Source organism: Eutrigla gurnardus, assembly GCF_963514095.1.
Source record: "Eutrigla gurnardus genome assembly, chromosome: 11".
Lineage (NCBI taxonomy): Eukaryota > Metazoa > Chordata > Actinopteri > Perciformes > Triglidae > Eutrigla > Eutrigla gurnardus.
In genome coordinates this window covers 20090123-20162211 of record NC_139925.1, presented here as the reverse complement: position 1 = coordinate 20162211, position 72089 = coordinate 20090123, and the positions used below count along the sequence as shown (strand labels likewise).

The 72089-nt window shown below is 40.4% G+C and overlaps 4 protein-coding genes across 4 annotated transcripts; all 4 read right to left on the bottom strand.

The window, feature by feature from the left end:
* Window positions 1–31581: 31581 nt before the first annotated feature.
* On the bottom strand, window positions 31582–37019 carry mtx2 (metaxin 2). Its single transcript, XM_084021734.1, has 10 exons — window positions 36869–37019; window positions 35847–35894; window positions 35678–35724; window positions 35488–35560; window positions 34978–35054; window positions 34090–34182; window positions 33934–33972; window positions 33721–33846; window positions 33526–33602; window positions 31582–32542 (listed from the first exon to the last, which is right to left on the bottom strand). Exons 1-10 carry the CDS (start codon window positions 36906–36908, stop codon window positions 32383–32385), a joined length of 780 nt encoding a protein of 259 aa, XP_083877860.1. The 5' UTR covers window positions 36909–37019; the 3' UTR covers window positions 31582–32382.
* Window positions 37020–39153: 2134 nt separating this feature from the next.
* Window positions 39154–53519, bottom strand: LOC311020727 (homeobox protein Hox-D4b-like; the record flags this gene model as incomplete). Its single annotated transcript, XM_084020933.1, has 7 exons — window positions 39154–40187; window positions 40827–41064; window positions 50977–51038; window positions 51213–51270; window positions 52580–52627; window positions 52783–52810; window positions 53452–53519. 7 exons carry the CDS (start codon window positions 53517–53519, stop codon window positions 39865–39867), a joined length of 825 nt encoding a protein of 274 aa, XP_083877059.1. The 3' UTR covers window positions 39154–39864.
* Window positions 53520–60751: 7232 nt separating this feature from the next.
* LOC311021450 (homeobox protein Hox-D9b-like) lies at window positions 60752–64294 on the bottom strand (the record flags this gene model as incomplete). Its single annotated transcript, XM_084022024.1, has 2 exons — window positions 60752–61867; window positions 63616–64294. 2 exons carry the CDS (start codon window positions 64292–64294, stop codon window positions 61623–61625), a joined length of 924 nt encoding a protein of 307 aa, XP_083878150.1. The 3' UTR covers window positions 60752–61622.
* Window positions 64295–69265: 4971 nt separating this feature from the next.
* LOC311020726 (homeobox protein Hox-D11b-like) lies at window positions 69266–71817 on the bottom strand (the record flags this gene model as incomplete). Its single annotated transcript, XM_084020932.1, has 3 exons — window positions 69266–69359; window positions 69780–69918; window positions 71139–71817. The coding sequence occupies 3 exons, from the start codon at window positions 71815–71817 to the stop codon at window positions 69266–69268; spliced, it is 912 nt and encodes a 303-aa protein (XP_083877058.1).
* Between the last annotated feature and the right edge of the window lie 272 nt (window positions 71818–72089).

The window sequence follows — 72089 nt, the reverse complement described above, 5'->3', positions numbered from 1 at the left end:
ACATTACTCGGCTCTGGATGAGCTCTCTGTTTCTGTGTGTGCGTGTGTCTGTGTGTGCGTGTGTGTGTGTGTGTGTGTGTGTGTGTGTGTGTGTGTGTGTGTGTGTGTGTGTGTGTGTTTGGGAGCAAAAAGCCTTCCTCCACTCCATTTGTCTGGGTTTTCTGTGTGTAGACAAGTAACAGCTATTAGGATCTGTCATTATGCATGTACTGATCTCTACATGACCTGTGTGTGTTGTGTGTGTGTGTGTGTGTGAGTGTGTGTGCTAATATACAGGTGTGTGTGTGTGTGTGTGTGTGTGTGTGTGTGTGTGCTAATATACATGTGTGTGTGTGTCTGCCGCAGAGAGGTATGAGATGCATTTAACCAGAGCTCCTATGACTGATGTACATGGTAATATGAAATACCGCCTCAGGGTGACACAGACAGAGAGAGAGTGGGGGGGTTTGGGGGGAGAGATAGGGGGGTTGGGGGTTAACAAGAGTAAGATGATGAAACAAAGAAGCCATATGAAACAAATAATAGAAGCATTATACAGTATATATATATATATATATTGCCAAATCAAAATATGGTATCTTCTTGTAAATCAGTAAACACGCTTGTTTTACGAACCTAATATTTAAACTAAACGGCCATTAAGCTACCACCTCTTTAGTCAAGGTTCTTGTTTACTACAATTTGTCGGAAATTATTCTGCCTTCATTTGCATGGGAATATTATGAGACAATGGGCCCCTGGGCTCAGACATGCAAAAGGCCCGACCACCTCTCCTCCACAAGCCTCGTTTTTCTTCTTCATTGTCTTTGAGATCGTTCTGTGTCAATTTTTTGGTCTCCTTGAGTAATTTTTTGTCCATGGTTGTTTAATCCCTTTAGGTAGTCGGTTTTCATCTCTGCTGAGACAAAAGGCTGTGTGGAAAAAACAACAAAACCACACAACTTTTGTGGCAACACAAAAATGCATTGTTACCCAGCAAAACAATATGTTGGTCAATCAAACGCATCCTGGCACTAGCGTACATTCCTGGTACATTGCTTTGTCATGGGAACAGTGTATTTGTACTGTTTAAATGTAAAACGATTGCCAACAACTTTCCAGAAGAGCAAAATCCTGTCTGTGATTATTATAAACCGCTCTGTGGTGTTTTTGTGGCTGATAAACCTTCACACGATTATGAAACTGAACAAACTGGAGCGTATTTAATCCTCTCACCGGCACCTGAAGCTGCACCTCTATGAACGCAGACCCTTGCATCTTTATGCCTGACGACAGCCGTGGCTGGAGGCATTGTGTTTACAGGTTGTTTGTCTGGTCCAGTCCCGTGAACCGACTTTCGGAAAGCCTTGAGGGCATTGTTTCAAATTTGGTACAAACTTCCACTTGGACTCAAGGATGAATTTATTTGATTTTTTTTGGTCACTGGACACATAAAACACAAAACAATCATTCATAAGCTTATAACGACAATTTCACATGGATGTCTGATGGGATGAAATCATGAATTGACCACATTTCGGACCGACATGAATGGACATGGATGGCGGAGCAAGGTGGCAAACTTAGTTTACAAAAAATAGTTAGACCTTTTGGAAAAAGATCATCGACAACAAGGTGTCATGAAAAAAGGAAATAATTGATACGGTATAAAGTAAACAATTTCTACATCAGGTTGTTTCCTGAACTTTCACATTCTACCGCATCATTTTGACATTTCATAGCTGCAAATGATTAATAACACTGAGGATGGCTGCATTTTAATTAGGTAATTCAAATCCAAGTATTATGCATGCTGTTCCTCTACAATATGACATATGAAACATGGCAGTGCAGTGTGAGAAGTGGCCATTGATTAAATTGTCTGGAAACAAGCTAATACTTTAGGTGGATGACTGCTGACTCTATCAAGTCAACCTCTCATGTTGGCACTAGAGCATCGCCAAAATCAGCAGGCTTCCTCCTCTGGGGGACAATCAGCGATGTTCGACATTGCATACAATCTATCATAAGTAGTGGGATATTTAAATCTGGACCAGAGAGGCTTGGCTGTGTTCCATCCACGCCGCCAGCACGGCTAAAAATCAGGTAGTATTTCACTTCGGCCATCTAAAAGGTTTTTAAGATGTTATTAGAAAGAGTGCGGTAGGTGTTGAACATTCAAGAGAAATACGGAGGTGAAGAGGGGTTAGTAGGGAAGAAAGGGGGGAGCAGAGGGAGGAGTTGAGAAGAGGGGGAAGGATAGAATGATAGTTAGTAACATGCCTGCACACACACAGCATTCATATGCAACAACCCCATTAAAATCCAGAGATAACGACCTACAAAACTGACTCTCCTCCCTGCTGCCTCGTCTTGTTTCACCCCCCATCTCTCCTTGTCTCTCCCACCTGTCTGTCTCCTATTGCTCCTGTCTTTCATCACTCCCGCCGCTCTGTGGCCGAAACGATCAGAGGTTGAATCAATGACGAGATGTCTGAGGATATCTGTGTGTGTGTGTGTGTGTGTGTGTGTGTGTACATCTGAGGTCCGAGAGAGAGAAAAATGTGCGCGTGCCTTCTTCACATTGTGGAAGGAAATCTGTGCGTATGTCTTTCTGCCTCATTATGGAGACGTTTTGTGATTGTGTGGTTAATGTGCTCTGCCTGGCTCTCATCTCAGTATTTCATATATCAAAGAGTGTGAAAAAAAACAAATTTACAAGTGTGTGTGTGCATGTGCCTGTGTGTGTTTCTTTGAGGATGCTAACTAGTGGATGCTAAATAATGCAGCGTTCTGCCGAACGCCTCTCCTCCCCAACAACATCCCCATTAGTGATTCGGGGTTTGAAAATGTTAATGCTTTTAACACAGTCACTCCTCATTCACATCAAACTGGAGAAAAAAGCAGGACTGAAGAGACTCACGAGTACAGTATACATAAACTTGGACAGTGGCAGAACCGGATAGACAGACTCGTTCCAAACCACGGAGGATATAATGGAGAGACGAGGGCACGCAAAGGCACTCATGGAAACATAGAAACTGACAGATACATGCTAACGTATAAGACACACGGCTGGATAAGTTAGAGCTTCAGAGGAACAGGGTCTTTGATCTATTTTATTATCATCCAATAGTCTGCTGCCTGTTCCTGTTTTATGTTGGCATTTTTTTTTTCTCTGTAACTTGTGACGCTATATTTGTTAAGATTATCTAAAAACGAAAAAAAGATAGTAATAAAATACTAGACTTTCCTGAGTTAAATAATAAAATAATAAATAAATAAAAATGAAAAGAGGTTAGAAGAGCACACATGACCAGGAAGTGACCACCATTTCATTGGAATGAATGGCTTGGATACAGTATCAGCTCCCATAATATATTCAGTGGCCCTTTAAGACTGGGCAATACTTCTACTATACAAGATATTGTTTTAATCACATGTACAGATGTTTATAAGCTCCTTCGCATGGCTTTTGCAGTATCCTACAGCGGCGCCAGTTAGCATCGCAGCTCAACACTTTGTTTACAGGCTTGACTTCTGAAGCGAGGCAATAGAAAACCAACTCACACTGCAGCATAGAGCATTAAAATGCAAAACCATGAAACTGGCATGCATTTCATCCCCCCTTGTTTGAATTTTGGGCAGCGCTCAGCAAACAAGGTGAAAAGAATGAGCTCCCGATTTTAAATAAAGGAGAAAAAAGTGACAGAGAAAGACTTTATCTTTTCAAATGACTGAATTCAAATGAACTCGCAGCGCCGCAGAAAAACGTGTTCAGTTTAAACTGCCTGAGGCAGAGAGGGAGAAATAAACATGCTCTGCACGCTTCCCGTTGTTATTCCTCTCTCTTTTGGTTTGAAAATGCCGCATCTTTAGAGGAATTCTACATCTGTGTGACATTTTAGATTCATGGCAAAAGCAATATATGAAGTATGTTTTCATCATTTCAGATAATATATGTTCTAATTTATCACCCACACTATAGTTGAAACACAATGATTGCTTACTTGCTTACTTTGCTTGCTTTATATTCATAGATGCCTCGTGTGTGTCCCCTTCTAATCCACTATTTAAATTATATTCTCATTCATTCATTCTTTTCTTTATCATTTGTCTCCAGACACAGGAATATATTATGTTTTAACTATCTAGGAACCATATTGTGCTGTTGGGATCACTGCATGTCCCTCTGGATTAGACCGGCTTCAAATTGTGTTAAAATATAAAAATGTAAATTATTCCATTTTCAAGGTCACCACATTGTGATATTTTCTTTGACATCCAGTTTTGCAGCTATGACAGAGGGAGCATCAAGGTTAAACTGTTTTGATGTTTTCAGTAGGTGATCTCCCTCTCTCCATCTCTCTGATGATGCAACCTCTCCTCACTCCTTGCCAAACGGTGCTAACTAGTGCCCAGGCTCCAGGACCGTCTCCCGCATGACTTTTCTTCTTCTTCTTCTTCTTCTTCTTCTTCTTCTTCTTCTTCTTCTTCTTCTTCTTCTTCATTGGTGTTTTTTTTTCTCCCCCTGCATGCGCTTGAAATGCCCTCCCTAGAAGCGCAGGGAGTGCTGAGCGGGCCAAACAAATCTGACTGAGTTGTTTATCACAAGCGCTTCAATGTCAACTTGGCAAAACCTGCAGCTATCGCTGTTGTGTGGAGAGGAATGAGAGTAATTACACAGACTGACAGACATAAACACACACAAAAAAGGCTTGCAAGAGATGCAGCAGTGCAATCAGAGACACAAACACACACAGTGGGTTTTTTTTATGATGAATAGGCTGAGGCGATGCTTTCATGTTGTCTCTTAGTTTACTGTATGATGAAGCCATTAATTCTCTCTACCTTTCTCTCTCTCTCTGTTCTCCTCTTCCCTCTGTCTCTCCCTCTCTCTTCCCACATATTCCAGTTCTCCCCCTTTTCCCTATTTTTCTCACTTTCTGGTTCAATGATTGGAGACTTCAAATTGCCACTGAATTTCATCATCAAACCCTACTCTGCTCTTACTGCCCCTGTTGCCTCCTGCCAAACACACAGAGATATGCTATAGCACACATGCAAGCTCATGCTAACATGCCACCAGAACCTTATTATTCGGGGAATCAACATCAACAAATCCATGTAAAAAAAAAAAAAAGGAACAGAGGAAAAGGGGCTCAGAAAGAGAAACAGCAGAATGAAAATTTGGGAGATCTTTTGTTTGCAAAGAACAAGGCTTCTGATGCACAAATCAACAAAAGCACAAAGAGCAGAGGAGGGAGATAAGAATGACTGGAACATAGCATGCAAATGGGCCGGCAACACGGTTCAAGTTCAGTGCTCTCCCTCCGGCTGCAAAGAACCACTTTCCTCACAAACATGCATATATTTCACCAAATTGGCATGCAGGTACAACCACTAAATACACCTGGATAGTCCTCAAGGGCCTCACAACACTATTTTAATATATCACATTCATTCATTCCTGTATTAGAAAGAAATCTATTTAGGCGTAACACAAATCTGCCCTGTGGCTCTGATGGGCGTACTTCGTCTAGATATTGATGGGGTCTGGAAGTCCTCCAGAACATTTTGAGAGATAAGCACACATTTCCTTTTCTTTTAGTCTTTTGAACTTAAAATAAAAAGAAACACTTAAACTTGAACTACAAGTTCTTGCCTTCGGTTAAAAGTCTATGCACAGGTTTATGGTGGAAATGTCTTTAATTATGCAAAGGAAAACACAGAAATTCGGGCAGCAGTTGATGATTCAAAATATAATATGATATATTGCAGTAAGGCTCTCAGTCATTTTGAATTGCCTTCAAGTAATAATTCTTCTGTAGATAAACTCTGTGGGCCCTAGTTTCGTAGACTAGGCGTAGTCCACGCCGACGGGGTGTGTCCGCCTGGACTTTGCAAGTTTCGTGCACCGCGCAGGCTAGCACAGGCACGCCTCCCGTCTCGCCCACACGCGCAATTGGGAAAGAGGGAGGAGAAGAAGGCGTGAGTGGGAGACAAGGAGGAGACGAGGCGTGGACTGGGATTAATACAGCCGATTCAGATCTTCACCAATCAAATGAGCTCCTCTCCTCACCTTTAATGCGGGGCGGTTCAGTGCAAGATCCGTCACTTGACAACCCGATGACAGAAGCAGCGCCGCCGCTCCCACCACGCGCATCACGCGCTGTGCGTGCGTATCATAATAATAACAATGCCGATATTATAAAAAACAGGAGAGAGAGAGGGAGATGTTTTGGTCCGAGAGGCTGAGTTTCCGTTAAGCATGCCATCCGCCTTTGATCTGACGTCAGATGTGACGGGACAATCTATATAGATATAAATTCACGTGTTGATTCAATTAGTTGAATTAAATAGTGTTTGTTGTGATTATTTATTGCATTTAAATGTGCCTGGAACTGGGTTGGGCGGTATGACGGTATTATACCGTGTGACGGTATAAAAGTGTCTACCGGTAGAGATTTTGCAATACCGTTTATACCGGAGAAAGCGCAGATGTCTGCGGCATCGCTCTGAGCCACTGTAATTACACCGCCTCGACACACGGGGCACTGCAGGCATTGCAGCAGACTACTTGCATGGTTGCATGAACACGACGAAGAAGAAACGGCTTTACCTGAGTAATAACAATCATGGCGGAGGCGGAGAGAGAACGTCACGAGGAAACGGAGGCAGCGCAACCCACCCATGACGAAGAGGAGGAACTTGTTCCGAAAAAGGGCGCTACGTCTGTTGTGTGGAACTTTTTCGGATTTAGAAAATCCGACAACGAACAAAAAGCGATACTCTGCAAAGAGTGTCGCGCGACTGTTGCTGCTGCAGGTGGAAACACGAGTAACCTCTTCCACCACTTAAAGCTAAAACATGCAAAGCAGTATTGAGTCTTTCGCCAAAGGCACACCCTATGACAATAAATCACATCGATGGAGGGAGATAACGGAGGCCATCACGACGCATACTTTTTCTCATCTGTTATTTTTATTTCTTATTAAGATGGAGCTCTGTGTTTACATTTGCACACACACTATAGCTCAAGTTAAAGCTGGAGTTAAAATGTTTACCAGACATTTGCACATTATTTGTGGCTTATTATTTATTACATTATTATATTTTCTTTAAAATAATGTTATGCTGCTGTGAGAAAATTAAAATAAATGAGGAAAATGATCAAATGCGACAGTATGGTTATTTTTAAGCCATTAATTGAATTTACAGGGGGAAAAACCACACCGTGATATATACCGTTACCGTGATATGAAATTATTCATACCGTGATATAAGATTTTGCTCATACCGCCCAACCCTACCTGGAACTGTGGAAACCTACCTGTGGTGACGTGTGGGCACTGCGCGCATGTCAGCCAAACTTCCACTTCCCCAGCTGTAATTCGCCTTGAATAAATGGACTTTATTTGCGCCTTGCGCCTTACGCCAACAGTAGACTAGGTTGGAGCTGGCAAGCTTTCAGCGCAGTCTCGGCAAGGCTTTTTGCCACGAAACTTCCGCTACGCCAAGCTGAATCTGTGACGCCTCCCCCTGCTGTGCCGCCACACCCATCTTGGCGCAGGCGATCCACCAAACTGCCAAACTGACCGTGCGCAAGGCTGCGCGGGATGAAACTTGCATTACGCCGGCTCCGCCACCCTGCGCCGCCCTGCGCTGCGCCACGAAACTAGGGCCCTATATCTGCTGAGTCACACAGTGATTAATTCTTCACCCCTCCTTTTTGTTTGAGGAAGTTAGTAACCCTTTTAAATGTGCGCTATCCAATGATACATTAACACATTTTTAAGGAATATATGAAAGTTGAAAAACACAGAGCCATGCAGTCTCTAAGCAAGGGGCACGCTTAGCTATCGCCTCCTTCATATCTGACACTGAAAACTATATTACCTAATAACACCTTACACCGACTTCAGATAGACCCCTGCCTTTCAGCCAATCAAATGCAAGCATGCTAGGTCGTCTTGGAGACGTAGCCTCTGGAAGGGCACAACAGAGTTCCTTCCGTCCATCCATCCATTGTCTACCGCTTATCCTGTATTCAGGGTTGCGGGGAGGCTGGAGCCGATCCCAGCTGTCATTGGGCGAAGGCAGAGTACACCCTGGACAGGTCGCCGGTCTATCACAGAGCCGACATGTAGAGACAGACAACCATTCACACTCACATTCACACCTACGGGCAATTTAGAGTCACCAATTAACCTATCCCCATCCTGCATGTCTTTGGACTGTGGGAGGAAGCCGGAGAACCCGGAGAGAACCCACGCTTACACGGGGAGAACATGCAAACTCCACACAGAAGGGACCTGGGAATCGAACCTGCGACAGTCTCGCTGTGAGGCGAGAGTGCTACCCACTACACCACCCTGCAGCCCCACAACAGAGTTGTCTAATAATAATAATAATAATGTTACACCTCCACAGGCGGGTTGTTTGTGATATTAGTCATATGTGATGTGGCTAACAACTTTCGTGGCAACCTGCCTCTTGGGAATATGAGATGTCATAGTGCATAGTGATGCAGTAGATCACGATGCTACCATCTGTAGCTCTAGCATGTTGGTTGTCAGAATTATTGGCGGTATGCAGCCATCTGCACAGAGCCTTTGAGGAGACCCACTGATGACAAAATTCACTTCACATGGACCCTTGCAGACCCTTGCGTTCTCGTGGAAGCTTGTCCAAAATTAAAAGGGTTCATCCACTTGTGAGCGAAATTGAAAGGTCAATCTACTGGGGAGAAAAAGATACAAGTAGTTTGATGGCAATCTTCCCTTTTCCTTTTGATATATATTTTAAACATCTCAATTGCTGGTACTAACTGGAAAAGAGTGGAAAAGCTCATTACACTTTGAAATGAGTCACTACATTGTTGCCTTTTGTTGCTACAAAAGGAAATGTGTCAGAGATGAGACGCAGACCTGAACACTCATTGGTTTTTAGAGTGACACACTGGCCATCTGCTATCTTTAACACATGACGTTAGATTAATACGTGGAGGAAAGCACACATCAAACGTCACGTCCTCCCTGCATGGTGGAGGGGGGGGGGAGACACACACACTTATTTTCATTTAGCCAATCCTTAATCAGTGCTCTCCAGTCCTTCCCCTGGTTTCCCTAGCAACAACCCTTCCTATGCTCTATTGTTCACTGGTTTCACCTTATTTAAGTTACTGTGTAGAGGTTTGGGGCAATAATTGTAAAGTACATTACATTCACTGTTTATTCTGCAGAAAACAGCTATACGGACCATTTTCAATGCTGGTTATAAGGATCATACAAACTCGTTATTCATACAGTCAGAAATACTCAAATTGACAGATCTGGTTGAATTTCAAACAGCACAATTAATGTTTAAAGCAAAAAATAACAAACTAGCAAATATTCAAAGAATGTTCACCCAAAGAGAAGGGAGTTATTTTTTACGGGGATCATTTAAATTTAAATTGAGAAAGGTGCGTACAACCAGAAAAAGTTTTTGTACTTCTGTCGGTGGAGTAAAATTATGGAATAGTTTGAAAGAAGAGCTCAAGCAATGTCCAAACAAAATTATTTATAAAGAGGTTAAAGGAAATGATTCTCGAAATGTACAGGGATGAGGGTGTTTGATGATCATTGGGTGTTAATTGTTTATTTATTAGTTTGTTATTTATTCTTTTTGTATCTGTTTTTTGTATTTATTTTTTAGGGAATTATTATAGTTATTATATATACTATACTATATTATAAATATTATACTACAGTTATTATAGTATATATTATATATACACATATAAGTAATACATTTTATTTATATAATATGAAAATGTTAATAATAATTATTATGAATAAGGAAGCTTAACTAAAATGAGTGATGGAGAAGGGGTGGGATTAGATAAGTGCAAACTTCTTCCCACTCCTTTTCGAACATGCTTTTCTTTTCAGCAAATGTTTGTCATTCATGTATCTAATTATGCTTTCTATTTTGTGAAACATCGTTATTTTCTGTGACAATTTCTGTTTTCTTTTTTTTTACATTCGAAATAAAATTTCAATCAATCAATCAATCAATCAATCAATCAATCAATCAATCAATCAATCAATCAATCAATCCCCTAAACTGGCACTGTGTGTGTGTGTGTGTGTGTGTATGTGTGTGTGTGTTTGTGTGTGTGTGTGTGTGTGTGTGTGTGTGTGTGCAATTTGGCTCTGAAATAACACAATATTGATATTTCTAGTGTGCACATGTGAAATTTGGCCCTGTAGTGGATTTGTTGTGGATTAAACATATTCACAGCTGATTTTGTCGATGTCAATTTTATATCAAATTAAATGCTAAAAAAACAGCCAGAGAACTAGTGCAGTAGTGTCAGTAGTGGTATGGAGTTTTTAATTTGAAGTTGTTGTCCAGCTGTAGACTGCTTAGAAGTTTCCATTGGCTCCACAGGAAGCCAGAGGTTACAGGGCTTTTCAGTGCTCTGTCTTTGTGTGTGTGTGTGTGTGTGTGTGTGTGTGTGTGTGTGTGTGTGTGTGTGTGTGTGTGTGTGTGTGTGTGTGTGTGTGTTTGTGTCACATGTTGCTACTGTTTCAATAGGAGGAAGTCGGTGTGACCCTGCACAGAAGAAGAATTCCTCCGTCCACAGCTGCGAAAAAATACAAACCTGCTCACGTCACTGTGTTGAGATGACCATGACGATTATTGTCATGTTGGCCACAGCGAGAGAGAATTCCTAAGAGAAGAATGAGCAAGTGATGCACTTCACTATTCTAGATGAGAGGAAAGTACTTATCGAGCCAAACACGTCGCCTAAAGACCTTTACGCAACAAGGGCAAATAAACGACTAAAAAATAAGAATGGTAAGAATGGATGAAGTGGATCTAGTCTGTGCTGCCTTTGTCAAGGCTGAAAGGAGTAATAGTGTTTGCTTGGTTGGGACTACGGAGCCTCTTTGTTGTTGTATAATCCTTATAAATATAGCCACAACTATATGCTTGTATTTGTTTATTAATTTTGATACCTTGTTAGGGTACAAAAGCTCATGAAAGTGCTTGGAGACTCTTCATTCTCTTTTCATTGCTTGCCAGATCCCACTTTTCTGTAGTTCCCTCAATTTGTGTTCCCCTTTATTCGAAACATGCACAATCATCTCTGCAAATGTTTCTGATCTTGCAGCTTGTCGATTGAACTTTGGGAACCTTTTCTAAGTCTGTAGGGGCTGCTGCTGGTTTGCATTAGTGTCAAATTAGACGAGAATGTGCATATTATAATTTAAATATCAAGTAAGTGTTATTATTATAAATTTTGAATTGAATTACCAAGATGTGATGTAGTATAATTATTTGATGATTAAATAAAATGACCATGAAAGTGATAAAAAATGAAATGGCCCTAAAGCACAAAGTCAGGAAAGGAATGCTGTCTGAAAAAAAATGGAATTTCTTATCTGACTTTCTTTCTATCTGTCTCCCTCCCTTGTCCTTCTGTGCCCTTGTGACATGTATTACCCCTCTCCCTTTCTCTCTCTCCATGTGGCGGTTTCCCATCGCTTGCAGTTTCTCTTCTTTGTTCAGTGAATTTGATGAATATAAACAGAAACGCTGAGTTTTTCCTTTCAGTCACTGTATTCCCGAGTTCCCACACATCACCTCATAGGACAGAATGTAACAGAATTCAACAGAACACAATAGGAGACTAGACTTGAAATGTGTAAAACCACCAGCTATTCAGTGAAAGGCAGTTTTTTTTTCTCTTAAAATCTCCAAAAATCTCTCTCAGTATCTTTCAATGTACAGGTTGTCCCATAATGTGATTTGGTGTCTTGAGAGGGACAGAGCGAGGATCCAGCCATGCATGATTGACAGGTGGACAAACAGGATTACACAGGCAGTACATTTGGAAGCTCCTTCCAGTTTCACACTGCAAAATCTCTTGGGAACACGGGAGATTTGTCAGAAGTCAGATGCACCATTTCTCTTTTAATCCCATCCTTTTTTTTCTCTCTTGTTTTGTTAATTTTTGCATCTAACGTTTGTATTTTTAGCCATGCTAGTGTGACAGTCGGTCCGTCGTTAAGTCGTTGGGTCTGCCACTGAAAACAGCTGTTGGTTGCATTCCTATGAAATCTTCGACAGAAATGCATGTTCTCAAGAGGATGAATCCGATTTTTGTAATCCTCTCTTTTTGATGGCTTGTCATGGAATTCAGTACGGATATTCATGTTCCCATCAGGAAGAATTATTATAAAAGTATAATACGCCAACTAAGATGGTGAGTATGGTATAAATGTTCTACCTGCTAACATTAGAATGTAGTGAGCATGTTAGCATCAATCTTAAAGCACCACTGAGCTTCAGTACAGCCTCACAGAGCTGCTGCTTTCAGAATCCATATTTTTAAAGGTCAATCAATCTAAATGAGCTTTTACTCAGTCTCGTACATCTCCACTTCAGTAGCACTTTGATACACCACACATTCCAGTTTCATTCCTGTCTATATTCTGAAGGTTTTTACTGAGGGCTTTGATTATATATCAATTGTCGCCTTTTCAGTCATAATACATGGGAAAAATGTTTTTATGGCAGTATTTTCTGATTCATGGAGTGATTCAAAGAGATATCCAACATTCCCTCAGTAAAACCTTTGACTCTAATATGTGGACAAAATGAAATACCTTGTGTTCATTTGTAAACATATTTTAGAAAACTTGTAATACAAAATCTAGTTGTCTTAAAGGCAGAGTAGGTCATGTGGAAACCCCTCACCTACTTTGAACACATCGCAGAACCAAAAAAAAGTTCCACCCCCTTCGTTCAGACCTTTGTTCAAAGCCGCTCCCCCAGAATGCCAAAACGAGGGCTCGAGATCGGCAGAGTGTCGCAATGAGGAAGTAAGCATTGACAGATAGGCAATTATTTTCTACGGCCCCAATTTTTTGATTGGACAGGGTTTTTACAGTCCTGCCAAGGCCACAGATGACTTTTTTTAATTGTTTTATGTCAGCGCATTTCATTTATTCATTGCTATCGGTATGTTACAAGGATTTCAAGTAATTAACACAAAGTGTTTCTGAATAGAATCACCTACTCAACCTTTAATGTTGGCTAAGTAATCAACTGGGGAAGTTTGCACCTGGAGCTGCCTCAATTTAATGATTTGTTTGTCTTGATAATTACTGTCAAAGTTAATATTTTTCCTTCAAATACAGGTAACTAATAACATTAACGTTGGCTCGTTAAATGTTGGCGTGCTGGTTTCAGGGCTGGCACAGTTTTCTGGCACACCTAAATGGAACTGAGCCATCATTAATGTTATTAGTTACGCCTGTGAATACGCCCGCCAAGCCGAGATGCACACTTTCTGACTGGCTGAGTCTCGTGGACGCAGTAGGAAGGGTTCTCCCCCAGCTGTCATGATTTACTTTTTAATTTCAGTGGCATGTATACTCTCGTGTTCACATTATTGCTTTTGGCGGTCCCTTACTTTATCTATTTGTGCAGCTCAGCTCAATTTGCTTGGTATCAGTGGATCATTCTGTTGTATTGTGAGCACCAAAACTAATAAATAATGGTGGACACAGCCCACGCACACGAGTGCCTGGGTGTGTTAGTAAGACTCCTCTGCTCTATTTCCTCTCCTGGCGTTCAGCATTGAGACTCCATTATGTGGAATTTCTGTCCCAAAACAGCTTCAGCTGAGAGCGGTGATGTAGCTTTCAAGTCTAACTTTTACATGCAACAAATCCTCTCTCTGTCTCTCTCCCTGTCTGTCTGTGTCTCTCTCTCTCTCTCTCTCTCCCCACAGTTAATACGTGTTACTTTATAGTCTTTGCATGTGTGCCATCAAAACAATCCACTGGGGAATTTGTTGCACAAAGAAATTGCAAATATATAACAAACCACCTTAAAAAAAGTTGGTGAGAGTCAGCTCAGTTAGCTTTTATGTGTTTTTAGTTAGAGAATAGACAAGCAGGCAAAGTTACAGGCTGTAAACTAAAGTGATGCAAACATGGAAGTGGAGAGTTCTCAGACTCTTGTAGAGTAATAAAAGGCTCACATGTTTATCTGGTGAACAACAGGGACTACTGCATTCTAAAAAACTTGTGAAGTGCCCCACATGTCCACAAAGTATCGGTCAGATCAGGCGACCCCTCCTCCCCCTCAAAACATCTGCCTGCGTTAAAAGCAGCAACACAAAAACCTGAGAGTCCCGTCAGCAACAGCAAAGGTCTGTTATGACGACTACGCACTCTGGCCGCGGCGCCGCCTGAGCAGCCATGATTCAATTTGTGTGCGAAGGGCGGGTCCAGATGGAGGTGTGAGAGGTGGAAGGTCGCCTTGTGTTCATGTATGCTTGCTGGATTCCAGAAGCAGAAACGTGTCGCTGGTGCCAAGATGAAAAAGGCTTGGTTTTCAGAACAACAATATTCATTTTTCACATCTCAACTTCAGTGATGATCTCTTTAACATTTGTTTTGAAATGTATGTATTTAGGGCAAAATTACTCTAGAAAGCGGAAGCAGGAGCCATCAAATCTGTCACCAGTTTTTAATATGTAAAGTCTTGTTCTGAAGTTCTTTGCTTACTTTGATTCTTTTACTGTAATTTCCAGTTATAATATTTTCTCTTTCCTATTTGGTCTTGTTTTGAAGTCTAGTTCGTCCCAAAGGGCATTTAGCAAGTGATTGGCACAGGTCAAGGGTCACCTCTGAACCACCCGCCGTCTCGAGTTTCACTTTCCCAAAGCAAACATGGAGATGGCAACCCCGTCTCCAACAAAATTACATTCCCATACAACTAAACTGCACTTTCACTCTCACTCTCCCTTACGTTTCCAAGGATACATATTTTTTTTATGGAGCAGATGGCCACAGTTTTAAACCGTTTAATACACTTGGTTATTGAGCAAAACAAAACAGAAAAGGCTACAAGACTACATAGTTGAGTTTAAGCAAAAAAACAAAACCTGGTTAGGGCTAAAATGTCTCTATAATTGAAACAAAACAAAAAAATTTCAGGCAACACAGGACAGAATCTTCAGTCTCCCTGGTGAAAGTAATGTCTTCACCGTCCACCACCATGATCTCCTCCTTATGTCGACTTTCGCTGACTCATTTGAAACCACTTTCTGATACAAGATCAAAATAATCAACGTTCAAAATTTGTTTCCCTCGTAGCCTAATTTACGATGCGGTTTTGTTGTGGGGGACCTTCATATTTATTAGATGAGACTGGAGATGGAGGGTTAGTTGATGAATCAATGATTACATTTTGGGATCGCCATAAAACAATCTTTAAAAAGTTTCATGGTTAAATCTTCCATGACAACAAAGATGAGATCTATTTTCAATTACCTTATTTTTTAATCTGCTTTGCCTTCTTTAAAAAAATACGACATGAACAGCCGAGGTGTCATAGGCTGTACCGTAGCAACTGTAACCGACAGTCGCTACTGTTGCAGCTGTAAAAACGTGAATAAATCATTTTGAGCGCCACAACCCTCGCAAAATGATAAATTCGACTGTCCCGATTTCATCAATTTGGTCCAATATTGTTTGGAAAGTCTAGAAGAGCCTTACAATTAAATTATTGTATCCACATTCATGTTAGCATAGGGCTAACCGGAAGTTAGCCAGCTTGGTCAGCTTAAGGCAGATAAATGCTGCAATAGCACGTCTACCCTCAACTGTTTGTCATTAATGATCTTTCTTATTGGTAAATGTTAAATGAGTGCTAACATGCTAAACTGAAATGGTGAACCTTAGATGTGCTAAACATCAGCATGTTAGCATTGCTTTTGTGAGTATGTTAGCATGCTGATGGTCATATTCCACCTAAAGCAGGTGACTTCATACATATCCTGCAGTTTCTCTGGTCGTTGTCATGCTTCTCAGACTGGCATGAAAAGCTGTTTTTTGTTCTCCATGTTGCTGCATTTATTTCAGGCCTGAGCAGAGTGTCACCCTCAGTCACCACAACCATGAAAAGGTCAGAGGAAGCCTGCAGGTAGAAGACGATGGCGTCCAGTCAAACACAAGAGATGGTGGGGGGTCTGACATCGGCTTTAACCAAGGCGACAACAGCATCTGGAGCGTGTGTGTGTGTGTGTGTGTGTGTGTGTGTGTGTGTGTGTGTGTGTGTGTGTGTGTGTGTGTTAATCCGAGCAGAGTGTGTGTTTAAAGCGCAGTGGGATGATCTGCCCTCATATCCACCAAAAGGAGAGGAGAGGAGGGGGTGGGTTTAAGCTTGTTATTAGGAACACCAGTCAGACTCTCTGGAGAGGGACGGGAAATCCCTCTGTTACTGTGATTGTCTCTCCATCTCTCTCTCTCTCTCTCTCTGGATTTGGAGTCTGTGCTCCCCCCTCACCCTATCTATCTCCCTCCACCCCTCCTACTATTGCAGCATAAGCAGCATTTCCCAGAAAGCAACAGAAAATTGATTGTGATAGGGTTAAGCCAGTGCTAATGTCCGCACGCAAAAAACCTCATCTCCATCCAAAAGAATGAGATCATAATAAAGTGCTGCATGAGCCGTAAGACCTTCGCTCCGCTTTTCATCATCAATAAACAACAGCTATAAAAAGAGAGTGAAGATTTTAAGGTTAAAGGACAATTCCAGCTTTAACATTTGTTGAAGCCTACAGCCATACACGTATTTTACAATACCACATTTATGAAAATGGTTAGCGCTGTGCTCAATTTTGTTTTTGTCAAAGAACTGCAGCTTAGAAGTCCCACACACAATCACCAGAATTTGAACACAGAGCACACATTCTGTATTTATATTATATTTTTATATATTTGTCCCTTCAATGGATATGTGATTTTCAAAATAACTAATTTTTAACGTTTGTGCCACTGATTGTAAAAAAGCAGAAATACTATGATTAAATGTTAAACCTCCTTCTATTAAGGGTGTGATGGTTTTAAACATTTAAAGAGGTTATTTGCATTTGTTATGTGTTAAACTTCAGCTTGGTTGCCTAAGAATTACATTACATACACAATACAAAACTGCATTGGGATTTACAGTTTGAGGGAAGTCTATTTTGTTTTAGATGTGTCACAAATCAGTGTTAAATGCGAATGCAAAAGTCCACAAAGAGAGGAGGTTGTTGTAATGGATGCGTCCAAAATCACACTGCTTACGTAAATAATCTTAATTTATTTAGAATTTATTCATAATGGCCAAACCATGATTATTTTTTTTCACCAAATCTAACTAAGTAGTTCTGCTGCTTTTGTTTTGTACATTAACCAAACTGCTTAAAACTGCAAGCGTATCATCCAGAAAATAATACATGTCCTATGAAACATAATTGAGAGTACAGTTTAGTTGTATGGGAACATCATTTTAAAGGAGATGTTTTGGCACAAACATGATACAAAATTAGTAAAGATGTTTGGAAGTAATGAAATCAGCATGTTTGTATTTGTATCATGGCATTATTATTGATATGAATTGATTGACTGAATTGACTTTGTGAGTATCGATACCACAGTTTTGTTGGGGGTTTTGAGTGGGAAACTATTCTGCAAAGCTGGAACAGAGCCTGCCTGACTGCTGCTCGGTTATATAAATAAAGATTAACAATAAATAAATCGCAGCTACTAGACGAGGAGGAGCACCAAGGCAAACGTTCACTTAGCACACGCCGGCCTGGCGACAGGTTCACCGAGGCGCTATTTCTGGCAAAGCGGCTCACAACGGAGGCGGAAGGATTGCATTTCAGCAGCCAGGCCGAGTGTCTCGAGGATAGTGGCTCTGGGCTAAAGGCTAATCGGACACAGGAGACGCCCAGTCAGGCATGATGTGAAGGTAGACAGTAAAAAAAAAAATATATATATATATATATATATATAAATCCAAGAGCTGGAGGCGGGGATATCTGGTGCACATGGGCACTAGCAGTAACACACACACACACACACACACACACACACACACACACACACACCAGAGGGATAAAGGCTTTAGTCAGTGGCCGGGGGCAGCGGTTGTATTTGATGCGTGATTAACAAATTAATCTGCAGTCCTACTCAATATGGATTATCAGAGCTATAAATAGCTCTCATTAATCTCCCATAGAAATAATGACATTAGCATCATTAAGAGGATCGGGATAGTTAGCATCATTTGGGTTTATCTAGACCACTGCCCACTGTGTGTGCGTGTGTGTGTGTGTGCGTGTGTGTGTGTGTGTGTGTGTGTGTGTGTGTGTGTGTGTGTGTGTGTGTGTGTGTGTGTGTGTGTGTGTGTGTGTGTGTTTATGTGTTTATCTGTGAGAGAGAAGTTTCTTTCTCAAAAAGTTGGCATGAATGATATTTAAGGGCTTCAAGTCTTTTGAAAGTAAAGGCTGGAAACTTCATCAACTATCACAATTAGAGAAGTTCAGTCCATAACTGCTGGTTCAATGTCAGTTTTAATTACTTTTCATGGATCATTTTTTTATGTGTTAAAAGTATGAAATATAATACAAGCATTATTTGCATCAACAAGCTACTCCTAGCCAGTTTGGGGACTAATTGAACTTTTTTTTACCTTGAGACTTTGACCTCACTCTTAAGGATGTTTGAGGTTTAAGATGCTATATTTAGGTTTATGATTAGAATCAGGTTTAGCTAAAGGTCAGGGTGAGGGCCCACCAAGTGTATTATGTCAATGAAAATCCCCACCCAGTATTGTGTGTGTGTGTGTGTGTGTGTGTGTGTGTGTGTGTGTGTGTGTGTGTGTGTGTGTGTGTGTGTGTGTGTGTGTGTGTGTGTGTTCACATTGACCTTCCCTCCCATCTGGCAACAAAACCTTCTGTTGCTGAAAGATCAAACATTTTGTTTTGTTTTGTTTTAAGGTAGAGTTATTATGTTTAGGGTTATTGTGACCATTTTTGCAACCTGTCTCCTCTCCTGTCACTCACCATCCACCAGTTGTCACCTGATCCTCACCTGCTTGCACACTAGAGCATGACATTTTTCGGGAATTCCCGGGATGGGAGTCAAAGTTTTATTAATCCCGTGATTGGGACGGGATGGGAATAAAAATCAACGGGAGCGGGCAGGAGTGGGAACGACATTAATAGATGATGATTTTCATCCGTGTTAAACAACCAAAAGGACACGTCCATTTTTTGTAGTCATCTTTCAGTGAGCCAAAACTATTTTGACTTGCATTAGCAAGTCAAAAGAACTACACATCCAACAGTGCTTTGACTTCCGGCCGGGCCGGCCACTACCGGAAGTTAAATGCGCGGAGGGAGGTAGAGGCGATGAAGCCGGGAAGCGAGAGCTACAGACTAAAGTCCGACACAATGATCCGTCGGTGAGATTAACTGACTTTATCGGGAAGTCGCAAATATTGCATAGATTCATGCGAGTTGAATGTGATGAAAAAAAAAAAATAAACGGAGTTGGATGGGAGTGGGATGGGAGTGGGAGTAATTTTGAGTGGGAGCGGGATGGGAGCGGGAGTCATTCTACAGGAGTGGGACGGGATGGGATTTTTTTTTTTACTCCGGCCCGGGATTGGGATGGGATGGGATTTTTTCTCTGGGAGTGGGATGGGACGGGAGTGAAAATCCACTCCCGTGTCATGCTCTACTGCACACCTGCCCTTCATTCCCCAATCAGTCAGCTAGTTTATATGCCACACCGCTCCACCAGCAGCTCACATCAGCCACATTGTTCATTTTGCTTCCCACTCTTCACATCTAACCCTAGTTTTACTTCCTAATGATCCCAGATCACTTTTGCTTTTGTTGACCTGACTGCTTTTTCAGACTGCTTATCTCTTGCCATCCTTTTTTCCTGAACTAAGTAAACTGATTTTTAATCTCATCTGCCCCTTAACCCTACTTTCAGGTCCAACACTTACCAGATTTTTTTAAAGTTAGGGTTGGTAAAGTCCCTAAAGATTTGTGTGCAGCTGCTCTGCTTGGTTTCTTGTTCAGGTTGGGTTTAGGTATGAAGGGTGTCGACCGGGTACAGACCCTTTTCTAACAAACACGAGTTAATCCAGACCCATGGAGCATGACATGATTGATGTCTGGCTTTTAGAGCCTCAATTTCCACCTTGTAGGATATTAAGAACCTCTAAATACCATTAAAGATTCTTTCACCGATGCATTGTCACCAAATTTTCAACCAAATGCTTTTCACTGGACAGCAACGGATTATTTGTGCAGATAGTGCAAATATTTGCTGTTTGACAGCAACTGTAGAATGTAAACATAATAAGTATCCAGTCATGAAGACCTCCCATAGAATAGAAGTAGAATGGAAATTCATCTGTTTGCTGTCGTCATTTGACTCAGTTAAAAGAAAATGGTGATTGTTGTTCATTATGATGGGTGGAAGGAGAGGTGCATGGGTTGGCCAAACACAGGACTTTCACCCAGGAAAATGTTTTGTGTCTTGTGTAAATCCCTAAAAATCCTTATCTGAAGTTACTTTACTTTCACGTTTTTGCTATGTATTTTACATAGTTTGCACACTTGTTTTAACCCAAACAGTGCCATTTTCCATGCGCCTAAGTAGCAACCACATCAATTTCACATTAACGATATGGCATGACTCAAAGCTCTACATGCATATCATGACATGGAATGTGCTTTAAAGTGGTGTGCCTCTTCCACACCTTCCCATTAGATCATGTTGGAATAATAAATGCAGCACAATTTGGAAAATTGACCCCAGTAATGCAGCAGTGACCCATCACTGGCAGCAGATGTGTTTTAGCAGGAAACGCTGAGATAGGAGGAAGGAATGAGATTAAAGAAGGAAAAATAAGAGGTGTAACAGAATACCTCAGTGTTCTGTATATGAACATGACGAGTACATGAGAAACACATTCAACCACACACTTTCACTCTCATGTTCCCAGTAAACATCGGTCTGTCTCTGACACACAATGTTGTTCCAGCTGCATGCACACATGCAAACCACGGAAACACAAAGAATGCACAGCATCCGTTTCCTCTAAAGTACGGGGTTATGCATGCATTAACAGTAACTTTTGTCTGGACGTATCCCAGTAATTAGAGAACACCAGATATGGTGTCTGATGTTATCAAGACATGAGGTGAACCGTTTGATTTGCCAACATTCAAAGACAAACAGCAGAACACAGAACATAGCTAAATGTTTTGAAACAATATCAACATTTAGGATTGTTTGTATCTGAAATCTTCTCTAAGAACAGCTTGGACATAACACAGGCTTAAGAAAGATGACAGGAAGTAAAAGTGAATGATCAGAAACTCACTTACCTTTCTAATAAAACTGCAACAACAGTATCACCCACAGCCGTTGGCCGGACAAAGAGTAGTTCTGCATTGTGCAGACTGGATCATGGTATTCATTGACCATTCAGGTCAGGTGTGTGTGTGTGTGTGTGTGTGTGTGTGTGTGTGTGTGTGTGTGTGTGTGTGTGTGTGTGTGTGTGTGTGTGTGTGTGTGTGTGTATGCATTTAAGGTCTGATGTTAATAGGTCTCATTATGAACAACCTCTAATCAGTTAAAATAGCAATGTAGGTCAGTGTTTAGTCTGCGCACACATGCATGCAGCACACAGTTATGTTTCACATGATCATTAAATTTCAAGGCACATGTGTGTGTGTGTGTGTGTGTGTGTGTGTGTGTGTGTGTGTGTGTGTGTGTGTGTGTGCGTGTGCGTGTGTGTGTGCGTGTGCGTGTGTGTGATTACATGGTGCTAGGGTCTCTGAGGCCACTTAAGCCCCATGGTCATCGAGGGCCTCCACACACACACACACACACACACACACACTGGGAGGAGTGAGGTCACTGGAGAAAGAGTGACAGGTTCAGGAAATGAAACACACCTCAGATTACAGCTACACAACATTAGCTAACATTTAAAACATGTGGCTTGGATGCGTCGCCCTCTCTGCGAGAGTTTCATGATTGAAACCTTTCGTCCTTCTGTCGGCAGCAGAGTGTGAAAATGTCACCCGGAGAACACCCCCACTTGTCTTAGTTTCTCTCCTTTGTATTCTTCTTGTCAGCGCCTGCACACACTCAACAGATAGGAGATACCGAGGCTAATTTTCACCCCATCTGCTGCGGCTTAATATTAAAATCAAGCTCCAGAGTTAAGTAAACTGTCATCGTAAACACACAAGTTTCTGTTTCCATCAAGTTTGTTTCTGTCAATCACCCAAGAGGAACTCTCCACCAGGAAATCATCTTTTGAAAATATTATTTTGCCTCACAAACGTCGTTGTCACATCCATGACGTTTTTTTAACTGAAAGATGAAAGGTGTCAACAGCACAGCATGCAGCTTTTATGAGTGAGTGTTTATGGCTGGTTTACTGATGAATGACTGTAAGGCATGTAGTTGTTAGTTTCTCCTCTGTCTCCTTATATAAGACAAAATCAAAAGTAAAGCCCAAGCCCATTCAAGTGGCTCTGATGGTATAATCTCTATATTTTTGATTCCTATCTGCCACAGGTTTTCTTAACAGTGCTACTTTCATACTGCACGTACCAAACTCAAACTTTCAAATCATACACAAAGACAGTGGTGGAGAGTAACCTAGTATATTTACTACAGTACTTAAGTACAATCTGGGGTAATTTTACTTGAACATTTCCATTTTCTGCAACTTAATACTTCTGCTCGACTACATTTCAAAGGCAAAAGTATTTTTTACTCCACTACATGTATAGCTTTACTTACTTTGCAGATTCACATGAATAATACAGAATATAAACAATGAAATGATGATGATGATGTATTTAAATAACATAAAACTTTAATGACCCCAAAGGGGTATTCACAACCTGGCAGTTTATAAATATATAAAGTAGTTAAAATTAGCTCCGTATTTACCAACTGCAACATTTTAAAGTGATATACTCATTAATAGTGCAGTTATTATAATCCATTAATATAAAATGCTTTATTCTGAAATGGGTCATGGATAATGAGGACGTTTGCTTTTGGAACTGCTTTTGAATTTTGAATGCAGGACTTGATACCAGGCGCCAATCTCCAGTTCTTACAAGTAAAGCCAATGTAGAAGTGCCTTGCATTCTTTCCCCTAACGGCCATCAGGGGGCGACCATATGTGAAAATGACCCGATTTCTCACTTGATTTATTACCTCACTAAACATGAGTTTATGGTCTCAATCTCTATTTTCCAGTCTTCTTCCATACAGCATGATGTTCATTTAGTAAATCCTGGTCCAATCAGTGTAGAATAGACCATAAAGGGTGTATAGGGTATGCTACACTGATGATCACTACCACAGCGCTGTCCGGACTTGAGTTTCCTTGTCTTCTTCTAACAATTTTAACCTTTCCACTGTGTTTTTTCAGTTCATGACAATTTATTGTAACATTTTGGTCAACTAAAAACGTGTTATTCAGTATGCAGTTATCAGTTAACTCCACCCTCGCGTGTCATTTCTGGTTGCAAAAAGGCGACAAAATTGCGGCTTCAAAACGGCAGTCCACAAAACAATGGGTGAGGTCACAGTGACTACATCCACTATACACTCTGAGCTTGCAGTGTTTCTACACCGCTATTTATTCTCAAGTAAAATATTTGAGTACTTCTTCCACCACTGTACGAAGCAGCAACAAAGGTAGTTAGTATTGATTCTGTTCACAGACTGCAGCTATAGCCTGCCACCTATTCTTTTGATTGGGCTTTCTTTTCTAAACCAAATCTGACGTTCAAAAACTTGTTTTAAAAACCCAGAAATGAAAACGCATTATGCGTTTCCTCATCCTAAAGCTGAAGCCCAAGATCAAAAGCTGAGAAAAGTGTTTGGGTGGGTTTAACTTCCTTTTTTTTCTTTTTCTTTTTTTTTTTATGGAAACCTCATTAAAATGAGTAGTCAAGACAACCCTCACCACCGTTGTCACTCCAAAAATCCTTTCCCCCCCAGCAGCTGTGCGCTTTAATAAAGTCACACATTATGACACAACGGGTGAAGAGCATCCCAGATAATCATCAGTCAGTGGTTGTATGCAGACAGAACTAATGGTACACAGGTTTGGAGGAGATGAAAAGGTTTCTGTGTACTTTCCTGAGAACGATTCAAACCCTTTTCATGAGAGCGACGCTCCGCGCTGGAATCGGCTTCGGTTGACAGTAATGACAAACTTCCATAGTGGAGAAAGTATAAAAACCACTCGTACAGCACAACCCACTCCGCTGCCAGTCATCCGTGTACTCGCTACGTTCGAGTACATTTTGGCATCCTTTCATCTTGATTCCCATGCACGGCCCCGCAGCTCAGTCGCTGATTGTACTGTAAACTAGACACAGACAGACGTAAATGGACCATTCTGACTCTTGATGACACCAAGATTCCTCAGTGAAACAACCAAAATAATAGCTTTTCTTGACCACAAAACTCATCATAAAACATCTCTGGAGTTTCTGACTGATTTACGAAACAGTAAACACTGGACGTAAATCATCAGATAACAGCTTACTTACTAAATGGATTTGAAGTGTTTTGGAGTGAAGCCCCTTCAGCGATGGTGGGAGATTTCCAACAGAGAGTCTGGGCTCAAGTCCAATATGTTCGTCTTTTTGTCTTTTTTTTGTCCCTAATTTGAACAGGCACATTTGTATTCTGGTGAGAGAGAGCTGGCACGTGCAGCCTGGATTGGCTTACGATCTCATTATTTTGATGAAAATGTACTTGCTTCATTCCTATCTAGCTGAATGCACCTGAGATGCATATTCCCTTAATATGCTTTGCTTATGAACTCCTTGACAGCCACTTGGGGGGGAGCAGAGAACATTTGGTTTTTATTCTAAATGGATGCTGCGACATCAGAGTGAGAATGAATCAGCAGGTGATCTGGATGTAAAACGGTGAATTACCAAAACCTTTGAATGTTTAATCCTTTTTGGAGTAAACATCAACCTTTGCAGAGTCAAATCTGACTTCAGCATGGAAATGAAGTGTGCCGCAGCAAAGTAACTTGATCAGCGTAAAATGTGAAGGATGAGGCTGAATGCGACAATAAGAAACATCACGGTCCATGAGAAAAATGTGGAAATTGTGAAGGAGGGGAGTAGTGGTGTGTTGAAGTGTGTGTGAAAGGATTATTGACACACGGCTAATCTCTTTATTCCACTCAAATCTACATCGACTTAAAAGATCACTTCCTAACACACTTAGAGTGACTACGCACGCACGTTCATGATCACTTTCACACAAGATGTGGAAAAACATTTAGGTATAAATGTACAGGTACAAACAACTACTTCCACACAGGCATCCACATGGCGTGTGTATACAGAGTTCTATTGTATTGTGATTTTTTGCATGGTAGTACTGTATCGATACACAGACATCGATCTTTTATGACATGAACTATGTAACTAATATTGAAAGTAGAAATGAACCCTTTGGCTAACAATTGCTTGTTCGTTCCAAAAGATGGTTTTGAGTTTTTTCAGTCAGATCAGTTTATCGGGTACAAGATGTAACATCTAAAACAAGCTTTTATGACAATGTCTGAAGTGAGATTAAAGTGAGATAAACCAAGTAAAACCTTTATCTTAATAGATAAAACAGATGTTTGACAAACTGCATAATTTGCAGTTGAACAAAGGCAATAAATCACAAAATATGTTATCACAATACAATAATATTTCATTTTGAGGTTAATACCAAATGTCATTTATTAAACTAAGGTTCTCTAAAATGAACAACACCCATGCTTTCAACAATCCTTAAAGAACGTTTTCTTTGGATGAAAAGATTTCTTTGTCGAACCCTTAAGGTTTGTTGCAGTGATATTGCATAAGTCAATGCAAAGATGCAGATATATACAAATTTGCTCCTGGCGGTGAAGATTTGCTTTGTTCACATTTGGTGTGAACACACCCTGAAAAATTCTTTCTTCAAAAAGGGTTCTTCAGACCAAACTGGATCTGGGTAGAACCTCAGCCTTACAGGAACACAGTATCTAAGAGTGTAGAATGGGTCATGGTTTCACATGCAGTTCAATAGCATCTCTCATTTCCTGATGACATCAGCATTATTCTCTCAGAACCACCAAAGTCATTTAGCAAGTTTGCAGTTTCTGCAGGGTGAGACTTCCCCTTTTAGCTTTATATGCAAAAAAAAAGTTAAAATTGACTTTAAATGCAGAGTATTTTGCAATAATGACCTCATGGAAAATTTGACGCAGCTAATTATAAAAGCCAGTTCGAGTGGTCGCCAAGAACAACAAAGACAATCATAAAAACACCAGTTATTTATGTGTTTGAACAATGACAAACGCACTCATTTTTGTAGTGAAGACATTAAGTTTCCAATTACAAATGTGTCATTTCTAAAAATGCCTAATTTGCAATCATTTTCTTGTCTCTTTGCCTCCTTCGTGCTGAAAGGTATTTAAAAGGCATTCAGAAACCCTCAGAGAGAAGACCCGTCTGGCTTTGTTCTGTGAGAGTGTGCAGTGTGAGGTGGAGGGGGGCTTCCTGCAGTGCTGTCACTGCATCGAGCCGTGGCAGGGTGGTGGCAAATCACTGAGTGTGTGTGTGTGTGTGGGGGGGGGTGGGACTGTGTCGTGTCATATTTTGCAAAGTCAGTTGCTGCTTGATGACATTATTTCTTTCGAGGTTAGAAATGATGTTGCCTGTAAAAACACATTCTCCTAAATCTTCACACCCCCACAGGCCATCAGCTCAGCCTCCGCCTGCCTCCGGGCCTCCAAACCACTCAAACCGTCCTGTGCTTCAACACCTGAGAAGTCACGCTGATCCTGTTTATGCGAATGAGATTAGAGTTGTACTGGCTCACAGCACCAGAGATGACTTATCGCATTGATTTTTATCAAATTAAGAAATATACACGATATGCATTAACCATCTCACCCACAGTCACCAGATATATAAAAAAACAAACTTCTCTTGCTGTCCTCCCCCCTCTCTCCCGGCAGATTATGTATCATGAGTCACTCCCCTGATCAAGCAGTGTAATTATCAGCCTCCAGTCGTCTAATCTGACACTTCACGTCACAGCACATGTGCTTATGCACAATCACACCCAGGAACACAGAAACTCTTTTTCATGCATTTTAACACCCAGCCTCCCCACTCTCATTCTTATTATGAGGACCTTTCTTTGACTCCACATGCGTTCTCAAACACCTCACTGGACCAATACTGAACCCAATAGGGTTTTGTGTTATTTATTTCTTATCAAACATTGAATTCCCCATTATTTAATGAAATTGTCTCCTTTGTTCCAACACCATTTATCACATGACTAACAATGGGCAGACTATGAGCTATTGGACCGCTGGGAACAGACATGCAAACGGCCCCGCCACCTCTCCTACACAGACTTAATAGTTTAGTCTCTTCTTGGAGTTGTTTTGTCTCTCTTTGCGGTCATGTAGTGTCTCTTTGCAGTCCTTTAGTGTCTCTTTGTAGTCATTTAGTGTCTCTTTGTAGTCATTTAGTGTCTCTTTGCAGTCCTTTAGTGTCTCTTTGTAGTCATTTAGTGTCTCTTTGCAGTCCTTTAGTGTCTCTTTGTAGTCAGTTAGTGTCTCTTTGTAGTCATTTAGTGTCTCTTCTTGTAGTCATTTAGTGTCTCTTTTCAGTCATTTAGTGTCTCTTTGTAGTCATTTAGTGTTTCTTTGCAGTCATTTAGTGTCTCTTTGTAGTCATTTAGTGTCTCTTTGTAGTCATTTAGTGTCTCTTTTCAGTCATTTAGTGTCTCTTTGTAGTCATTTAGTGTCTCTTTGTAGTCATTTAGTGTCTCTTTTCAGTCATTTAGTGTCTCTTTGTAGTCATTTAGTGTCTCTTTGCAGTCATTTAGTGTCTCTGTGTTTTTTTGTGTCTCTTTTTGGCCAATTATCTGTGGTCTTTTTAGTTGTTTTCGGGATTATTATTATTTTTTTTTATTGTTTTGATCTTTTGTTTTGTTATTTTTGTCTGTTGTGTTTATCCCCTTTTGTTGTCAGTTATCATCTTTGAAGTTGTTTTTTGTCTTTTTGTAGTTATTGTTTGTCTTTGGGTGTTTTCCCATTTTTGCTTTATGTAGTCCTTTTATGTCCTTTGTTGTTTTTCATTTCTTTGTTGTTTTTTTTCGGTTGTCTCTTCCTGGTTGGTGTCTCTTTGAGTGACATTTTGTAGGTGATGGCCAGAGGGACATCTAACAATAAGGCACTGGCCCAGGGTCCAAAATTCATGTGATTGACTCATTTTAATTGAAATTGTGCCGTATGTGTCACATGTCACTGCATAATATAGCAGAGGAACTGCAATAATTATTGAGTGCATTCAGACTCTACAGCCATTCAAATACCTAAATGAGTGTTTGTTTGTTTTTTTACATTTTGTTGCATCATGGCCCAGCATGCATCAAGAAACAGAATATAAACCAGTACAATCTGTGCTGCAAACTGGCCTGTGGTGCAATGAAAAGCCAATCCCCCTATTACATGGCTATTCTCATAGCAAGTGACATATAATGCAAAAAAAAAATGTAACCCACAACCGTATATTAAAAACCACAGACAACCTTCCTATTAGAAATATTGACTCTCACAGTTTCTGGCATTTTTTTTCAACGAAATGTGCCCAAAAACTGAAAAACAATTCTACAAAAATGTTTGTTTCTGCACATTGTTCTCCTTTTTTAGCTGTTTAAAATAATCCATACAGATTAACAATAAACAGCATCACACTAAACTTCCAAATCTTTGCCGCAGACGGTTCCTTTTCTATCCCCATGCTGCCCCCTCCTGGAATAATTTTGTCATTACAACCAGTGCATCTGCTGCTCAATGTAAATCTGTGCCCAGTAGTGTTTAAAAAAAAAAAAAGATTATTGTACAATGAGCATCTCTTCACAATTTATGTATTAGTTAGGAATTTGTTTTGTAACTTTAGTAATTTGTAACTTGGTTAATACCAATCAGTTTTTTTTAACATACCGGTAAGCACATTACATGCTGAAAGAATGAAATCATTTAAACTAGATTGTAACTCCATAACTATAAATAAACAAATTTCCTTATGTTGGACCCGGAACCTTCAGGTCCCTGATGGTCTGAGGCCTGAAGACAGTTTCCTTCTTCCCCTGGTTTGTAATCTAGCCTTGATAAAAGTAGGTCTATAAAAACAAGAGTTTGGAGAGAAAACGAAGGACAGTGCAGCTATCCCCACTGAAAGCACGCACAATGTTGGAGTTGCATGATTAGGATAATAGAAAAGATCAGAGGACCACCGGAATGCGTTGTCATGGCTCCCTGTCTGCTTCCTGTGGTCTGACATGAGGGCAATCTGCTGGGCTTGACTGTCTGCTACATACAACTGCTTAGCTAATATCAGTCAATGTCAATGTCCTCTCCCACCTCAGTTGGCCTACAGAGCCAACAGGTCTGTTGACAGAAGAAGCAGTCGACATGGCCTGACCCTGAGGCGGCAGGAAAGATGGTGGGTGACCCCTCCCACCCTGGACCAGACTCTTTGAATCACCCCAAAACCTCACGCCACAAAAACATCTTCTTCCCATCTGTAGCCGGCCTCGTCAACAAGACCCAGGACCTGCACAGAAGTGGACTCTTATCGCCTCCCACGGACTCGACACGTCACATTGACGTCTTCACATCCTTCTACATGCGTTACATTAACCCACACACATATTACTATTATACTTCAAGCTGTGAACCTCTGCACATCACTTGGACGGTTTAGCTCATTTCCACACAAAACTTCAAACTTTTTAATTAAAAAATGACTTCTGTATTTCTTTCTTGATTTCTGCAATATTTGCTGTTACTTTGGACAACATTTTCTCTTCTTATGTTTATGTTATGCACCAACACACCAAAGCAAATTCCTTGTACATGAAACCTACTTGGATGATGGATTTGTCCCGTTGATTGAGTGATATAATCTAGAAAGAAAATCTCATACCTTGGTTGTAAGGACCTCACAACAAAATCAATGCTGGAATGTAATGTAATTATTACGTTGACTCAAGTTCTGTACTTAGGTACAATATCACGGTTCTAAAATGAGCCATTCTGCATGCATAATAAGTAGTTTTAGGTTTCGCACTCAATGTTGATGCTCATATTTTTGTCCTTTTACTGAAGTAACTTTTTCAATGCACGACTTGTAACAAAACACATTGTAGCTGCATTGACAATATGTTGGACCAATTATCTTCCAAAATATGAAATATACACAAAAAAAGGACCTGGCACATTGCTCAAGTCTGTTTTTTAAAAAGTGTTTAAAGGTGATTACTTGTGTTTGAGAATTCCCATTAATCTTTTAATTAATATAGATTATGTTTTGAAAATCCATCCATGTCTGCAGACTGATCGGAACTTCTTTGTGTCTTTGTCTGTCCGCCTGCTGTCTGGCTGATGACCTCTAGTTGTGTCGTGTTTAGCTACTGCAGGACATCACTCATGATGTCACAGCTCCTGGAAGTTCAAAGGTCACACTCTGACCTCCCAGGAAACCTGGAAGACAGACACTCGCTCCGTATGTCTCAAACCGGAGGGCAATCACAAGTGTTCAGACGTCGAGCCGCATATTAGAGCCGGTTTTCTCACAGACTGAGGCTGTGCCCGACTTTCCCTGGTGAATACTGATATTGTCGGTTTGTTGTCTTTAACTTCGGAGTATGTTTAATGAGTAAGAAAAGATCCGGTTTCAGCTTCAGTCATAAATGTCAAAGAGTTACGAGTGTGTCTGCCTCTCAACTGAGAGTTGGGGAGGGTTATATTTAATGACAGCATGCTTCTAGCATTTCTATAATAATTTATCAATAAAAGATTATGACACCAAAAAATGTCAAACACATAAAATCTGTACCTGTAAATGTGGTGTTGTAATACTAGCAAATACATTGCTTTTCATGCACTGATCAATATTGAGATTTTGGACTATTTTGCTTCCATAACATGTTTTCTTTCAGACTAGTGGAAAGAAGAAAAAAAACACATTTGGGTGTTTATTTCACTACTTTGTCTATTTCCTTCTGTAGATCTCTCCTAAATTCACTGAAGGTTCCCACTAGATAATTACTCATTTGCATATTTAAACAAATTATTTTCTAAATGTCAGTGGGGAAGTTTCATGTTGATATCTATTCATTTTTCAACCCTGTTCAGGTGTTGACTTCAAAATGCATGTACAATTTTACAATCCATATCTTTAAAGGCTGTTTTCTCTAAATGAGTTTTGAGGCAGAAATCTCCACTTCAGTAGCTTACACCCACCGAGCCTTAGTTTAATTCCAATCTATATTTTGAAGGATTTTACAGAGGGGTTAGTCAGTGTGATTTATACATTTTAATGCAAATAAATGTTTTTTCGTATAGATGTTAAAAGTATTTTCTGATATTGGAGAGATACAAAGAGAGATCCAATATTTCCTCAATAAAACCTTTGAGTTATATACTGTATATGTCAACAAAATAAAACAAGAATTTTGAAATCGCCTTTTTTACAATGTTTAATTTATTTAAAAATGTAATGATACCGCTGTATTTGCATATTTAACATACATTAAAATGTTTTTTGTGGGGTTTTTTAACCTTATTCACCTCAACTATATAATCGGGGACTAAATAAACAACAACGACCGCAAGTTAGATTTGATGACTTTTATTCTGTAGGCACTTTCAATTCACACAAAGAAAACAATGTTGGAGAAACTAAGGATTAAGTCACATCCTCTTCATTATGTTCATGTCAGTACCGCCTCACCTTCTTACAAGCTTCTAAAAGTTCCAGGATGGAAAGTAAATCAATGAGTCATTTGACCTCAAACCCAGTTCAAATGAAAGACAGCCAGCTGACCCGGCTGTAAAATACCCATCTCTCTGAGAGCATGTAGGTATCTGTAAATGCATGCGATACATGTCAGAGTAGACGCTGCTCTTGTGTAACGGAATGCCAACAATGACAAACAATAAGAGCATATAAATAAGTTGGGAAGTGTTCATCCTGCTTAAGTGTCCTTGAGCATGACACTGAATCCGCCAGCTGATCAGCAGCTTCCTCTGACCTTCTGAAATCCGTGAAGAGTTGCGTTACTATGATCAGTATTCTCATTTAATTCCCATAATGCTGGGAATGTAAAGGCTCCGTGAAAACACATTTGGTGGCTTCCTGAAGCAGCTCGACTGACATGCAGTGTGCTCTTTCCTGTGATTTGAGGGTACTTCATATTGATCTTAATCCTTAAAAATAACTGGCCCATCCGGACTCCTATCGGCGGCATGCAACAACGTACAAGTAGCAAGCAAAAGGGAGGAGGGAAGCGAGCATCACGAAGGGACAGGCGTGTGAATGAAGCAGTTTTTAAGCTTCTCAGTGCTACAGGGAGGGAATGAGAGAAGGAAAGACTGAATGTACAAGATGAGATGATACCGAGAGCTTTCACCGCTTCAAGAACTCTTGTCTTCAAAGTAGCTCTGTTCGATGCGTCTGCAGAAGGACAGCAGGTTGCTGTAGCTCTTGATCCTCTCTGCCAGCTCAGTGCTGGTCAGTCTGGTGGTCAGTATGGTGAAGAGGTGACCAAACACCAACGCGTCCAGTTCTGTCGGCCTTGAACACATGCACAAAATATTGTTTATCACTGCTGAAATCAACCATTTAATTAGAGGTTTTCATTACTGTGAAATGTCCTGCATGATTATGACCAAAATGATTATCAGTTATTTTTAGCTGCTTTCACTTCGACGTGCTGCATACTTATAAACAATGAACACATCGAAATAAGACTGGTACTTATTCCCAGCACATCTCCTCGGAGAAAAATACCTATTTTTTACCCAATATTAAATCAAGAGAATACTGCTTTGACTTTCACATTGTAGCTCATTGCTGCATATCTTTGCATGAAATAAGGTTTCATATAAGCTTCTTTCTGTATTTCTCTTCTACACAGGAAAGTTCATCCAGATAGTCACTGTTGGGTGGGCCGCTCAGCTGTATGACAGCCCCCTAAAAGTGAAGCCAAAGCATCTTGATCGCCCCCCTGGTGTTCGTTTGGGAATAACTTGATTTTATATGGAGCTACGTTTCCTATGAACTTATTTTAAGCGTAAATTCTGCAATCGATGGTGTTTATTTAATTGTAGAAAGCCAAAGTCGTGGTTATGATAAATAATGGATTGACTGTAGAGCGCCACATCCTTGATTTTCTCAATCATATCATCCACTTCTTTCATTCAGCTGTGAATGACAAATGTGAACTTAAGAGACGCCATGTCATTAACATGTAGTACGTGGCTGCATATTTATCATTGGTCTAAAGGCATTGATACCTACAATATGCTTTTAGCAGATTCAGAAAGAAGTCCCACTTTCAGATGAGTCATTACACTATTACACCACAAGGTGGTGCTAAAGGCCAAGCTATCAGATGCTTCCTAACACATGTCCTTTTAGGCTTAAGTAGGATCTGCAGGGAATTACTGAAGTGTACCCCCTCCCCCCAACATGCCATTCTGTTATTGAGCTGCTAAAACAGACGGAGAATAACAGGAGACGTCAGACACACGTCCACAAACAGAGAAGATACATACTGTTTATTAAAGAAGTATGGTTGTGTTCCCAGCCTCTGGGAGAGAGCCTGGCAGCACTGACTCACATCCTCATAAACCTGAAATACATCAGAGGACAAATAGGGGTTTTATTACATCAAAACTTTGTGAGGCTACAAAAACATGAATAGCATCTAGGATTGCATGGGAATAATTTATGGTTAGGGGGTTGCTAACCTGCTCCAGGTTTTTCCCTCCCCAGCCGATAGCGTTCATCTTCCTGCGAACCTCCCACTGCTTCTGATAGGCCAGGATGTTACTGAGAGGCCACGAGTAAGGGCTGCTGTATCTCGGACGTGAGATCTACACAAAACACACACGTGATGAGGAGGCAATGAATAAACACTTTCAGATCTTTTTTTACTTCAATCTGAAGACAATTCTACACACCTCAGCAGCTGTAGCGTCATCACACCACTGGATGTACAACTGTAGGGATGAGAGGAGACTTAGATAAGCAGATAGTATCCAGAAATGACCAACTATCGCTATATTGTTTCAGCTGTGTGTGTGTTGTTGGCCGCCAGTAAGTGTACGTGCGTTTACCTCAGCAGTAAGCAGCATGTTGTTGACCAGCTCCATGTACGCTTTCATTTCAGCTCTCTGAATGTCGTCTAAGCCATCGCTCAGAGAATTACCCTGAGAACCGGAGAAACACATAGAATTATTTATGATTAAAGTACACTGCTCAAAAATATTGAGGGAATGCCTAAATTACACGTTAGATCTTGATGAAAGAATCTTTGACGTAACAGTGGTCAATGGAAACCCGGACCTCCTCCCAGACCTGGATCAGGGCATCAGTGACAGTCTGAGGCGGTACTCTTTGGGAGTGTTCTGGCTTTTATCACTTTCATTTGCACCAAAGCCAGTGAAATTGATTCACAATTTCCTAAATTCTGAAATGGACAGATTGATCTCCCTGAAGTTTACCTGTCTTGGTTTTATACAGTGATGCTTAAGTGTTCCCTTTGTTTTTAGCAGTGTATTTTTTTTCTCATCTTAAATGAATCCTATTTTTCTTCACAAATAAAATAAGTGACCTCCTAATTTGAGTAATATGCTGAGAAAAGAACATCAATGAAGAGTTCAGTTGATAACATGTCTCTGGGATTTAAATGAGCAGTGTGTAAGATTAAGGAGGATTTACTTGTAGAAATATAATATTTAGAACTAGGATTTAATTAGTGCAACAGCAGCGACGCGTTTCTACAGTAGTCCAGAACAGAAAAAAACAAACACTGGCTCAAGCAAATCTTTCACGTTTTAATGTTGTGTCTAATGGCGACCATAATGCTTCGGCGCTCTTGGAAAGGGAGGGGGTTCAGTTGGTTGCAATCTGCAACCTCACCACAAGATGTCATTAAATCAAACACACTGCTCCTTTAAGCAAGCTGTGATAAAAAACAATCATTTGAAATCTGTTTCACACACCTTAGCTTTGGTGAACTGCACTATCGGCGCCAGTTCAGACACCACCTGGTTCCCTACGTGGATAAAGGGAATCTTACCTACAAAGAGACACATTAAAAAACACAGAGAGGTCGGGAGAAAGGCAGAGCATTAAAAATCATTACAGTCACTTTTGAAGAAGCAACCCCACACAACCCAAAAGGCCAAGAACTCAGCAGAGAGTCGGTCTGTTTCATCTCATCCAGACAGAATCTGGATACAAACTGGTGGGACAGACCAAGTCATAAAGACTAAGTGACTATTTTTGACCAAGCTACAGTATAGAGGTAGTGATAGCCCAAGTGCAATATAGATTACAAAGCAAAGCCAAAGTACAAAATAAACTGGTGAATCGATGTGGATACTGGATTTGAAAATGTCCTGATTGTTCTGAATTGAAAGATACAAAATGATTTGTGTTAACTTTTTGTTGAGAGGGATTCACAGCATGGCAAGAGTGTGAATTAACATTATAGCAGCATGTGTACTAACCAGAAGGAGACATGTATTCAGCATTTGCTCTGCAAACCACCTGCACTGGTAGACCACACATCCTGAGGTAGGTCTGTACGGGAGACAGGACAGAGTCAAATAGTGCCGGAGCAATTTATTGATGAGCATATTTCATGACATCTATCAAATAACATAAATAATATGCTGTTATGTTGAGAACATAATTCACCTGAACAGCAAGCGATGAGGCACAGTCTGACAGCAGAATCTGATCATCTATAAAACATAAATAAATAAAATTAAACTCCACCAAAGTGACATAAACAACTACACTAATAGTCAGACTTCAATAGTGACGAGTCATATTTTTCCTCCATTTCAGACAAACACTAACTCACCCTTCAGTGGTTGGTACAAGGTGGCAGATTCAGGCCAAGGCTCAGCAGCTGCCAATGTCACACACACACACACACACACACAGTTATACATTATTTTTAATATATCATTAATATAACTTTTTAAAGAAATGTACAATGCATTCTCAATTAAATAAATGTTGTTAGAATCTGTATGCTAACAGACACGCCCCCCACAGTGACTCTATACTGTCCCTGTTCATTTAGTTTAATAACTACTAATTTAACTAATTCTGACCGAGGTTGAAAGTAACAAAACATTATTTACACAGATGGAGTTGATATACATCTAATTTAACTCTATACAAGTAAAGTAAAATCCAACATGGCGCATAATTTCTCCTCTCCCAAAATGGAGTGCTGCTCTGTCGCCCTGCGCTCACTGCTGCCGCTGGTGGCTGGAGGTTATATTACTATATGTGTAGTATATCTTCCTGCCACCAGGGGAAGCAGCGAGCGGTCTAGGGGCCGTGCAACACTCGAGTTCGAGAAAGGAAGAAGTATTCGCCATCTTGGATCTTAGCGATTGACATTAATATAATTTAGCCGCACTTCATTAGTGTAAAGTAGTGTTTTTGAAGCTCGCACAGTGCTGCCATCGACGTGAATCGAGCTAAACTACTCCTGCTTCAATACGCTGTCCACCCCTTTGGTTTGTGTTTTTAATGCTCATCAGATAAGCATCTTTAGTAACCGTATAAACCCACAATAAGTGTTACACTGGCTTTAGCCGTTTGGGACGGGGAGCTAGTATGAGAGTCCTGTAAGACTGTAAGAGCTAGTCTGACCAAGCTAGTCTTTGCTACATAAACAGGATGGACAAGGACAGCCGTCGTTACAGTTATAATTGAACAGTACCGCTACGTTGAACGACGATGGCCACTTATATGTAACCCCACAATGCTGGGAAACTGCTACAAGGCTGTAAACGTTAGCTGGTGTTAGCTGCCTAAAGCTAACTAAACAGACAATAACAGAAGCACTGGGCAAAGTCAAAACATTACCTGCCATCTGCGACACGAACGCTTCTGCCGCAAGAGACATTGCAATGCCGTAATATCGTTATGGCTAAATAATTATTATACTGAGAGATGAGGTCAATTCCACTGGATGCAAGTTTAAGGGCAAGTGCTTGTTCTGCAGTCACAGACTGGTCCGCCTGCGATTAGCGTCCTGATGGGTACATGTAACTGCGAAATGTTTAGTTCCGCTTCACAACTGAGCTGCAGGCAGCAGTCACTCGGTCATTATAATATGCATTTCTCTGTCATAATACACTCTCCAGTCTGAAACAACGCGAACGCGAATTTTAGCGTTGAAATTGTCATGTTTTTTAAACTACCAGTAGTCTGATACAGTCTCAACTGAACAGTGTAAGCTCTGCAAACAATAGGCACACATTGCTGGTTTGTTTGCATACATATGTTTATTTTTGCTAACTAACTTCTGGGCTCTAATTTAATTAATGTTAATGTTAATATTTCTACCTGATTTGACTGAAAGATTTCATCCACTTTTTGTGTATTTCTCTTCCAGGCTGCAGTGCTTAGTGCAACCACTCGGGGGCGTTCCTGCTTCACCACAGTCACACTTCAATAAGGCAGTTTGGTGTGAGCTACAGCCGACATGCATATAGTCAGGCGCAAACACATCCTAGGCTTTTACACAATATGATTACAATACCGAGAATACAATCCAGAGTGTACAATGAATGAGACAATATTTCCCTTTTTGTATATATTCAGACGAAATATTGCGTATTTTGCACACAGACGATCTCCCTGCACTGTTGCCACGTTTATTTGTATTTTATTTTTTCTCCATTTTCATTGGAATAAAAAGGCCATATTGTCAACAAGCATAAATGTTTTACAGGAAACTTTTAAAATGCTATTACAAACCAACCAATTAAAGGCACAACTTGGCATCTGTGTGATTGTAATTGTGGTTTAGCAGAGCCCGTTCTTTGGGGCTCCTGTCCCCATTAGACAGTGGTTTAGTAAGTGCATGTGGTCAGCTATGTAGTGGATCTCCAGCATGTGATAGATATTCCATGTTCACCCCCGTTGTGCTTTTCCTACACATTTAACCGCGTCTCGACCGGATGACACCAATTAATGGCTCTCTGCGCTCATTTCCCTCACATCCCACCATACAAACACACACACACACACACACACACGTGTACATACACACACTCATGTGCCCTGATTTATTTCACCTCAATTGGCCCTGCGCTATGCGTAAACAATGCGTAAAAGGCGCATATAAGTCAAAAGACTGTGTCTTAGCAAATACTATTTATTTTAAACATATACACACTGATCGCTCATATGTATAAAACTCTGACTGGGTTTCAAACATCAGTTAAACCAAACGGACGCTCTAATGATTCAACGTGAAGGATCGCCGTTTATCCGCGGAACAATTCGGAGCACATTTTAAATCCTCCCACGGGAGAAAGTCCTCACATTTAAAAAGCTTCAGTTGAGACATCACGGACTGGATATTTGTCTTGGCTCACCTCAAGTGGCCTGACGCTCCGTTAAATTATGAGAACGTGTTGCGATCGCTCTCCGGGCTATTAAAATGTCTTACTTTTCCCACATAGGAGACAATGAAACCCAACTGTTAACAGTAACATGATTTATGTTTGTTATTCACAGCCAAGCGGTGGTTCTTTGTTTAAATTTCAAATTTGAAGATTATGATTTATATTCTTTCTTTTATAAAATATGATCGGAGTACGTCACTTCCGTTGATCTTCTCTCACCCTCCCGTCACCCTCTGGGGTAGAAAAAATCCATATAGGCTATCGTGTTTGTGTTTTTTTTTTTTATATATATATATAAAAAAAGAGACAATATTTGCAAACTTGAAGTAATCCATTTTTTATCAAAACATTTCCACATATAAAATTCTTACACAAAGTTTTTTTTTGTTTTTCAAAGATGAACACACAATAACATATGTTTACTACAAAGAATAAGATGTGCTTCTAAATAATACAAATAAAAATAAGTACTGGCGTATAGGCTATAATAGAGACCAATAGCATATTAAACTGGAATCAAAGACAGAACATGTTCTTTGAAAATGCCACACATACTGTTGTTTCGGAAAGGATCGTTTCAACCTCTCGGTGCTAAATCGAACAGCAAACGTTATGTTCGTTAAAACCCTGTAACCCTGAGAAAATACCTTGGATTTACAGTCAGCGTCGTGCATTACAAACCTGTACCTCCAATTTGGCTGTTGTTTAATTGTTAATTTATTTCCCCGTTCCTAGAAATGTATGACTTTTCCCTAAATTATTCAAAGGTTTGGAGATATAAAATATAAAAAGTCTGCACGATATGGCTACGTATCCTACTAAATATGCATTGTTTTTGGAGTCTCCACTATTTACAAAATAAAAAGTAAAACAATATTTGTCCAACTACAAGTCAGCCGCCAAGCAATTTGGCGTGTCTGGTCTACTGTTTTATTATTTTTGCCCCTGTAAGCGCCAGTATGTGGAAACTGCATTTTGGTAATGTGCATATTCATAAGTTAGGCTATTTTATTTGTGTTTAGCTATTATAAAACCCTGTATTGTGTTTACCCTGTAGAAATAAAACCCTGTTTTCTCCAAAAGACACAATCTCTCCAACCAATAGGCACAATGCGCTCTAAACAGCGGATGTATACGCACGAAACAATTCCTCAACCTTGACATTTAACTAAAGGTGAGATTCAAAACATTCAATGGCGAATTAAATCTCGGTAGAATTGGATGCAGCCTCCACACAACAGAAACACTTGAACGTAAAAGTTAAGATATAAGGCAAAATACACCAGCGAATTTATAAAGCCTTAAGCAGGTCTATACGTGGGTAGCCTGTCCGTTTTAAAGCAGTTTAGAAAGGTTTCAGTCACCCTGGATCAGTTTAGCATCGTCCGTTTTGGAGAGTGAAGGTGCTACATGCCTGCCTGGGAAGGCCGAACTCCGCTCCTCTTTTCAGACACTTATCAGCGCCGTCACGCTGCTGTCGCTGCTGCTGCTGCTGCTGCTGCTGTCGTTGTTGTTGTCCGTGGCTTTCTTGGCTTTGCTCCTTCCTTTGGTGTTCGGCAGCTTGTTGTCTTTCTTCCAGCGCATGCGCCGGTTCTGGAACCACACCTTCACCTGCCGCTCGGACAGGCAGAGCGTATGCGCGACCTCGACACGGCGACGGCGCGTGAGGTAGCGGCTAAAATGGAACTCCTTCTCGAGCTCCAGAACCTGCAGGCGCGTGTAGGCCGTCCGTAGTCGCTTGGGCTCCGGGCCCATGTGGTTCGGATTAACTGTTAAATAAATAAATAAATACATAAATAAATAAATACAATAATACTTTCAGGGATACATAATCAAGCGAGATATTGTATTTTATCTGCATTTTATTTCCCATATTGCATTATTGGTATGATGGTGTATATATATTAACAATGCCCTGCACACTAAATTAAACATTATTGCACTTATCCTCATGTGGTCATTTTAAGTGTTAATCTTCATTTGTGGCTGACAGGGAAGAGGTCCAACATTTTTTAGCTTGAAGCTTTTTGTTCATCCGCTGCGTTGCACACACACACACACACACACACACACACACACACACACACACACACGCATTCACGCGCGCGCGCACGCACACTTGCGTGCACTGTGGCAGGGCCATAAAACTTTATAGGGGTTGTAATTCTCTTTGACTCTCACTGAGATCATAAATTACTCAACAAAAAAACGGTGCTCACAAATGGACAAAACACGAGAAAGAAAAAGAAAGTGCGCCTGGCAGACCAAAAACAACAACAACAACAACAACAACAACAACAACAACATACACATAGGAATCAGGCAAAGTGAAATGATGTACAAAAATTAAATTGAGAGAAAAGAAAAGAATTGGGGATAGAAAGATGGGAATATTCGGGCTATCTCACCGTGAGCGATGTGGACTTTCTTCATCCACGGGTAGACAACAATGGGCGGCTTGTCTTTTCCCTGGCAGGCCGTCTTCCTCTGCACCTGAGCGGGCTTTGTACAGGTCATCCAGGCCTGGCACTGCAGGTCACCCACGGAGAACCTCGGCTCTTTACCGGCGGCATCTGTCTCTCTGTAGCCGCGGAAGGGCGCACCTTGGTGCTGCGAGTGGTCCTCTCCATCCTCCCGGTGGTTCCCCTGCAAAGAGCGATAGCCGGTTTGTTGTGGTGTGTATGGAGGCGCAGGGGGGTGCACGGGCTGATAGCCCGCTCCATAACTACCACTGTCCTGGGGGTTGTTGTAATACCCCCCTTGGTCACTAAAATTACTGTAATCTTCTTCACAAGGCGGGAACTGCGGCTCAGCATATTTACAGCTCACCACGTAGGACTCCATGATTGATTTATAGCGAGGCTGGTAGGAGAATACTAATTTTTCTTTCTCTCCCCTCTCTCTGTCTCTTTTTCCCCCTCTGGCATCAAGCCATCCTGCGGCTGTCAAATAGACGGACGGCCGCGCGGGCCACGTGACCCCGCGGCCAGCCAATGAGAGAGGGCACTTCGGGTTGTTTATGTCGGACGTAATGGGATAATTTGAGGGGAAAAAATGTTCATTATCGGACTAATGAAGTTTTGCTGGCGTGGAAAAATGGTTGAGACTAGATGTTTGTGGACTTTGAAAAATAACTTTAAGAATATACATCTGCCATTAGACTAATTATCATTTAACATAATTATCTCTACCCCATCTGTCCATCCATCTATCCATCTATCTATCTATCTATCTATCTATCTATCTATCTATCTATCTATCTATCTATCTATCTATCTATCTATCCATCCATCCATCCATCCATCCATCCATCTATCTATCTATCTATCTATCTATCTATCTATCTATCTATCTATCTATCTATCTATCTATCTATCTGTCTATCTATCTATCTATCTATCTATCTATCTATCCATCTATCCATCTATCCATCTATCTATCTATCTATCTATCTATCCATCTATCCATCTATCCATCTATCTATCTCGTGTCTTTATCTCCCCTTCCCCACCCCCTCCCACCCACAGCACCTATTGAAAAGGGCCGGACTGTAGATTTATGACTTTTAGCTAACTGACTTTTACCCCCACACAGATGCGCTGAAAAATTAATCTCGCCCATATTGAGGGACCGCGGGGCCATATTTGGCCTTGTGGCGAGTCAAAGGATGGACAACAAAACATGGCCGGTCAGAAAGGCCTCCTATAAAAGAATAAGATAAAGGGTTCCCAGACAGTGACTAGTAGTTGGCTTTGTTAGGCCGGGGTCAGCCCGAGGTGTCCCGCTCACCACCAACACCACCTTCTCGGCTTTTAAATGCATTGCCGGGGTTTAAAAAATGACGCGAGGCGCCGCTGAACCGCAGAACACGAATGAGACAGGGCTGAAAAATGAAAGCGAATTACGCGGAATCTAAAATGGTGAAAGAGATAAGTGAGAATATGCAAAATGTAAGCCCGCACACGGAGGGAAACAGCTTGGTATCTATGCGCAACTCACGCGTGAATATTTAGTTAGTTAGTTAGTTTTTCTCGTTTTTGTTCAAAATGTTGAATTTAAAGGTCTCGGAACATGATTTGGCGTTTTATTCTGCAGGATTTTTTTATTTAGGCTATTTATTGGCTGCATCAGCTGCTCTCCAAGGATGAAGCTGTGACGCTCAGCCAACACCTCGCAATATGTCCTGCAGTGTGCGATTACTTCTGCCTAATATAGCCTGTAATGCTCTAATAAAGAGAGGAGGGAGAAAATGATTTTGCTTGGCTGAGGCATTAAAGGCGCTCATGTGGAGGGATCTAATGGTTGGGAGATTTTGTCATGGCCGACAGAGCAGCCCACAAGTGAACTAAAGATTATATGGGCCTAATCTATCCGCTCTAATGAGTCATTTGTTCATAACGGCTCATATTGGATGACAGAAGATGAGCGATAAGCTACCAGATCGGTGATAAAGTGGCTAAGTCTCACTCTTTTTGTTTTTTTGCTGTCAGTTTGAACATAGTTTTCCCTCTGTTTCAAAGGCAGCGGTGGACTCATCCAAGTAAAGCCTTTTAACATGAGAACAACATCTGGGTGGTGAACGAGTCCCCTGCTCCTCCTCACTAACCTCCACTGAGCAAAGCACTATAAACACTATATATTGAGATGACAAGTGTTACTGAGCTTGTATCAGAAGACTTTGAGTTTTTCTCCAAAGATTTACTTCAAATATAAATGATATAAGGCTACACACTGTACATCATCATCCACTTATCCATTTATGACTTGTATTGTTTACAACCTACGGAACACTTAACTTATTTTATTGTTGGTCATTTATTAATGTCATATTTATATCGACACCTATTGTGTCCCCATAACAGAATGAAATGTGTTACGTGTGCCAGTAAAGCTGACTTATGACTGTGAAATAGAAACGGATGCCAACAGATTGGATATCTTTATTGCAGTAAAAATTGAAAGGTAATTGGATTTGGATTTGAGGTGTGTTATTCAGTGTCATATAGTGGAAATGTGGATGTGTGTGTGTGTGTGTGTGTTGTGAAGTGAGTTACGAACCAATAAGCTAAACGAAGCGAGGAACTCTTAAACATCGAAGCCACATTAGCCGCCGTCTTTTTTACGAATCGGTCTCCATCATTGAGGCGGCAAGCCGTGTTGTGTTGAGGCTTTGTGCCGCAGCCAAATTGATTTCTTAATCGGGACTCAACTGAGCGGACTTTAGTGCCACCGGGGGATTAGATCCGGTGGTTCGCCTCTTGGCACGTGCCAACCGCACTGCTCCATTTGGTGATGAGTTTGGATGCAAATGGCGAAGGACGGCATGACAGTGACACTTCTCCTCGATGCTGGGGTGACTGCAGGAGTGGGAGTCGTCGTGTGTTGAAGAGAGCAGGACTGTTAGCAGTGGTCGGGTTTTCATTCCTTTCCCTTTGGTTTTGATAGATGGTCAGTCAACACCCATAGACTCCCCTAGAACCCAATCTGTGACTGAGGCAGCTCCACACACATTCGGTTCTACAGGGTATATATAGGCGAAGGTTCACTTCACGGCTGGCTGCTGATGACTTCTTTTTGTTGCTGACAGAGATTTACAATCACATGCTTTTTCTTTTTCCGTTTTTTTTTTCATGACTCAACTCAACCCTTCTTCATTTTTAAGACGTTTCCACTGCTCAACATGCGCTGCGGCGGCGTCACTGTGTAATTTATTGAAACCACTAATGGTGCTTGTAGCGTGTAGCTTTTTGACATCAATAACTCATTAAGCCACACCGCATTCATTCTGATATACACATGTAATTACTGTAAGCAAGCAAGAGCATGATCTGGAGGACTGGTGGCTGGATGTTGGGTTGGGACGTCTGCACGAGGGCTGTCTTGTAGCTCAGTGGGGGAGAGATTTAAAGTGAAATAGCAGGAGAAGGGAGCTCCAAGTGGGGCTTCCGCTTCTTAATCAATAAGTCGACTCATCAGTCATTTTGTTCTCAATCGACAATAATTTCCATTTGTCATTTTCTATGCTTTTTTTCATTCATCTCTGGTGAAAGCCATATTTAAAGTGGTGATCTTATGTGCATTGTTTGTGGAGAAAGGCAGTTTTGAAGTACCTGATTAAATGATCTGATTGATTATTTGACAAAATTGTATGCGTCTGGAGAAGAACAAAACTGAGTTACGTTTCGAGGGAGAAGTATTTTCTGGTGAATTGTGTTTGATCTTAATGTATCGTACGTATTATTTTACAAAGGAGTTGGCAGAAGTCCACGATGGGAGTCAAGGACCAGGCTTTCACCCGGGAGACTGCAGGTCCCCGGTGAACCAAGTTTGCCAAACCAGGATGTTTTTTTACGAACGAGTCGTTTTGTTGCCTGAACCTAACTGTGTAGATTTGGAGTGTTTTTCTTCGTTACCTGGGCAACGTAATTGAGTGTGCAGTGCAGTTGAATGGGAACATAATTTTGTAGCAGACAGAGTTGATTGTGTGAGTGTTGGTCGACTAAAGTGAAACGCCAATGAAAGGGTTTAACGATGACAAACATTGAGCAGTAACAACACCAGTGGATACGTTCAGACCACAGTCTCACTTGGTTGCAGTAATGAAACGAGAGACTTACGTTGTGTTAACACTCCATCATAATACATTACTATTTCACACATTTCTAAGTGTGCGACCTTGTGGTATCTAAGCACATCTAGCCATAAAACCTGTACTTATACTGGATTAGAATAAATCCCACAAGTATAAATAGAAGGGTAAAAATAGTGGAAATTAATGATTTGCTTTCAGACTAGAGAATTATGATATACAGTTTGTTACAGATGGCTTCATTTATATTTTGATTGTTTCAACATTTGATAAAGACCAGGATATTATCAAGGCCACGGCAGTTGGTCAATCCGCTTTTTTCACAACTTCAGCCAGGTTTTGAGGACAGAATAATGACAGCTGGTCACCTGCCAAAGCTTGTAAACAAGCCACCAGCTTGTTTACAAGCTACCAGCCGCAGTGCCAACGTGAGCAGCATCGGGATGGCGGCTGATGGCAACTTGGCCTAAACCTCAGATTGGACTGGCAATAAGATTACAGAGCTTGAAAGAACACGGCCCTGAGGGCAGGTCTAAATTTCTCATTAAGATCCTGCTGCAATGCATTTATGATGGTCCCCTATAGAGGTGTATTATTCAGCCTGCCAGTGGACCCACCAGCGGTTATATATCCGAGGTTTAAATTCTAATCAGACGACTGGAATGAAAATGCAATTTTACCAGTATGATGTTATCATCATAAATAAATATTGTTATATATATATATATATATATATATATATATATATATATGTATGTATTTCTTTCTCATGCTCCCGTGTTTTTTCCCCCCATTTTTGGGCTCAATGTTTCCAGTCTTTGCCTCAGGCAATTTTCTGTGCTCTGGCAGGGACTCATTTTTTTCTTCTTTTTTTTTCTGTTTACATTTACTAAATTCCCATGGCCATTTGGATGAGAGGCTGGTGAAAAATCTGGCCTGAACCATTTGTGGCCAACCCTGGGTTGCACAGTGTTCAAGCTCAACTTATGTAAAGCATGATTGGTTTCATGAAGGGCTTCAACACAAAAGAGTTTTAAATCTAAACAGCGGTTCTGAATGGATTCAGTTGAGTAATGAAACAGTTTGTGCACATGAAAGCACAATCCATTCAGTTTAGGACTATTAATCCATGCCTCAGCTAAAAAGGACTTTGACCTAAAACTTTCATTTTTCACAAAGATTCCAGCCTCAGCCCTCGTGCTGAATAGGGGTCTGAATACTGGAATCATTAGCTTACACCTTTTCAGCGCGCTGAACTTTTTTTTAAAGGCAACAACAACAACGTTTGGCTCTTTTTTGAAAGAGCATTCTTCTTTAAGAATGTAGCCTAGCTGCCATCAGGTCGCGCGAGGGTCAATCAGAAGCGTTGACCGCTGGTTCACCGTTTCATTAGTCCTCGCGCTGGACAGGGCCAGGCAGGGGCTCGCGCTGGGGACCATCCAGAGTTCACGCAGGGCTGCGGGAGTCGCGAGCCCATTGTTTCGCCGGTCTCTCCCACTCGATGGATTATTGTTGTGCAAAGGCAGTTTGAAGTTAAAGGGTTAAAGTGTGAGAAAGTAGCAACTTGTGTATGAATGTGTATAATGTCATAATTAGACCCGTAGCTGCCCGTTATTGGTAAAGTAGGCCTATTGATCGTCGTGAGCTTGTGGGCTGTAAACTCTCTCCCTCTTTTATTCATGATATAGCCGAATCAAAAATGGAGGCCCGGTTTTTCCGTTACAGATAGAATATAATGTCGCATGCAGACGTCCCACTTCTGACTCCATCGGACCTTTTAACCACAAACTAAACAGCTGTTCATCTAAACGGACTTTCGGAGCCTCTCCCGTAGAAACCGGCCGCTCGTCCCGAGTTGGGTTTGTCATATAAAGCCATTCAGATGTGGCTTTTCTTTCTCGGGGTCGTTTCACTTTTTCATCTTAGACAGGCTGACCGCCGGCTCACCCCTCCGCCCCCGGCCCGCTGCCGGGTCAAAGCCGAGCTGAGAGCAGCTTTAACCCGGTTTAGACATTAACTGCGACCTCCAGCCCTGGGAACACATGCACCGTCTCGGACTGACCAGTGCGAGCGGGTAGAAGAAGAATATGACGATGAAAGCAAATGCAACACAAACACTGTCCATAACTCAACTTTTTTTTAAAAAAATGTTTGTAAACATGCGCTTATTATTTTTTAGCATTTAGTCCGATCTATTTAATGGCTGTGAAAATGCTGCTATTTACTGAGTAAATTAAATCTGTTTCACACACTTCACTAATAATAACAATGAATCATCGAAAAATTAGTAGGATCATTGTTTTGTCCAGTTTCCCCCAAAACAACGAATCATTAAAAGAGATTAAAATGTTGCACTGTGAACAGCACGTGTAGCTGGAACAAAAATATAAATATAAATGGAACAAAAATATCAAAAATAAATAGCTGCATAGCTGTCGTGAGTTACATCTGCCTGCAACAAACAAAAGGTTGCCGTATAAATAAAAAAAACAATAATAAATATAAATAAAAAAATACTGTGCCATTCGTGTATGTATATATATATATACCACCAACTAAGAAATTCACCAGAGGTCGTTTCAAAGATGAACGTCACTGTATTTGTGGCCGTCCCGCAGAGTGCAGGTATACCGCCGTCTTGTCGCTCCTGTTAATGGCCTATAGGGAGGCTGGCTGTGGTTGTAACATCTCGACAAAGCGCCATAACTCCCGATAACTCGCGCTGCGTTTCCACAGACGCACAAACACCACGACGAGCAGAATTCATCATCTGGCACTTTAGCCTTCAGTCCAAAGACAACGTGACAACGCGCAGCCCTGCAGACACACACCTAAAACACATCGACAATGTGCTTCCTCTACAGTAGCTAGCTTCATTAAATGACTCTAATGTCGTCCCTATATGGAAGATTAAAATGTCAAAATCCTAAAGCTGATAATCCTCAACATATGGAATATTATGTCCACTGAAGAACACGGATCCTGCGGGAATCGCACACACACACACATACACACACACACACACACACACACACACACACACACACAGAAGCACACACATGCTGTTTCATGTCCATCACGTAATATGTTAAACACAGACCTCTGTTAACTGAACACAAAAAAGAATAAACACATATAATCACCTGCTTTTTATCAGTCACCACTGTGACTGTGATTAAACCTCTGAACCGAAACAGTCTTCCTTTTAAAAATGAAATTAGCATTTTAAGACCTTGAATATATTTGATTAAAATAGATATTAGGATCTGAAAATTCATCTTGTTTTGTATTATTTAGCAGCGATTTTTTAAAAATATAATCTGACTTCAAACGCTGAAGATAAACAACAACAACATCTAATATCTAATCTGAATCAATGTCACGTCTTACCACTGAGACTTGAAAGTGATTGAATTTGACGCCCGAGTGTCCCACAGACTGAGTTCCTTTCAGCCAAATAACCTCTTCTAATAATTACATTACATGGAGGACCACAGGTGGATCTCCGGACCCCCCTCACTCACGTAAACCAGGGCCTTTGGGGGCTCCCCCACCCCCTACACACACACACACACACACACACACACACACACACACACACACACACACACACACACACACACACACACCTCCATCCCTCCATCTGTCCTCTTATCCAGTCATAACTCCATAACTGCGCCAAATATAAAAACAAGTCCCACTTACTTGGTCTGTTCTAATCTCGCGTTAATACGCTCGTTACTGTAAAATCCCGTTGGAGCGGATCGAAGCTGATTATTGGAGCCGTCTCCGTTGTTTCTCTCTGCGCCACAAAGAGCATTCTGTTGATTTGGGACAAATATCGGCTACCAATCCCATCTGGCCGCCTGTCGGCTATTCTCTCTGAGTTATATTTTGGGGCTTGTCACACCGCAGGCAATAAAACACACTTTATTACCGTCACGTGCTCCGTTTTTCGTTTCTCTTTTTTTTCTTTTCTTTCTTTTTTTTTTTTTGCTGCTCCCACGCGGCTTCATAATTTATTAGACCCTGCACCGGGAACCACTTTATTCGATAATGGCGCCAACGAAAAAAAAAACGTTTTAATCTCCCGGGTTTTATGCTGTTAGAGATTTAAAATGATGCGTTCTGTGGTCATTTTAGTTTGTGGTTGCAGTGTGTTTTATTCCTCCTTTCTAATGCGAGCTCCTCTTTTTTTTTAGAAAGCAAATAGAATCAATTTGATTCGTGTTTTCTGGAGTTTAAACCGAATATTTCATCTTCTCCGATATGATTTGGGGCTTTGTTTGGAATAATGATTGACATCACATGTTCGTTTCAGACACCGTGTTGAACATTTGTGAGTGGTGTAAGATCCCTGCGTAAACATTGTAGTTTGTGTGCGTAAAACAGTGTGCCGCCACCTCGTTATGACCCCCGTGTGGTTTGCACCGCTGTGCTTTCCTCCGAAACAGGCAGAGACTAAACGCTCTTTGCATTTTTCCGGATGTTTCTGGAATGCTGTTTGGAGCATTTGTTTCCTGCTTTGATTTCCGTAAATGCGGAGCCATAAAACCATAAACTAGGTCTGTGAAAACAGACCTGGGTCTGTGTGTGGGGTTGGGTGTCCTCGGCAGCTCCGCGGCTGCTTAAGTGTCAAAACAATACATTAACCAAAAGTGACATCGGGCCTTTACAACTTAAAAAAAAAAAAAATAGGGCTTATGAAATGACGTCACGAGAAGTTAATAATAACACGCACGATGATAATAATAATAATTACAATAACCATAATGCAAAAAGATGTTTGGAATTGAATTTAATCAAACATTAATTTGGCCATCTGCCTTGAGGAAAATAACAATTACAATATTACATGTCATTTAATTGTGCTGATAAAAACAGTAATTTCTTGTCTTTTTGCAATCAGTTTTTAGTTTTGATTTATTATTTATATCTTTTTCACAAATGTTCCAGCATCCGTATAACAGTTAATGCAATTATTAATAATGCACAGGCTGGAGCGAGTGTTAATGTGCAGTGTTAAAGACGTGCAGTGCAAAAATAATCCGTTTAGCTACTTTATCTTTGCTTTAATGAACAAAGTCTCGCGGCCTCTTGAATCCGTGATTTATAGCGCCTCGGCTTGGCGTCCTGCCTAATCTCGCCTCCGAGCAGCTGTAGCGTAAAATCACGTGCAGACCGAGCAAAGACGTCCCGGGACAGCAGAGCGGATGAAGTCGTCCTGTTCGAGGTGCATTCAAGGTAACTGGGAGAAGGGAAAACTCATGGCCTTCAAACTGAATGGACCAGAGGGGGAGAGTCTGAAAAGGGGTTCCAGGCTGGAAGCCTGATGCTGAACATGAATCTGTAGCGCCATCTAGTGTTTAAAGGATCGACAACAGCGCCAGCGGTGGCCTGCGTGAAGCCAGGAGAGGATGCAGCCGCTGGTCTACTTAGTCTCGTCTCAGCATGGTTTCTCTAATTATTTAGAGTTTAGTGATGAACAAGGATGTAGGATTACTAGAGGAGCTTTCACCAGCTATTTTTCTGATCTGATCCATATTGGATTAATTTATTTCATGGAGATCTGCATTCATGATGCAGTTTGTACATTCCTAAACAGAAAAAAAAACAACAACAAAAACAAAAACAAAAAATAACAAGTGTCTAGCTTTGATTGAACCTTTTCCAGCACATGTGCCCACTGCACCCGTGCATAGCCCATTTCCTTGCTTATACCGCTCCCTGGTGGCTCATAATAACAATAGCACTCTCGGCATAAACATTTCAAATGGGATACGATTAATCTGAAAGTCCATGAACAGGAAATCAAAGCCCTCGAAATCAAAAAAATTGTATATAGTTAGGTTACATTTGATCTCATTTTGGTTTATTCCAATAAAATAATAGTTACTATATGTGACACAGACTGTCAGTTATGTGAATAATTGTTGATACAATTAAAATAATGAAATTGAGTTTGTTACCTGTATCAGATGATGATGGCCAACTGCTTCACTTGAGATTAATTGCTTAAGCTGTGTGCCTTCTGAAAAAATAAGAAACACTTTATCAGTGAAAAGAAAGAAAGAGCTCCCTAAAATGTGTAAACGTGAAGGACAAGCCATCACAGAAAGGCCCTTATCACTGAAAAGGAAAGATCATTTTTAAATTCCCGGGTTTGCTCAGTAAAACACAGTGAAATCAGGCTCTCGGGACGAACCTGCGGTTTTGTTTCTTCTCTGTAAAGGTGCTGCTGCATCGGGAGTCTTTGCACCATCCTGCAGGGAGACACGAGCATGTTGCACGTTTACTGACAGTGGACACAAACACACGACTGTCGGTTTCTGTCTTCGTCGTTCTGTCTCTCTCTCAGGCTCTGTCTCTGTCAGTCTTTCTCTCTGTCTGTCTCTCCGTCTGCCTCTCTGTCTCAGGCTATAATTTAATGTTTGTTTCATTCTTTGCGTCACTGTCTCCTTTTGTCTCTTTGTTTCTCTCCCGCACACACATTGACACATAAACTCACACACACACACGCACACACACACACACACACACACACAGACTCTCCCTGCTGCATTGCAGTAGGTTGTAAATACTGAGTGCCAGCTGAGCTTGACTGAGCAGCACCAGTGAAATACTGTCTTTGTTTCTCTCTATCTCTCAGACCCCGCCTTCTGCCCTCATGAAAAAAAATGTAAAATTCAAAAAAGGGGAGAAAATACTGTCTCTTTGTCTCTCTGACAGTCAGGCTGCCCTCATAAAAAAAGAACGTGAATGAAAACAAAAACAGAGAGGAAAGGGTTCCTTCTGTCTTCTTCTGTCCATCTGCCGAGAACATTTTATGGTGGAGGAACGAGAAATTCACTCTCTTTCACGGAGGCCTCCAACTATTTCATATGAAGAAAGATAACTGGACAAAGAGGAGGAACATAAAATGTGCCTATTAGAAAGCACATGATCAGTCATGGCGCATAAATGCCCATTTTGGAGTTTTATGTTTAAACACGAGTTGTCCTTTTCTTAAGCTCATAAACACACATAAAGACACTTTTGTGTGATAAATATATCAGTGGATTTAAAATCCTCAATGTCTATGAAAACAGCCGAATTAGAAAAAAATCATCATTAAACGATTTCTAATCTTGTTATATTCTCCTTAAATGCATTTTATAGATTTCACCTCATCTGTTAATTTGTAGACATATACACCCTTAAGTGTAGATGTAACGTTTTGCTGCATCAGGCCTTGTGATGTGTCATAATAACATGATAGCATTGAATCAAAGATGGTGCTGGTCCCTTTTGTATTATCCTGTAACCTTTTCCAGACTTACAGTTAAACAGGAGTCCTGTTTCTTGCATCCTCAAATATGCAATCTACTCATAAATAGGAATTATGTTCATATGCAACTCGTTTGATGTGCTGCTGCTAGTGTGCAGACACATGATTGCTTCTGTGATATTCTGCAGTTCATTATGAAAGCATATTAGATCATATCTTAGAGCATAGCTGTATATGAAATCTATGCTGTCTGTTCGTTTTCACTCCACCGCTGTTTCCCAAATGTCAGAAGTAGGTGTTGGTACCTGATGTGAGTGAGCAGCCTGCTGGACTCCATTTTCCTCTGCAGCATCCTGACATCAACACAGCAAAGTACAAAACACATGAAACACTCAACGCACATTCAAACAGACAGTTCAGCCAAAAATGACAACACGAAAAGAAGTCCGTATGCATATGTGTAGACAGCTGAAGGAGGAGAGGAAACATGCAAAATCAACCTACGTACGTATCTGCTCCGCCAGTTGTTTTCTGCTCTGGGTGATGAACGTTATTTAAAATCTGACGTGTGTCAACAAGGCACGCTTGTTCTGAACGTTCTGACGTCAAAACGTCATATTTAACGAATAAATGAGAGAAAGCTGTCTCTGAACGTGAAACCGAGATGTTTAAAGCAATTGGAGAGAGAAGACGTCCATGGAGGGGCGCGGGTGCCGACGGAGCAGCTCTGGGCTACCGAGAGCGCGCGAGGAGGCTGCCCGCGAGGGTAAACGCTGGGCGCGCGCACATGACCGCCAGCGGCCAATGGCGAGCCGCGTCAGCTCGTAAAAAAGCGCTTTTATGGCCCGTGTGTGTGTGTGTGTGTGTGTGTGTGTGTGTGTGTGTGTGTGTGTGTGTGTGTGTGTGTGTGTGTGTAAATCGTGCGGACAGAAAGGGGAATTTGTGGCAGCTGCGCTCGAGAAAAATGAACACACACTTTGGTGGATCCGGTCCGCTCTCTCTGCTGCATTTTTATTTATTCGACGAGGGCAAAACTGATGTTGGAAATGTATTTACAATGTAGGCTACAACAAGAAATGTTATGTGTGTCTGATTTGAGAACCAGAAAGCCAGGAATCTAAAATACTACAAATACACACACTACACACATTGTTACTTTCTGCACCATCATCTTTACCCTGAAGAGAGCTCAGACACTTCTCCTATGCAGGGTGAACCAATAGTCACGAAGACACCTTCTTCCATTCTTCCTGCAGGAAGATGGCTGCCCTAACTGCTGCAGTACGCTGCTAGTCTTCATCATGTTCATTTCACTGGAATTGAGCTAGTGTTGCCAGTCTTTAATGAACCCTAAACCTCTTGAATTCATACGAGCCCAACACAGGCGACAACACTGTATTCATGCAATGGCCAATTTTGAGATTTTGGGCCATTTTTGTTTCCATAACATCTACTTTTAATGAAGAAAACATCCAAAATACACATTGATGCCTCACCTCTATTTAAACGCCATATTTCATGTAATACAAAAAAATTATTCTTAATGTCAGTAATTAAATGGGGAAGTTGGATGTTGATGTAGTCGTTCATATTTTTACCATTTTCACCCACTGTGTCCTCAAAATGTCTGTCCATATATTTAAAGGCCATTTTCTCTAAATTAGTTTTTTTTTTTCTCAGACTCTGATCCTGAGATTTCCACTTCAGCTCATCACACCAAACTTTCCACTTTGATTCCTATCTAGATTCTGAAGGTTTTTACTAAGGGGTTAGTTCATATCTCATTCATATCCTGATTTATACAACATTTTATTACAAAAACATGGCGAACAAGCTGTCGACAATATTTCCTGATTTATGGAGTGACACAAAGAGATATCCAATAAAACATTTGACTCTATATTTACTATGTAAACAAAACGAAAAAACATTGGAACCTGGCTTTATTCAGAATTCTGTTCTTGACATGTAATGCAAATCAGCATATTTAATAAGATAATGCTTAATTTGCATGATTAAACATACATTTAAAAACATTCTAACAAAAAACAATTGCCTTACTTTAAATAATCAGCTGGGGAATTTAAGGATGTTCTAAACGTGTTTAGTGTCTCCTCTTATTAAACAATCAAAAAGGAAGAGCAGAAAGCCATGTCTTCCAAATGCATGTCTTCTCTTTCCTGAAGCTGCCACACTTCCCTCTTTTATTCTGAACCTTGCATTTGACGTCTTGTCTCATTTGACACCTTGTCCCGAAGAAACACACAGTCGACCATTTGATTACAACGGTCTAAAACGACAGCAGTGCTATGTGGCCGGTTATACCAGAAGCTGCAGGTCTTTCCTCAAAGACTAAATCATTGTTTCCCCACCATTGTGACCCAGAGCTCAGCATGGGAATGCTTTGATATTTCCGAGGATTACTGCAGATAAGAGCAAACCTCTTGGTGGTGGCAATATATCTCCTTTGTTTTTGTTTCGGTCTTTGATTTATGATTTGTCTTTTTATAGCATCTCTGTGAGAAGACGAGATGTGTTGACAGCATTTTAATGACTTTAGTGTGGCTTTTTAAATGGCAAGATGCTCCTTTTTTGTACTGTTTTACAATAGTTGGTGAGGATTATTTTCATACTTTTTCTCGTTTCGTAATGAGATATCTGCAATTTTCTGTGACTTTTTTTTCTATCCAGCTTTCCAGAATGAATGTCGACATGTTTTAAAGGTGACAGCTAGCAGGAGGCAGGTCAAGGTGACCGCAGAGAGAAAGTTTATTTTGAAGAGAAAACAGAGAGTGGAAGTAGAACCAATGAGCCTTCTGCTCTGATGCTCACAGATGTCCAATGATCTCATGATGTGAACGGCTGTAGTGTGTTCATTATTCCCATGTGTTGTCTGAATGATGTCTGAATTAAAACAGGATGGATGAAAACAAATCACACACATGCTGTCACTTATCATTACTGAGTGGCCCTTTTATCTTTATGTTTTATTACACGTCTCCAAATGAGGGGGCTTTCTTTCCTCAATAAAAACACTTTGGATAGACTCATCATTTAACTAAACAAAGACATTGAGGCATATTTTTTTTTGACAGTATCTCATGTTGAATGTTTAATCTCAAATAACTGTCAAATAGACTCCATGTCATGGAGCAGCCTCCTCCGTGTTTATAGATGCTGAATGTTCAGGTTCTGCTGGGATTTTCAGTCCAGAGACACAGTCCGACCACGAGACCGCAGAGCCGCTGCGGTAACTCGGCTGCAGCCCACAAGGTGCAACACCTCCGCCTAGCGGACAAACTCGGCCATTACACACGCAGGCAACGTTCGTGTTAGATGATTCTGCGTGTTTAAAAACACGACTTTTTTTGTCATAACTCACAGGTGCTTTATTCTAGCGTTTCAGTTTTTCATGATGTTGTCAATCACTTCGCTCCTAATGACTTCACGTCGTTGTTTTCTGTTTCTGATGTTATTATAGCTCATAAAACTACCAACGTGTCAGGTCCTGGACCCGCAGCCAAAAGCACGTATACTCCCATACGCAGTTTTAATAGATGGAACTATTTATTGAGTTAATGCTGCCCTGGGTCCTAATTTGAAGGCGGTGGTCATTAACCCATGTTCGTGGCAAGGGCCTCTAAATTGATACACCCATCGATAGGAATTGGTTGCAGGAACCTCCATCTGAAAATGCTTTGGTTGTATTAAGACCAGAATGCAACAGTTGGCAACTACAGTTGAGGAGATAAATTATCAGAATGGTCACTTTTGTGCCTCTTAATCACACTGGACTCACTTCTTTCCTGAATTAATAGTGAAAATCCACCAGTCCTGTTTTTCCTGGGGACCCGCTTTAACTCCCATAAGGACCACTGTGGGCTCCTAACGGCGGGTAGGGGGAGCACTCTGTCAGTCATTTTGAAGGGGACAGACGCATTAGCAAATTAACTGTAGCTTTCTTCAAATAATAATCAACATCATCATCTGTTTTTTGTTTCGTCAGGTGACCGTAATTACGCAGCTAGTCATGTTCTGAGAAGAAATACGTTGCAACGATGGTTGTTGGGGGTAAAATGTCTGAAAACTAAATCAGTTTGAGACAATTCTATTGAATAAATGAGAATATAAGATTATTCATGCATTGTTATCAGCACATCTCCCTTCAGATGCTACACGCGTAAAACCCCAAACTTGAGTTATGATACATGTTTCTATTATGAATTCATGTTCTCTTACTGCAGACATTGTATTGGGAGCATCATTTAATCGGGATCAATCATTTGAACATTACCTGCCCTCCTATTTAATTTCTGCAGCACAATGAGTATTCCCCTCGTTGCAGTATAACGACACGCGGAACAATAACCATCCGCCTTCTCACGAGCTCGCGTTGTTTGATGCGGCTGTTTCTTCATTTTCATTTTCTGACCCCGGTCTTTATATTCTATACATATGGCTTTTTAAAACCGAATTACCTTTTTTTTCATCTTTTATTGTACAATGTTTTCGCAATGTCTTTGGCGTAATATTATGTAGGCTAGTTTAATAGGCCTATATTTGTTGTATTTTTATATATTTTATTATGGAATGTCAACACAATAGGAGGACTAATTTGCACAATCTTAAAATGAATAAATCTACAGCAGTTTGTTTGATATTCACTAGAACGCAGAAGATAACACGATTTATGGAAATAAATCAAAACGGCTTTCTTGTCCATCGTACTGTATAAAGTTATGATATAATTACATATAATATAACAGCTCACACTCACACATTTTAATTTACAGAATCAGACGAGGGGGTATTTTCTTCCACGTCTGATTAATTGCGAGGAAACCGAAATTGGATTAAATTGAGGATTGGTGTAGGTCGCTTTCTTATTGGCCTTTAGTGTTAACTGATCCTAAAACCAGAGTGGGTCCGGATTGTAAACCCCCATATAAGCAGTCTGAGGTCGTGTTGGAAGTCGAAGAAATAACCAAATCCAGACTGGAACGCTTCTCAGGCCGACTCTTCCGTTTAAAGTCCCTGTATAGTGAAATTTCCTGTGTTTTGTGGCCTGGCGGTGTGTAGAGACGTGATTGAGGCTGTCTGGTCTCATGCTCAGACAATGACTTTAACATTTAGAAGGACAGTTTGGGCTCCGAGGCAGGAAAGGATGTCCCAATAAAACCATTTAGTCACGATGGTTGTCTGGGCTAAATTACTTTATGGCGCTCCTCTCTGCGCGTCTCTGTGTCTTGAGTTGGGGGGAAAGTCACGTTTATTCTCCAAATGCATGCTGTTGGTTTATGACCCTGCAGTAGGATGAGCGCCGAGCGCGTTATATGGCTGCAATAAACGAGGGAAGCTACGAGGCGCTGCGCTGACTTTGACAAAACAAGGAGGCCGAGATGTCTCTCTGTGGACCCGAACTCGCTCTGCATACCTGAGAGCAGTGAAACACCTTGACGTTGGAATAATATCGTCGTCATAAAGTCTCCTGTTGTTGGTCTGTAATCCGGTGAAACGTCAAAACGTGAGATATTGCTTTTGATGCGCATCATAATGTAGTTTAATCATGAGACTGACTTACTCTGACACGCAGTAGTGTAGTCCTATTTTTTGCGTGTTTATACCCCATACAAATATATAATAATGTAATCCCAAAATAAAAACCTGTAATTTTGTTTTATTCTATAATAATCTAATATATGTAATAGTTTCCTGTGTGTGTGTGTTTCTCTGTTTCATACGAAATATAAACATTTCCATGTAACAACAATACAACTGTGATGTAACTTCAATGGTGTAACCAAACGACTGGATGCAAAATATATTTTCCTTATTATTATTATTATTATTATTATTATTATTATTATTATTATTATTATTATTATTAATAATAATAATAATCTTAGTACGAATAGTAGTATTTAGTGTTCCTCTACGTTATAAATGTTTAACACATTCAATACAAAAAAAATCAAATGAATATTATTTTAGTACAGCTATAATAATCCAACTAACCATTATTATTTTCACTTTTATTAATATTATCACTAGCGTAATATTTTGTTTCTCTGCTTCATACAGAATATAAACATAGAAATTATAAATGTCAACAAAACTGTCATTTTATTGTATCTGTAATAATCTAACCACTACATAGATACACTTAGTTGTCATCATTATTATACATAATAGTATTAGTAGTAGTAATTGGTAGCCTAGTGGTCGTGTTATCTTCTTTTCATTTCATTTATTGTAGTAGTAGGTATGGTGGTGTTATTATTATTATTATTATTTTTTTTTTAATTATCGTTTTTTTTAATTGTTTTTATTTATAATACTAGGTAGTGATGTTGTTATTGTTATAATTATTATTGCTATTATTATTTATTAGTAGTAGTGGTGTTATTATTATTATTATCATTCTTGTTAGGATTATGATTTTTAAATGTATTTATTTATTTATTGTAGTAATACATAGTGGTGGTGTTGTTATTACAATTCTTGTTGTTGTCATGATTTAAAAATAGTATTTATTTATTGTAGTAATAGTAGTAGAAGAAGAAGTAGTAGGCTGGCAGCCCATTATAATGCCCGTAATCATGGCCAGGTAGTAGCCTATATGGTTAACCGTAAGATAAACACGTACGACAGCACTACTCAACGATATTCACTTCTAGTATTGGTGTAAACATCCCAAAACATGTACGAAGATCCACGAAGATGAACCAACAAGGAGAATAAAAACAAGAGAAAGCGCGCTTTATTAACAATGATGATGTCATCCGTCTTTTATTCCACTGAAAAACAAATCCCCACGAGCTGCATATTCCGCCTAAATGCGAGCAGATGAAGGCCTCGCGCCATCATCACATCTTGACTCCAGTCGGTCACAGCGCAGGCCTGCCGCTGTAGGCTAACATAGCCTGCTGGCTTTCCCTTTTCTCCCACAGAGAACGTGTTGTTGTTGAGTCCATCTCGTGAAAAATAAAAACAGACACTAAAATACCGATGTCCCTATAATATTCCTATAATATTCTAACTGGATGTTATGGTACGTTCTAGAAATGAAAAAGACGTTGTGCGTTGGTTCTGTGTGTGAAACGTCATACATGATCTGGAGCTATTTATTCTGAAAAGAGGTAACAGAAGAGTAACCATCAGACTGCTGTCTTAAAGTAGCTTAGCGTGACTGTGTGTGTGTGTGTGTGTGTGTGTGTGTGTGTACGTGTGTGCACGTGTGTGCGCGTGTGTATAGAGAAACAGACATTAACAACAGATATACAGCAACAACACAGCAGCAACAACAACAAGAACAACAAATACGACCATTAAGGCTATACATGCACAGTTTAGAAAACAACTTTAAAAAAGGAGCTCATTGAGAAACACAATGTTTAACATTATTATTTTAGGGGAGACTGGGGTCGGTTGTAACACACAGTATTGCTCCAATCAGAAGCTAGTTTTTAAAAAATCCAAGAATTATCTGTGAATGATTATCTCTGACACACCTGACATACATTGTAAAGTGTTTTGGTACTACAGTTTTTTTATTGTATGAATGTATTAATTTACTTAATTCTTCCATTGTTACACGTTGCAAACTCGACATACTCCTCTTTTCCATTATTCCAGTAAACATTTTTCTACAGCTTTAGGATCAGGGGAAGACAAAGTAGGTTGTCGTCCTCCATGGTGACGAGAGGCAGTGGTGGAAGACGTATTCAGATCTTTTACTTGAGTAAAAGTAGCAATACTAGAGAGTAAAAATACTCAGTAAATGTCCTGCATTCAAAAGCTTACTTAAGTAAGTACAAATGTATGAGCATTAATATATACTTAAAGCACCAAAATAAAAGTACTCATTATGCAGAAAAGCCCATTTCAGAATAATGTATATTATATTACCAAGTTATAATTAATGATGTATTAATGTGTCCGTCCCTTTAATGTTGCAGCTGGTAAAGGTATACTTACTTTACATACTGCTGGGTAGATTCATCTATAGTGATACTATAGTGGTACTCAAGTAAAGTACAAGTGCCTCAAAATGGTACTTCAGCACAGTACTTGAGTAAATGTACCTCATTACGTTGCACCGCTGACAAGAGGCCTTTTGAATGCTGTTGGCTCTGCAGCCGGAATGGCTGAGTATTGTTTGGTTTGGTACAGCCATCCAGCAGAAAGAACATAAAAATGGTTAAAGTGGTTACTTTTTACGCTATGATGTCATATGTTTCAGTTTAAAAAAGTTGTTTCTACTGTGACAAGTCCTCTGACAGCGGCGACACACATTTCACCAGCTGAGTTAATGAGGAAAAACACATTTCACATGTAATGATTTTCACACATAGGGGCGTGCACTTTTCTCAATGTTCCCATATGATGAATTCATATGATAGCTTTCTGTTATTTTCATATATTTCTCATGTGAAAAGAGCTATTTCCCATGTCTTGCTTGTGTGAAGCGCTGACACATTTTTTTTGTGAGGTTAATGGTGTTTTAAATAACACTGGACCATGCAAATCATTTCAAATTGATGTTTTAAAGCAAGACTATTAACAGCCTCGACCTTTTAATGAAAGCTAATAAAGGGATCAATTAAATGATTCAATTTCTGTTGACACCGTTTACCACTACATGTCTCTGATTTTGTTTCAGCGGCTTGTCTTTTTTCTGGCAGCTCGTCTGTGATTATGATTGAGTGTCAGGCTTCTGTTTGTTTAGATTTCTTTTCGGGAATGATTTTAATCTCACACCGTGTGACTCTTTCAGGCCATAACAGACGCGATGCAGTCACATCTGGCACAGTGAAAGCAGCTTTTATGAGGACAATAGTTTTCACATTAAATCATAAAACGCAATTCGCATTTTGGCAGAAAGCGCAGACAATTTATGTGAAGTCAAGTATGTGTCAAGTAGTTTCACTTTTGGACCTGTGAGATATACAGCCTTAACAAAAACAGATGTTTTTAAATGAGCAAAGTCTTTGATATCAACTATGTTTTGTGTTTTGTTTTTGTTTTTTGTTTTTTGTTTTCAATTTTTGGATTTTTCAGTAAATTTGAACTGTTTCATTTTGAGGAATATATTTATATTTTTGTAAAAGTGTCACAACATCCTGGTCTCCCCTGCAGAATTCCACCACTGCAGTTTTCCAAGGCAGCCATGTTAGCTTCGCAATCCGTTGCTTAGTAACAGCTGCTTGTGCCAGCTGATGTTCAAGATGTTGGGCATCTTGGTGCACTGCGTTTCTTTTATCGGCTGTAATCTCACCACTTCTCACATATTCTGAAAAAAAAAAAAAAAAAAAAAAAAAAACAGCCGCAGCCTCGTCTCCGAATCCATCAGTCATTCAAACTCCTCCTCTCCCTGATCATCAGCTTCTTCATCTTCATCCGTCTGTTCTGGAACCAGATTTTGACCTGTCTCTCTGTCAAATTTAAGAGTCCCGCCACCTCCAGGCGCCGGTCCCTCGTCAGGTACATGTTGTAGAGAAATTCCTTCTCCAGCTCCAGGGTCTGGTGTTTGGTGTACGGACACCGTTTCTTCCTGGTGGACTTGGCGTAGATCCAACTGGCTGCTGGGTTTTCTGCAGAAGAAGACAGAGGGTGGCATAGAAGTTTACTTTCACTGCACACCAGCTGCTTATGTGTGTGTGTGGTGTGTGTGTGTGTGTGTGTGTGTGTGTGTTGCAAGTGAGTTCAAAGACTGACATAAAAAATTGGGAAAAAATATTCTCAGGAACACATTTTATGAGCATGCAAGTTTTGGCTGATTAGGAAAAGAAACACATGCTCAAAACACAGCTCCATAAATAAAGATGGTGTTCAATTATTTTCTTTTCTTTTTTTAAATAATGCTCACTAAAACATTTGCATTACCATCATGGTTGTTTATGTCTTCACATTACCCTTCCTTGATGTAAATAATTTAACCTAATATGACATTATGTAAAATGATGTGGTGTGGCTGTATACCTTTCAAGAAGAACATGTTTTTGGGGAGGGCAGCAAGCAGCAATAACTAGAGCTGAGTACCCAATTAAGTGTAAATCTCTGTGTGAGTGCAGGCGCCGTTGGTAAAAAGCCAAACCAAGCCTCATATTTAGAATTATTAAACTGCAGTTGGGGAGGGATAGTTGGACCTTTAGCTCCTCTGAAATGCTTCACTGGCCACTTAAAAAGTAAAGTAAAGCGGCCAGAGAGTGCTGTGAAATAACAGCCAGACGCTGAGCAACAAGTATTTTAGCTTTGAGTTGGCAGTCACACACTCACAACAGGGAGGAAGCCTTTGGTCACTTTGCTTTGGCACAGATCTCCTTAAAGAAACTATATTTACTAACAAGTAGAACTCTAAGGTGAAACCTGGCTATTTCAAATGTTTCAAACCTAATTTCTGACAAGCAAGTTCATAGCAATGTATTAAATTGCACACATTTTAACCATAGTCTTAATTTACAGAAGGTTACAATGTGATGCCAGTGAACAAAAATGTACAGCCAAGAAAAACTGTAATACATATATTATTATATTGTAAATCATTTATATTATTATTATTATTATTATTATTAATAATAATAATAATAATAATAATAATAATAATAATAATTATACCCATTGTTTTGTCATGCATTTTTCTTGTTCCTCCGACATTTTAATTTATTTTAATTCAATAGCTTAAAAATAATTTAATGGATCTAAAGTTAGAAAACTAACAATTATTATGAAGGGTATTTGTTGTTTGAGGCATGCTGCGTCGTGAGGTGTGCAAGCTACAAACAGTAAGGGGCCTTTATATTATTGTGGTCGTTTTGCATCGACATGCGTATACAATATAATATACATTAACAGTTCACAGGCATTTTTGGGGGGGGGGGGGGGGGGTACAGAGTAAGCTTCGAGCGTTATTAAAAATGGAATAAGTCATCAGTTCACTTGATGCACATCCGAGCAGAGAAACGCAGAGCAAGCCTACCTGCGTTTTCTCTTTAGTGACAAATTGTTAAATAACAGCAATAGCACCTTCATTATTTTAATGGACAATAAAGTTTTATATTTTACCGTTTACAAGACATTTATAGGGCTATAAAAGTCACACACACTTACTTACTTGGGCCACGTTCTCCCTCTCTGTCACACACACACAACCACACACACACACACACACACACTGACAACAACATACACACGCACACTCTCTCACACATACACACACACACACACACACACACACACACACACACACACACACAATCACACACACACACACACCTGTGTGTTCCCACTTCTTAAATGCTAATAAACATTCCTGAGTTTGGTAGCCTATATCTGTCTTTACCCGGGTCAATTGGTGGCTTTGTTTTTCTCTCCTCGTCCTCTTTTTTGGGCTCCGGCTTCCGTCCCAGCTCCTCCGCGGTCCCGAGCCGCTCAAGGACCACCTCGGTCGTGCTGGCGAAGCTGGAATCCCCGGGGCTGTCGTGCGACGGCGGCGAACACTCGGGTTTGACCGCCTCGAACCTCGTGCTCGGATCGGAGAGGTCACCCTGAGCGGCGACACATCCGGGGAAAGTGGCCGAGGCGTGTGACAGCGAGGTGTCGGAGGCGGGGGTCGCCCCCTCCCAGCAGCGGACGAACCTGCTATCGGACGCGACCGCGGACGCGAGGTGTTCGGTGTGGCTCTGCGTCTGCGGACCGTAGTACGGGTGGTGGTGGCTCAGGAGGTGATGTGGATGAAAAAGGCCGGGGATGGAGGCGCCGGGGGTGGACTGCAGCTGCGGAGAAGAGGGCGAAGAGGGAGTGTTTGCCCAGGGAGAGAAGCCGTTCAAGCTCGTTTGTTTGTTGGAAAAATGCGAAAAATCCGGAATGTGTGAACCGGGGGTCCCCTCCTCCTCCTCCGCTCTCCGGGCTGGCTTAGTGCAGACGGCCGGCGAACCCTGCAAGCCTCCCGGGATGAAATGTGCACCGTACGGCTCCTCAGTCTGCAGCCCCATCATGGAATAATAATTCGTTAGCGACATGTTTATTTTATTATTTCAAATAAAAAGATACTTAAGTGCGACTGTAAAACGTTAGATGGGCTGGTATAGTGGCTTACATCCTCCCCTAAAATGGTAGTATTTTTTTTCCTGCCCTTACCTTCTTCTCGGCTGCCCATTGGTTATACCGTGGATCACATGGTTAGACTGTATTTACCCAGTACAGGGAATAAATCTAATCATTCTTTTGTGCTCAGAAATGTGATAATAGACCTTCTTGCCTGTCAGCCAGATGGGCCTGAAAGTAGCACATAGGCACACGCTTTTTAAATCTCTGCACTTGAAACAGCGTTTTACAAGCAGAATAAAAAGTAGCAGGGAGCCGTTTACAAGCTTGTTTGAAGTGTGTGTGCGTGTGTGTGCGTGTGTGTGTGTGTGTGTTGCAAGTGAGTGTGCGTGTGTGTGTGTGTGTGTGTGTGTTGCAAGTGAGTGTGTGTGTGTGTGTGTGTGTGTGTGTGTGTGTGTGTGTGTGTGTTTCGTGGGTGCTTCTGCCAAACCACTTTCTTAATGCAAAATGAAAGCTTATAATTAGTGACAACAACCCCTCTGTTGCCTCAGAGTGTACCGGGAGTCAGAATCACAGAATCACACAAGTGGGTTTGGGCTTTTCTTTGTCTGGACAAGTAATTTCCCTGATCTGGATCTTAAAACGGAAACAAACGTGTATTTCTTGGAAAATTGGGTAAACAATCTCTGTTGAAGATGGCACTACATACTTACATAGCCTATATATATATAGTTAGTTAGTTAGTTATTGTTTATGTTTTGTTGTTTACCCCTGCAGTCGTCCACTAATTTAGATCAATTTCATTATTTATTTTCCCCATTAAAACTGGAGGATTAAGACAAATAAACTGAAAAATACACCATCATAAAGGTGAAAACATGGCCGTTTTCCTTTCTTATGAATAATTGACATTTGGTACACACATGTATCAATCTTTTATTCAAATCAACTCGAAAAGTACATATTATCCATCTAGATTAAACTTTGCAATTCAAAGAAACATATTTTGCTCCAGCAGTGGTCCGTAGTTGAGCGATGAACTGAAATTCCATTGGCTGGAGAAGAGGATGACTAAGACGATGGGGGCGTGGTTTCAGGACACAAACGAAATGTTTTGCTAATTTTCTGCCATCCTGCTAACATAGACCTTGATCGCTGTCTCTTCTGTAGCTTTAGCGCCATCTGCTGGCTGGATGAGTTAAAACAAGCGCTCTACAGGAGGCCAAACTGTATCATACACGATGCATCATTTTTTATTTATTATTATTAAATAAGCTGTAAGCTTTGTCAACTGCTCTCAGTAATAAAATTAAGGAAAACATCAGCACTTATAATTTAAATCAGATAGACCGTTGAGGATTGAGGCCAGATGGATGTTATTCTAGTAGTTGCCTCTAGATAGCAGTATGATCATGACTGCTCTGGTGGTGGAGGTAAGTGTGTGTGTGTGTGTGTGTGTGTGCGTATATATATATATATATATATATATATATATACAGTATATATATACATATATACATACATACATACATACATACACACACACACACACACACACACACACACACACACACACAGAAATGCCCACAATGCAGTTTGATTGGAGATGTAAATCGCTTAGTGAATAATCACTATACTATTGCATTTTACTCTGACTATGAATATATGACTACTATTTCTGTTCAGACTACTTTGTTATGTTATTGTTATTACTTGTACTATTACTATTACGTTCACTGGTGACACCTGACTTAAATTAAAAATAAATCAATGAATCAAAAGGTTTATGACACACTGTCATAGTTGGAAGCAACAGTCTATGTTTACATTTTATGTGCTTATTAATGTAAAATATTTATCCACAACTTCTCCTTTGAAGACATATTTTATATTACAGCAGTGTTTTACTATCATCATGCATTATCTATGTATACACAAGCCTACAATGTATTTAATGTTTAGATACTGCTTATAAATGCTCGAGGTGAAGGTTAAAGCAAAGAATTGCCCTTTCACTCTTATTCATATTTTCATTATCGATGCTGCTATTATTGTGACTAACAACTACTGTTAGCGCTGACTGTTGGCACTTAAATTACTGCTACAAATCTCAATATGCTACTGCCACTCTTTCTCCTTCCAACAAGAATGCTGCTAAAAGCAACTGCTACTGCTACAAATACTATTACTACTTTCCTACTAATACCTGCCTACTACCCTGAATACTCCTACCATTCTTACTATTTGCACACACATGCTACTGTTCTACTTCAAGCCTTATTTATACTTGTCTGTGAATCTTGTCACGTAATCCATTTCTTTAAGACTGTAAGAAAATAATAATATTAAAACACAGTGCTTAGCAATGCTAAAATATAAATAAATCTGTTTCAAACATGCCGGTGATAAAAAAGAAAAGAGAGGCTCTAGTGGTTGAGGTTTATTGTGGGTCATTAGTGGAATGCCTTTAGGTCCAAACACTGTCTGTCCTTTCATCTCCTTGTCTTTCTTTTTACGTCACACACAAACACACTCACAGTCTCCTGCACAGCCGCACTCACACACAGAGTGAATGGGCGACACAAAGAGAGACAGCAGACGGTCTGTATTGCCCCAATAAAAGCCATTGAGTTGAGGAAACGGTGGTTGTGACGGTGCGATGTGTTGTGGTTGTTTTGCGGTTCAAGGTTCATCTGCAGCCTTGGACTCACCGCGTGTTTCTGGTGGTGTTCAAAGTCTGGGTCGAGAATACACAACAAAGAAGCTATTTTACTACTTGTTACTTATTTTTCCTTGATAGTGTGACACTTACTTTTTATATTACTGTAACCCGCGGCTGCAATTACCTGCTGAATAATCTGCTTTTTAGTCTGTTGTGTTTACAATTTGGGCATCATCCCACTGAAATGTCAGCCTATTTAATTACGCTCCTGGGTCTAGTTTTTGATGCAGAAGTGATCACACATGATGCTCATTTCATTTTATTACTATGTAAAAATATTCAGGCAACACTAATTTCAAATAGGCAATATTTGTGTAGTTTGTGTAGGATTTTTTATGTAACACATTTGAAAAGAGTTGACTGGGTTGTGGCACCACTAAGAGGCATCAAACCTTTATAAAATGCATTTAAAACTATGAAACAGTGTCATAAAATTAAATTATTTTACATTAAATTAAGGATTCGCCACTCCTTGGTAAAAGTTCCTCAAAGTCCTTTAAAAAGAAACAACAAACAGCACTTCTTATTGGGATATTGTATGAAATATTTTAATACTTTGTCTTCAAGTGTACATTTATTGAAATGTAATACATTGATATATTGAAATCCAAATTGCATGGTGATGCAATAAATGCAAGGACACACACTTGGTAGAAATAAAAGGAAACAGACATGAAATAACGACTTATCGATCGTCACTTTCACATTTAACTAAACATAAAGCACTTTGAGGTAAACCAATACGATTGCACTCATATTGCTTTCTATGCATGCATCCTTTTAAATACAGAAGCAATACTAACAATATGTCACAAATATCAGTACAAATCATTAAGATTGTCTTCGCATTTCCCAACATGATTATATTTATATGCTAAATAGTCGGTTAAATGAGATTTTAAGATGTTTAAGTATATGGCCATTTGCTATTTACTGCACCTTTCATTATAAATACATTAACATAAACAGCAAGAGGATTTATAATTAAAAAATCGTGACATCAGTACAGATAGAAAGATAGAAAAGAACTAATTTGTACATATATTATTAGATTGTTGACATCAGAAAAAAATACATCAATGAAATATATGTCCGAAAGGTTGTAAGAGCTCCATCTGTATTTCATGTTTCCCTATATTTCGTTTCTTTGAAAGGACAAAGATAAAGAACGTCTGTCCTCGGTACCTGAAGGCCCGAGGCGAGGGGCTTCATTCCTTCACAATAAGCCATGTGACTTCAGAGAGGAGTCAGGTTGAAATAAGGCAAGAGGAGCATTCTGACTGCTTAATGAAGATTATTCCAATAGAAAAGTTGGTTCTTTTTGACTGCGTGCATGTGTTTGTGCTCTAGAAAAACATTCGGCCTAAACCTGAGCCTTCAAGTTCTCTCCTAAATGGCAGGAAGGAACTGGATTTATTAATTCCTCTGTTTTAGCCTTTATTTATGTCTCTATTTAGACATTACAGGGAAAAACATCATTTCAATTTGATAATCAATTGCACTAGATTTTGTCCATTTTCAGATTAGTAGAAAGAAAATAGCCAAAACATACATTTGGGTGTTTATTTTACCGCTTTTTTGCTTCTGTAGATTTCTCCTAGATTCAACAAAAGTTAGTAATAGACAATGACTCACTTGCATATTTAAAAAATAAAATGTCAGAACATTTGTTTTCCAAATAAGAATTGTCTTAATGTCAGTACTCAACTGGAGAAGTTCCATGTGTATCTTTCTTTTTGTGTTATTTGTTGTGTTTTGTTTACCCTATTCACCTGTAGTGTCTTCAAAATGTATTTGATTTTACAATCCAAGGCCGTTTTCTCTCAATTCAATTTTCTCAGACTCAGCCAGAAATTAGCTTCAGTAGCACCTACATCCACCAAAATGGATTTATGGCTGCCTACGGTGTTTCCTGATTTGTGGAGTGATACAAAGAGATATCCAACATTTCCTCTTTAAAATCCTTTGACTCATTTTGAACTATCAGATTTTTGTTCTGGAAGTGTATGCAAATTAGCACATATTTGATTGTACTTTATTTTGTTTAAACACACATTTTCAAAATGATGTGCAAAAAAAAATGTATCTCAATATAAGTAATCAATATATCTCTATATATATATCTTCAAGTTGAATCAATATAGCTATTAGTTAAAATGTGTGCCTGCCGGCACAGTTGGGAAAAGAAAGACTTTCTCTTACTTCTGTCTCCGTCGCCGGTCCATCACAACAGGTGATAACCCGTGTGATACAGCAGTCTCTCTTGTTTCAGTTTCTTCTCTTTAATTCTTCTGTTCTGGAACCAGATTTTCACCTGTCTGGATCAACAAAGGATAAAACATGTTTCAACCATTTGATTCTTTTGTGCTCAAGGTTTTTTGAAAATAAAAGCAACACATCAGACAGAATATTCGTAGTGAATATAATCGCATGGTGGTCACCACCAAAATGTTTGACTGGTTACGCAACAAATAATCAGTAAATTCATCATCAATGAATCTACTGATTATTTTCCTGATTGAATGAAAAAACGGCCATCAAAAGTTCCCAAAGTGACATTAAAACCCAAAGATATTCAGGTGGTGCACGTTTCTTTGCCCATGGTGTAACTGTGTACGTCCCAGGCAACAGCTCGTATTTTGCAGACCTTTCATATGTGAGTGAGTGAATCAGTACTGGGGTCCAGTCCTATAAGAAATTTCACAAATATATTGCAGAATATTGCAACATGCACGCACCGATCCGTCAGGTGTAGAAGGCTGGAGAGCTGCATGCGTCTGTCCTTGTTGATGTAAATGTTGAATAGAAACTCTCTCTCCAGCTCTCTGATCTGCTGCTTGGAGTAAGGACAGCGCTTCTTCCTCTTCACGCAAGACGCTGCTTGAGAGGGAGGGAAAGTGATAAGTAAAATGACAAAAAAGAGGGGGATTAATATCCAGAGGAGACCTATCACCTCCACCTAAAGGGATGATCAACAACTTCTGACTTCAAACATAAAACTCACAAGAATCCGTCTGAGTTTAACTTCGCTGAAATGATGTGTAACTATTAATTACAGGTGAATGTCAAGGTCTCAGTCATAACTGTGAGTTCAAGACGTTAACACGACCTCCATGCTGTGTGACTGTTTTAGTGAAGCCAGGGTCTAGAATTAATGTTCTTGTGACAAATTAGGTTGTTTGGCTGCATTTTTAGATCTGCGAAGTCCCAGACACAGCATGCTCCTGTGGGCCCACATGCATGGACTGTTTGCTGTTTCAGCAGTCAACACTATCAGCTGGAGGTGCAGGCCCATGGAGAGAAAACTGGAAAATTAGTTCACTTTATTGTAAATTGTATCATAAATAATCACATGTATGAGAACATATATATATATTTTAAATATGCATATAAGGAAAATAGTTCATAAACATCAACATTAGCTTTGCATACTGATTGATTTGAGAAGGATTGCATTGTTGTATTGGGGCCATTCCTTTTTCCATTTTAGATATGTAGCCTAAGAAAGTACACAAGAAAAGTAGGCTACACTAGTACTATTAGCCTGCTTTTGTGTTGCTGTTGCTGTTGTTAAGGGTTACATTCTGTCCTGTAACCCAGTAGCTTCATTTTGAAAAGACGAACCCGGTCTAATAAAGTATAATATATTGGACAAAGACAGATTAGCAGTGTATACAACAAATAAACACATACATAAAATAAAACAGTTAACTGTTTTTTAGACAAAAGACAAGACAAAAGGTCTAGAATTATTGGCTGCCCTGTTTGGGCCTATTCCGGTTCTTACATTTCAGTCAGTTTAGCCAAGATTAAGTATTTATATTTATAGTTAAGTATTTCTAGTTATATTTTGGAATTACTTGCTGGGAGATCTATACATGCTACTCACTAGGCCTATAGCCTATATCCCCTAATATTTTAATCGAAACACTTAGTTTATTACGTTAAGAGTAGGCCTCCAAATGTCTCGTGACCCTCTCTGCATACCAACAGACGCACGTGGGGGAGTTCCAGAAGTTTCGACGTGGTGTCAGTTTAGTAATTAAACGATTGATGTCGATTTTGTCGTTGAGGTGATAGTGTTGAGCTGCACTTACCCGGGGAATAGTCTCCTCCACTGCCGCTGGATAACGGCGCATCCTCCTCGTCCTCCTTCCCAGCCCGGGGTGACTTTGACCCCGCCCTCACCTTGCTGCTCTCGCCGGTGTGACAGCTCGTCCACTGGGCCCGATTCGTCTTTTTCTGCTGTTGGCTCGCAGGTGTGACCTGCGCTCTCTGGTTCACATCCTCTAATGCACACTCGACAAACCGGTCGAAAACCGGCGGGAGGACCCTGTTCCGCCCTGCCGGGAAGAGGAGCTCTGTGTCCAGGTTGAACGCCGTGTATCTGCCGGGGAAACTCCGCGGGTCTCCGGCGAACGCCTGCGCGTGAAAACGGGGGCCGGCGGCGAAAAGAAAGCGGTCTTTACCGGCGTTGAAGATGGTCTCCGCCGACGAGGGTGGTAAGCCCTGGTACTCGTGATACACTGCTTCCCCTGGAAAGGAGACGCAGGATGGCGGCGCAGGGGTGATACTGTTCCCCTGGTGGAGAGCCCATTTCCACGGGGGAGGACACTGCTGTCGCGGCTCGTGGTGGAGGTAGCCCCGGTAGTCCGACAGTCTTCTGGGTGTAGCGGGGCTATGGTCCAACAGAGCCGCGCCGTTCTCCGTTAAATACGGCGACGTGATAGAGCCAAAGTCAGACTTTGACGGAAAGTTGCTATTTGGTAAATACATGGGCAATTAAAATAGTTTAAACGCTCTAACAGACTGTTTTGGCCAATGACCTAACAAAACCTACTCGCCTAGTAATAACGAAGATACGATGTCTTTCACATGGGGTAAATTAGTTGTTAATGCCCTGCAATTAATAGAAAGGTAACACAAACCTATCTTTGCATCATGACCTAAGCCCAGGAAGTTCAAACAAGAAATCTAAATATTGTATAAATAAGAAGCCTTTCTCCACATTATCCCCAATGACACCACCTCTCCATGTCCTTTGGAAA

Coding starts and splice junctions, on each gene's coding strand:
- mtx2 (XM_084021734.1), bottom strand. CDS start 36,908: ATGTCTCTTGCGGCAGAAGCGTTCGTGTCGCAGATGGCAG. Junction 35,561..35,677: donor CCTCATCGCTTGCTGTTCAG/GTGAATTATGTT, acceptor TCTCCCGTACAG/ACCTACCTCAGGATGTGTGG. Junction 33,847..33,933: donor ATGACGCTACAGCTGCTGAG/GTGTGTAGAATT, acceptor TGTTTTGTGTAG/ATCTCACGTCCGAGATACAG.